General features: G+C 50.8%; 3 protein-coding genes across 4 annotated transcripts in view; 2 read left to right on the plus strand and 1 right to left on the minus strand.

Annotated features, from left to right (window-relative positions):
• Positions 1-243, plus strand: part of COL6A1 (collagen type VI alpha 1 chain) — a 19,979-nt gene extending 19,736 nt beyond the window's left edge. Inside the window, exon 34 of the mRNA XM_082763375.1 lies at positions 1-243. This exon is cut by the window's left edge and continues 1,821 nt beyond it. The gene's annotated coding sequence lies outside the window, so the exon portion shown is untranslated.
• Positions 244-21,626: 21,383 nt separating this feature from the next.
• On the plus strand, positions 21,627-50,090 carry COL6A2 (collagen type VI alpha 2 chain). Of its 2 annotated transcripts, none has more exons than XM_082763426.1 (28): positions 21,627-21,819; positions 26,398-26,520; positions 27,428-28,026; positions 28,608-28,628; positions 29,275-29,340; positions 29,887-29,940; positions 30,051-30,095; positions 30,580-30,606; positions 31,151-31,177; positions 31,276-31,320; positions 32,324-32,377; positions 32,741-32,803; positions 32,990-33,052; positions 33,345-33,434; positions 34,239-34,301; positions 34,718-34,780; positions 35,040-35,102; positions 35,497-35,559; positions 35,995-36,045; positions 36,502-36,537; positions 36,893-36,955; positions 37,270-37,332; positions 37,597-37,632; positions 37,899-37,944; positions 38,302-38,454; positions 38,718-39,170; positions 39,448-39,486; positions 48,514-50,090. In XM_082763426.1, exons 2-28 carry the CDS (start codon positions 26,427-26,429, stop codon positions 49,119-49,121), a joined length of 3,048 nt encoding a protein of 1,015 aa, XP_082619552.1. In that variant the 5' UTR covers positions 21,627-21,819; positions 26,398-26,426; the 3' UTR covers positions 49,122-50,090. The 2 variants fall into 2 exon arrangements, with proteins under 2 accessions (XP_082619552.1, XP_082619553.1); XM_082763427.1 differs by lacking the exon at positions 48,514-50,090 and adding an exon at positions 42,985-46,032.
• Positions 50,091-50,688: 598 nt separating this feature from the next.
• On the minus strand, positions 50,689-60,505 carry FTCD (formimidoyltransferase cyclodeaminase). Its single transcript, XM_082763476.1, has 17 exons — positions 60,331-60,505; positions 59,526-59,709; positions 59,065-59,193; positions 58,817-58,905; positions 58,473-58,652; positions 58,261-58,398; positions 57,806-57,937; positions 57,058-57,119; positions 56,490-56,619; positions 56,177-56,338; positions 55,910-55,953; positions 55,639-55,777; positions 55,100-55,195; positions 53,862-54,882; positions 53,471-53,506; positions 52,849-53,228; positions 50,689-51,578 (listed from the first exon to the last, which is right to left on the minus strand). Exons 1-14 carry the CDS (start codon positions 60,382-60,384, stop codon positions 54,796-54,798), a joined length of 1,626 nt encoding a protein of 541 aa, XP_082619602.1. The 5' UTR covers positions 60,385-60,505; the 3' UTR covers positions 50,689-51,578; positions 52,849-53,228; positions 53,471-53,506; positions 53,862-54,795.
• Between the last annotated feature and the right edge of the window lie 8,945 nt (positions 60,506-69,450).

Raw genomic sequence — 69,450 nt, forward strand, 5'->3', positions numbered from 1 at the left:
CCACGACCGCACTGAAGATGTGGTTTGGCTGGGTGAGATTTTTGTTCAGTGCTTCTGTTGGTGCTCTTGCTACAAATTCATGCGCTTCTGAGAAAGCAACAGTGATTGCCAGGTACTGACATCCCAAACTCTTTATTTTGTATCCGGAAATCCATTGTACAAGTTACCTTTATTTTATGCCTGTGTTTTACTAAAATTGTCCACTTCAGAAATTTGTCAAATAAATTGTTTTCCATAGCCTTGTTGGAAGCTTGTCTGTCTTGAATTTCAGAAGCTCTTGAATGGTTTTAAAGCCACTCAGTGAAATAGGGGCTGCTGCGATCTGGGAGGACTTCAGCAGAATTTCTCATATGAAGTTATACAGGACAAAAGAGAAAAGATGTATTGCTTTTACTTCACAAATCTGGGTATTATTGAATGCTATGGATTTGGGAGGTCCTGTCGATTATTTTAATCTATGACTTAATACATTTGAAAATGGCATAGAAAAGTACTGAGCTCTGAAAAGAAGGGAAGTGCTAATTTTTTTTTTCTGGTTGCAATGCGTTCTGTGATATCTCACAGCCTGTTCCTAAACTGCACAGTTTGGTACCATTTTCCAGCAGACCATTCCTCACTGGTGCAGAGATGGAGGCCATCAGGTGAAGAAGTAATCCGTGTTTGCTTTCTCCTTATGTTTGGGGTCTATCCTTAGTGCCTCATTTTCCAGGCAGGTGGGGACTCTGCTCAATAGACACGGCTTGTGGTGAAGGTATTGAACATCTCATCCAGCTTTACCAGGCTTGGTGCTCCCTAGACATTTGTTTTACAGCCAAAAACAGGTGCATTTTAGAGCTGTCTTGGGGAGAGCTGCATGTCCTGGGGGCTCATTGCAATTCTTTTTGCATGCACCCAAAGCCACTTGCTCCCCAGTCACTGGGCTACATTCCCATCGTGTTTCTGCAGCAGAGAGGCGCTGCCTTGCTCCCTCCCTCGTCTCACTTTCTCCTCTCACCCATGCCCTCTTTTGGCCAAGCACCTCAGCTGGCAGCACTGGGCACACCTTGGTTGCAGCTGGAAACTCTGAGGAGCACCTCTGGGGAGGCTCCAAGCATGGTTGCACTTTGCGTGGTGCCCTCTCTCTGGAGGCATTTGTATCAGATGTCCTGCTGTCCCTCCCCTGGATGTTAGGAAAAAAGCCTTCATGTCTGCACTAATAAAGGCTGCTATTGTAGCAGAAGCATTCCTTGAGGCCTGCTGCCATCCTCTGTGTGATTCACTGGCGAAGGAGGGGAGCAGGGTACAGAGACTGCATCACCTACCCACCCATGCCTGTGGAGCTTGCTGGGGGGTGGTCAGAGCCAGCACCAGTGACAGCAAGGAGCAGAGCTGGGGGCTGGGAAAGGCCTGAACCCCCCCTCAGGCTCCCTCCCTGCACTAATAGGAACCACACGCTCAGCTGCAGCCACAGGAGCAGGTGGTGGGGAAGGGGACGAGGCTGCCCCTCATCCTGAGGGATGCTCAGCCTCTCTCCAGGGACTCAGAGAGGCTTTGTGCCACCCTGTCCCCCAGGCTACACGAAATGGAGGAATGTAAGAGACACCTAGGAAAAGCTGGGGAAAACTCGCTCTTCTCTTGGGCTGGTTGCAGCACGTTGTCTCTGCTTTAAGCTGAAAAAATAAAGGGTGTCAGGAGGGATTTTTCCTGCTCCCGTGAGCTTCTTTCCACCCTTAACCATGCCCTTGCTTCTTCACTTTTATGAAACGTGGAAGAACATCCCAAACCAGCAAACACTTTTGGTTTCCAAGTCTCAGTTTTGAAGTGTTTGTCAGTTTTCCCATGAGAAAAACTGAGCATTTCCTTTAAGCTGCCATTTTCCCAGAAAAAGCTCCATTTTAAACAGGGCCTGCCGGGAAGCTGGCTTCCCCAGAAAACAGGGACCAGCAAGGATTTTCCAGCAGCACCCAATGTGTGGCATTTACAGCCGTTGCCTTCTCTCTCCCCACACTTGTGTGCTGTCCAGGCAGGATCGCAGGAGCCCTTGTCAAGTGTTTGAGCCAGAGTTGGCCCCTGTATGCTGGGCCCATTTTGTCTTCCATTTCTGGTTATATTTACTCCCATTCTTTCATTCTCATTTTTTATGCTTCCATTACAGGGAAGGCCAAAAATGCCTCTGCCTGCAGGCCTGCTTTGTTAAACTTCAGATGTTCTCCAGATGTTCAGCAAGGGGGTTTATGTAACAACAACAGAATTTGGGCCATATTTGTGTTTTCCTCTGACTAAACACTCCTCATTTGAGGCAATGCTGATTCACAGCCCTTTGTGGGAAGGTGATGGCTTGAGGAGGAGGGCATCTCCGAGGCTGCTGTATCAGTCTGATGGGACTCCTGAAACACATACCCTAAAAAATACACATGAAAAAGTCCCAGCAGCACAGCAGGCTGGGACAGCACAGGGCTGCAATCCTAAAGGACAAAGCAGAAAATTGAAGGGGGGGAGATTGCAAACAGGCCTTGAGGCTTGCGCAGTCAGCTGCAGAAGAGTTTTATCACTCCTGAGAACAGTCCTTGCAAAAGATTCCTCTTCTCTGTGGGCTTCTCTGCTCCTTCCTTGCTGCTGGTGGTTTGAGACCACTTCACAAGTGCGTCAGGGCAACTCTTCCCCCAGCCTGCAGCCCTGTAGCTCAGCCAAATTGCTGTTAATGATGCTGGTGCAAGACCTCAAGCTGTATGACAATAAATAACTGCTCTAGGATGATTTTGAACTGCGTATTCAAAATTATTTAATAGCTATTTCAGTGCCTACAATTAATCTAGGGAGCAGAGGACCATTGTCTAGCCTCTAGCAAAATAACTGAATGTTCAAATGCCTCTTGCTTATCCTGTGTTTCGGGACTTGTTTTAACTATATTATTCTCAAATGTGTTTTAGTTTGAGTTTTGTTTTGTGTTTGTCCAATTGCATGGCCCTCCACCATGTAAGCTTGTAGGCAAAGAGCAGAGGAAAGGCTGGAACCCATTAAGAAATACAGGATTGACACACAAAAGAGATTCTGAGTGGACTCAAGACCACGGAGGAAGACGTGCCCCAGCACATGGTATCATCACCATCCTTCTCCAGGTAAAGGACTCGAGAAGCTGATGGCCTCCCCTAGCAATGCACGGGATGCAGGAACATCACGTGGCGTGGCTCTGGGAGACTTGCCCATTGCAGCTTCAGCTACTGCTAATTCCCATTGAGAATTAAGTCATTTGGATTATAAGGATCTGTAACTGGATTAAATTAGATGCTTGTAGTGTTCTGGTTAGGCTGAGAAGATGTTAGTTAGGTAAACAATGAATCTTGGGTTGGCTCTTCACAGTGTCTTCCTTGCTTGCCTGTAGCCAAGCTCACAGGCAAGAAGCAAGCAATAAGCATGCTCTGCCAGGGTCTTTCTCCTCAAATTACGTCCTCACTGTTTGTCAGGAGATCAGGCTGGCTGTACAGTGTATGCTTTCCCTGCTTTTTTTGCAGAAATAATATGTCGCATCAGCCTAATACCTGCATCACCCACAGCAAGCTGGAGAAGAGCTCTTAGGACTCATGGCAATGAAAGGCTCTGGAAGGCATACGGCAGGAGGGAAGCCACAGCCAGCTGGCCCAGCAGTTGCCTCTCTGCCTCTCCAAGAAGCAAAGAGAGGACTCCAGAGGACTGTAGATATACCTCTGAAATGAGTAATTTTTGCTGTTTAATTAATTAATTAATTAATTTTTTTCTGTCTTCCTGCTTCATTTAGTTTCTCACACTTGTGGATCTTTGGGGGTGAGGAAAATCAGTTCACAAACAGAAGCTTGGCAAAAGGAGCTATTAAAACAGCTCATTCTGCAGAAGCTAGAGCTGCTGTTAGCAAACTTCTCATTCTGCTTAGTAATTGCATGCCGCTTGGTATGCAAGTGCTCATTTTCAGCTACCTGCTAACCCTGCCATAAGGCAAACCCACTCAAAGTGCTCCACTCTGCTGAGAGGTGCTGTGGACCCCGGGCGTTGCAGGCACACGGGAGCAGCTGAGAGAAGTCCTGGAGACCTGAGGGCCTTAAAACCTCCCGTGAAGCATGGTGAGACAGCCACACAGCCTTTCCAGCAGGGAACAAAATGCTCGGCACCACTTATCCCATGACACATGGCTGCGGCCACTCCATTAGCCTGTCTCAGCAAAGCATCAGTCCCCATCCCACCCATTGCTGCAGGCACCCGCAGGAAACACTGCTTGTCTTTGTCGTTCATCCCACTGGAAATGCTGGTGTTTAACATGCAAGCTGCTGAACCAAGCACAAAACACAGCTGGGGAATCTCTTCTTGATAGTAATATATTAAAAGGGAAAAAGAATGATAAAACAGAAGCTGGAGGCAATGCAGACACATCCTACCCCTGCTATGCTTCTGGAGAGATTTCTGATTCCTTTCTGGCCAAGGACAATTTTTGGTTATAGTACTTTTTTTTTCTGGGAAAAAAAAAAAAAAAAAAAAAAAAAAAAAAAAAAAAAAAGGAGATTAATTATTTATTGAAATAAGATGAGTTAGTGTTTCGGGTAACAAAAAAAAAAAAAAAAAAAAAAAAAAAAAGGAGATTAATTATTTCTTGAAATAAGATGTTTTGTGTTACAGTCCTTCTTTGCCTGTAACACAGGCACAGACTGTGCTGCCCTCTGACTGTGTCCTGGAGCCAAGAAATCTGCTTTGGACACTCCTTTGGATTAGTGTCAAAATGGCAACGAAGCTGAGCCTCTGTTTGCTACAGCAGAAATGGTGCCTGGCTGCTGTACTGTTTTACAGCTCCTCTGCCCTCATGGAGCACAACTTCTTGGTCACCTCTGTGCACCCCACTGATCTCTTTTCCGGATATCCTGAAAATCACGACACCTGTAAGCTTGCTAATTTCTCCATCTCTCTGAAACATGACATGAGGCTGTCTCCTTATGTCAGACACCAGCCGCAGAGATTCCTTCCTGCTCAGCCAAGTTGCACAGCGTGTTTTCTGTCTGTCTTGCTGCTGGGATGCTGCACAGTGACAGTCAGGTTGGTGAGGTGATGCCAAGAAGAGCTGAAGGAGAAAAAAAAATCAGAATTTCCAACCCACGGGAAATTCCAATGTGTTGATGAGTATTTTTCGTCTTGGGCTGGCACAAAGAGTCAAAGTCCTAACCTGGTCCTGTACAACAAAATGGTCAAAAAAAAAAAAAAAAAAAAAAAAAAAAAAAGGTACAAAGATACTGATGCATTTTACCTCAAATCCTTCCATTATTAGGAGGCACCTCCTGGCAGGTGTTTTCACATCCCCCAACAACAGACCTGCCAAGAGTTTGAACAACACAAATGTTAGCTCCTGTGAGAAGAGGTGGGACTGGCTGCGATGACTGTTTGAATGGAGTATTTGGAACAAGCAGAAAATGAAAGTCCTTCAGCTCTCCAGACACATCAGGGATACACAATACCTCCCGGCAATTGCAAGAAACCAGAGTAAGTTTTCCATCGGGAAAATAAATAAATAAATAAATAACACCTTGGGAAGCCATGTTCCTGACACCATCATCTGAATTGGCTTCATAAAGCACACATTTTAGCAGTCCTCGTATAGCCATGAGCTTAAGACCTTGTTTCTTTATTCTGTTTTTCAGAGTCTGCAAGCCAAATAGCAGCTAGTGCCTCACCAAATTTAGATTTCTTTAGTCACAGAAGCACCTAGAAATAAACCATGAAGAGATTTCAAGAGGTCGTTTAGCCCATTTTCTCACTTAAAGGTATGGTTTGCCACACAGACCACATATTTGTTCCCCTGTCAGGTTCAGCAAACACGTCCTAATGTCCAACCTAAATATCTCTTGTCTAATTTTGAGACCTCTACCCAAAAAGATGAGTCCATGGTTGTCTGTCAGTCGGTTCCCCCATGTCCCTGGCTGCCTCCATGGTCTTGCAGGGACAGGACAAAGCTTTTCCAAGCCCCTGTGTAATGACTTAATAACCAAAACTCGGCTTCTGGCAAGGAAAAGTGAGATCCTCGAGACTGTTTTGCACGGTTGTCCTAGAGACTGGAAAGGCATTAAGGCACAAGCTGTCTGTATACAGGCAGCTTTGAAGCAATTAACTGGCCCAAGCAAGCTGTGGAAGGCAACCTCTGTTTTACATGTGGATCAATAGGCTATGCTCAGTTAGCCATCTTCAATAGCTCGCTATTCACAGCCAGCAACAAGTCATTTTCTAAGCTGAAGGTTGAAATCCGAGCTGGCATCCCAGAAAATACATGCCTAATACTGCTTGCAGTCGCAGAGGCAAGGCCAGGAGGTGCTTGACAAGAGCAAATAAATTGCATCCTTCCACAGAAAGGAGCTGAAGAGAGCTGGAGCTGCCAGACCACGCAGCTGCATGCACAGGAATGCACCCGCAGACATGCACGGCAAGGCGCAGCTGTGAAGTGAAATACAGCGAGCAGGGAGCCCCAAAGCAGGCACACACCTGGGACAGGCAAAGCCCCCGTCCTGCCCAAGCTCCCTCCCTGGGAGAGCCTGTCCTTTCTCTGAGTGATCTCAGCACCTTCCCTGCTGCCCTGCTTTTTGGAAACAAGCTTTTCCTGTGGCAGGGCAGGGGGATTGACTCCTCCTGGTGCCTCAAACCCCAGGCACTGCTGTAAACCACGAAGGGCTTTCTGCAACAGCACAAATGCATCTCTTGCAGTCAGACTCAGATCATTTTTCATGGCATAGGACAAAGCAAACAGTGCAGGAGTAAGTGTGCCAGGTTAGCACCTAGAACCCAGCTCCTCACTGCTCCATAAGCCTGGAGAAAAGGCATCTCTGTCAGGTCCTGGCTGGGGTTTCTCTCCTGGCTCTGTTCTAGGCAGCAGTTCAGACCTTCATACTCATGGATATTAGCTCAAAGTGCTTGTCAATAGCTCCTGAAATCCCCACAAATCCCTCTCTTACCCTAAAGAATCCAGGCCCTAAGCAGCCTCAAAGCATTTGCTGCTTCGAGTCACATGTATTTCTGCATAAATGGGAAATTAAGCCCAGAGTGCTCCTGAGGATTCTGGGTTTCTGATAGTACCTCTGGCAATAAAGTTATCCCTGCATAGAATATTATGTCTTGCCTAATGTGAGAACGAAACACAGCTACATATGGTGTTTTCCACGGGACCTGAAGTACATGAGATTTTTCAAAGGCAGCTTGTAAAAACAGCGTGTTGCTTTTCTGATTTTCTAGGGCAAGCCAGTCCTGGATAAAGATCAGGCCGTCAGCTTTTCTGGCTGGCGTGGAAGCGCCGGGCACGCACGTAGCCGCGGGCGGCTGGACGCCTCCCATCTGGATCCCCGCAGCTCCTTTGAAAAGTGTGTCAAAAGGGGTCGGGGCGGGGGGGGAACACGAGCATGTGGCGGGTTGCTGAGCCGAAACCCGCTGTAGCAGCGTGCTGAGCCAGCCCAGCACTGCCCCTGAGTCCTGCTGGATGTGTCATTCATGGTGCACAGCTGGCAAAGCCCCCATGGGCTTGACCGAACACTTTGTACCCAACGCATAGCACATGTCCAAGGCCCCTTTTCCTTCCCCCTGCCCTGTTAATGCAGCGTTGAATGTTACTTCCCGTAATGAAGCAGCCAGCTCCTCCCTCGAGCCACTCAGCTGAGATTTAACACCAGGATGATTTGTGGAGGAAATTGGTGTTGGTTTTACTGGCTGTGGCAGCAAGGAGGGAGACGACCGTGTGGGGCAAGGTGGGAGCAGGCTAAGCTGGTGTAATTTCCCTGTGCAACGCCCGTGGGTCTCACAGGCCCCTTCCTGCAGCTCCTCGCAGTGCAGGAGGAGAGCTGCACGCAGCGATAGCAATACTGCTCTGAGGCCAAGTGTGCTCTGAGCTTGTGAGAGCTGTGCAACCTGGCCTAGAGTCTCTGAGTCTCCCAGGGGTTTCCAGTTTCAGTTGGTGTCTCACGATTCTGCCCACGCTGTCCCTTTCCTGTGCAAGCTGTCAGTTTGTCCAGCTCATCTGCAAGCAGGCAGGCCCTGGGAATGCGGTGCTGTCCAACCCAAATGGAGCCGCTCCTTTTGCATAATCTCAAGGGATTTGGGATTTCCTGCGCTTTCGGGTTCCCTGGGGCCCAAAACATTATGTATGTAGGGACTGGGAAGCCCCTCATACAAATGGCAAGACATAGACAAAAAGAGCACTGTGATGGTAAGCGCTGCACAAGCAAGCAGTGAGTCAGTTATGGCATTGCCACATCTCTGGAGCTGTGTCACCCAGCAGACGCCGTCTGGCTGGCAAACAGGGACCACTCAAGCACTGAAGGCAAGAAGTGTGCTGGCTAGGCAGCCTTTCTGTACCCTCTTTAGTGTAGGGAGGGGAATTCACACGAGGAGACAATGTGCCATGAGAAACTATAATACAGAAGGGCCTGGCCTGCACAGTAAGGACAGAAATGACCGTGTCAGGATCCTCAGAATTATTGGGGTGCTTGTTGCCCAGGAGGTGTTGCACAATTCAAACTCTTCTGTTTTGAAATCAGAGCAGTTTCTGGTTGTCTTGTGCCTGGTCTCCAGGTAATGCCGGAAGATAACAAAAACCAACTTAGTAAATAAACGTGTTTGTATAATATTTGTTGACTGTGATGTCTGATGACTTTATTAGGTAAAGAAAAGAAAGATAAACACTTTATAGGAGCTATCGTGCTGGTGAGGAATTGCAAAACACAGACATTACGAGTTTGCCCAAGACCATGACTTAAGGCTGTAGGAGAATTAGGAACTGAATGCCTCCCCCTGTTTTCCCTGGGGAAAACAGCCTGGATGCATGGGGGACACAAGCCAAAGGCAGTGATGTGTCATGAAGCCAAGCTTCTGTTCAGACACACTTCTGGCTTAATGTTGTCTGTTCTTCCTTCATTGTGCAGGAGCAAAGGAGAACTCTGCTGGGTCACCTATACTAGCTGAATGCTGTGCATCACTGCCAGGATAGGTGCCTTTGTCTATAAGTCATTTGGAGATTATTTATTTCCTATAGCTTGAGCTATCTTTGTTGAAGTCTCCATCTAATCTAATCAGTCTGGATCTTTCCATAAAAGGGACAATAAGCATGTCTGGAGTAAAATCAACTGGAGCCCTGTCAGACATGCCAGAAGGTGACAAACTGGCCCATACAAGCCCCATTTCACTGCACTGGCTACGAAGGACATCGTGGTACCTGTTTCAGAAGTGCATGGATACTTGTGATCGTAAGAGCAGACGCTACCATTCAGCCCTGGTAAACTGTTATCATATATTTCTGTGAGCTCAGATAGCTCAATCAAGCCTACATTGATCAATTTTTTACACTCAATTGATTTTGAGAGCCCGATTTGAAGCACATGTTCACTGTGCAGTTGTGAAGTTGGAACTGAAGTGCTCACAGCTGAAGTTGACCCACAAACACAGTTTTTTATTGCTCTTTAACTAGTGATTGCTTGTTATCCACAGGAAAGGACATATGTGTCGCATTAGTAAAAATAGATGTATTACTTTGGACATCTTTTCCAGAAAATTTGCACTGGAAGAGTCAAAAAAGCCTTTATTGTGGTAAAATATTTGAAATGTAAGTCCTATATGTAAAAAATTGTTTCAGTGAATAAAGGCCTGATAGTTTTCACTGCTGTGTTAGAAGAAATTTAGTAAGCAAGTGATTTTAGTACAGTATTGCAAGGAACTCTTTGCCGAATTAAAAAATAATTTTCTTATCTGAATATTTTTGTTAATTTTCTTTCCAAACCTGAATGGTCTCTGCCAGAGCTATGCCTATCACCATGCTTTGTCTGGGGGTGGAGAGAGGAGCAGGGGCGAGCTGCGTGTTTTTTGTCTGTGTGAAAGAGCAGCAGCTTACAGAAAGTCCAGTATCTTGCACTGATTTTGCTGCTTAGTCATACTGCAGTAAGTAACTTGGCAGCTGATCTTACCCCGTTCCTCGCAAATGTTTCCATTTAAGGCAGGGGATTTTTATTTCCCTTTGCCTCCAGTCTCCACACAAATGGAAAGCCTCCAAAGAGGGAGGCCATAGATTTACATTAGAAGAAACCAGATCTGTGTGCTCATAGTGCATGTTTCAAGCATCTCTTTATGGGAGCGCACCCCCCAGGAGGCCCAAGGGACTGATTAGGAATCATTTTGGCCAGAAGTGGGTGCTGTGCCCACCTGGTGACAGGAGCACGGATGTCATTGCTGTTATCAATATTTTCCCTGCCTGGGGCTCCGAGATGCTGTGAAGGAGAAAGCCGCAGCCGTTTGCCCTGCTGGTCCCCGCTGGCCACCAGGAGCAGCTGGGTGCTGTGCCCAGCCCTGCAGGCAGAGCTGGTGACCTCCGAGGCTGAGCACACCAGCAGCCGAGAGGGGAACGGGAGGAAAGCCTACGTGCTCCCTGCTGGCCCCTGGGAAGAGAGGCTGTGGTTGCTCATGTAGCAGTGGGCTGAGAACAACTGAGCAAAATAATATCTATCTTTTCCTAACCCGTAGCACTGGGTTGGAAAAATCACTGATCTTTCGCTTAAGCGAGACTTCAGCTAGGCACTGAAATCCCCGTGCTTTTTGCTCCCACTCCATGGACTTTTGTGGAAATGAAGTAAGTGAAACCTGGGCTGAGATGCCATACATAGCTTGTTGAAGGGTGGGACTCCCTTCCCAGCCCTGGCAAGGTAGAAAGGGTGCAGAGACTGCAGCACTAGACTGGCAGCTCCCACTCTTCAGCAGGTTATGGATAACCTCTCCATGTCTGAAATGTTTCCTTTCAAATGTTTGGCTCAGTTCTAGGTATTCTGTAGAAATATGTGATTTCTGGAGAAATCTTTTGAATACAGAACATTGATTTTTCCAGCCAAAGAGCCTAATCTTTGCCAGAGCCAATTCCTCTACAATCAAAGCATTCAGCTCCTCTGTCCAGAAGAGCCCTGGTTGTGATTAGAGCCACTGTGGGAAGAACAAATGTGTTATTACTGCCCGGATCTGTTGATGAACTCCTGTCTATAGCTCTTGGCTTTCAGGCCTGTGTTATGATAACGCTTGAAGAGAAGATGGGAGCCATTTAAAATCATCATGCTGTAATGTAGCATCCTTCACCCCAAGTCTTGGGAGGCAGAGACAGTGTGCATTATTCCTTTCTCAGGAGCTTGAGTGAAGGAAAAGAAAAGAGGAATGCCTACAGCTGCTGACCCAAGGAGATGCTCCAACAGCAGCACTGAAACACCAGAGCTGGAACCATGCAGCAGGGTCCTGGGGCCCGCAATGTCCTGTGCAGGGGAGAAAAGCTTGGGGAGGGACCAGCGGAGGGATATGTGGAGCAGCGCGCTGACACTGCTGCTCCAGCTACTGGGGTGTCTCCCCACGGAGGGACAACACGATGAGCGTGCTGTGGGTGTACGTTCAGATGGCTGTCATGTTCTGGGATGCTGTTCTGCACAGGCAAGGGATGGAGGTTATTACACCATAAGCTCTCTATCCTGCTCCGGGGGGACGAGGGATGGAAATTGCCATGTGTCTGTGTTCAGACTTGTAGCCCTCTTAGTTCCAGTGTTTTCTAGGGTGAAGGCTGTTGTTTTACAGAGCGTGTGCACATGTTGTTATCCTGTCTGGCCAAACTGTCTGGAAGGAAGCATAGAGCATAGCAGGTATAAGTTAAAGCTGTGATGATGTTGGAGGAGTTTATAGTGACTCTATGGTCAAATGACGGCTCTGAAATATGTGTTCCCATGGAACGTGGGCTTCAGGCTGTGTGAAAGCAGCTGCTGGCTCTGGAAACAAGTTCTCCCCGAGAGCAAGACTCTTAATTTGGGGTGACACTACTGCAGCAGGGGCCAGTGCTGCGCACTGACCTCAGCAGCTCGGACATAGCAAACCCAAGCTCTAACCATGACTGGCATTTTTGGTTCGGTTCCTCTCTGGTGTGCTCCACAACCTCTGTTGCTCATCCCTGCTCTCACTGCCGGTGGGCAAGGAGTGCACAGGGGTTCCTGCGGTGGCTGCAGCACCTACACCAAGGCTGCAGAGCAGCAAACACAGACCTGGTGCTGCTCATATCTCTTATCAAGGGTTTCAACAGCAAAACCCCAGACCAGAGGTGAGCTTGATATTTGCTCGCAGAGATGAAACATGGCAGAGGCTTTGTAAAAAAAAAAACTGCTCCCTGCTGTCTCCTGCTATCAGATGCAGGCAAGCCCCAGTCCTCCCCCCGAGGAGACTTCTGCTCACTGCCGGCCAAAGCAGCGGTCTCTTGATGGGATCCATGTGTTGCTGATGAGAGGTCTGGAGAACTTAATCACCCCTGGTCTGGGGTTTTCTGTAAAGCATTCCCACAGCCTTCAATTATCTGGATTCTCCAGAAGAAACGTGGGAGGCTGATTTCCCCACAGGGTTTCCAGTGACTTCCACAAATCCTTCCTTCCCCATTTCCCTTTTCTAGACCCTTTCATCCTTCTCATTGTGCTTGTCCTTTTGCCTCTATGCGTGTGGACTATGCTATATCTTGATCACAGAAGTGCATTTTAGTTTTATGTATCCTACAGAAAGGACATTGAATCTGCCCTCATGAGGTGGGGAAGAGTGCAAGTATGAGCAGGCTGCTTTGATGGATGTTCGTGTTTGCCTGACCTAACACACTGTTTAACTGCTAAACCTTTAAACTTGTCCTGAATGCAGACTGTTGAGCCTGACACGATCACTGCCGCGTTTTTAGGATAGGCACAACCTATTTACGTTGTGACTTCCTTAGGCCTTGGACCAGGGCTGGAGAAATGGCACGTTTTTAATGCAGTTACACTAGTTGTGCTGCTGCACACCGAGGCACTCAGGGAGGTAAGGCCAACCATTTCAGGACCCTGAGCTGTATGTCAAAGAAAGTGAGTGAGTGCATGCCTGCACTTTCACCTCTCCAGTGTTAATTTTGTTTATCACACACTAGAGCTGGAAAATCTCAAGCCTGTTTGGGCTGGAGATGTTCCACTGGCAGTCTTAAGGAGAAGTAGTTTAAACACAAGGTGCTACTTATCACTAGCAGGTGATCAAAATTACTTCGTTTGATGTTGCAAGTTGGGTTCAAATTAATGCTCAAATGAAGGACGTGGGCATTCAGTTAAACAGGTAACAGGATATGTCAAATCCCCAGAGAAAAATCTTTTAATTTTCTTGTGACCCTGATCTCTTGGGCTGGTTTGAGGTATTGTCAAAAAAGAATCAAGGGAATAGTGGCAATACTGCCGTCCTTCTGTACCTCTCTATTGCTGACTTGCTCTGCGGGGTATTTGCTTATTTTGTCTCAGTAACACATTAATAATGCGACCCATTAGGTTTGCTTTGCAGGAGGACCTTGGAACCAGGTCACAGAAGAGTTTTTTATTTTATTTTTATTTTTATTTTTTTAACACTGACGTATCTAATGGTATTATATTTTTTGTGTGCATAAATCTTCTGTTTGAATTTTTACGACACTTGGTGGAAATGTCATTTCCTTGTCAGTCATAGCAGGTTCACTGATGATAGACTTTTATTGCAGTGTTGTCTTTGGCTGAGAGGAATCTTCATTATACAGCTATACATTTCTTGATCATCAGACTATAGCTACAAATGAGACGAGGTCCTCTGATGTTTTACGCTAGAGCAAAAATTGGAGTATTGTAAGGGAAGAGGAGGTGTTACATGTTGTGCCAAGAGCACACGCACCCTGCTCTGCTGTACGTGACCTGAAGAGCTGGGCTGGGAAGTTGGGAGCTCTGGAGGGTTCCCTGGAATCACATCAAATACGTGGAAAGCAGCAGCGTTGAACAGTGGAAAAGCTTCACAGCTGAGGAACAGTTCGTTCCCTGTGCTCCAGCTGGAGGCACATCTCCTGACATACCCTCTCAAGAAGACACAAATTAGCTGCAAATTGTCTTTATTAGTAGTTTTTCCTGTGGCAAATTTGGCCTTGCATTCAGGTCATGAATGAGGTCTTGATGGAAACCCTTGCTCCAGGACTTCACTCATCTTCCAGAGGGTTTGGGTGGCAATGTTGTCAGTAAGTAGCTAGAAATAGTTGTCACCACTGCAGAAACACCAGGGAGATTAATGTTCAGTCTTACTTGTTGTTGTAGTTCACCTGTGCAGTGTCTTCTGTCCCTCTAGTGACATAGCTACAGTGGGTTATCTCAGAGCTTGTTGTCAGGCTTAGGCAAGACAACAGATCCATGGATTTCTGTTTCACTCCCTGTTTTCTGTTTTAAAGTGTCAGTTTCTGTCAATGCAAGAGAAACAGCAATAGCAGTCCTCAAAAGGAGACATGCAAACCTTCACACCTGCTTTACCTGCTAGAGAAGAAAAGTGCCCCTCATTGGCTACACTTCTTGCTTCCATTGTGACAGCAGTAGTGAATCCCAGTGAAAGTCAGGGTTTTTTTTTCTGTTTTTTTTTTTTGTTTGTTTGTTTGTTTTCTGTGAATTTTAAGAGAATACAATACAAAGTATAAAAAGGAGGAATACAGTAAATTCTATGACTCTGTGACTCCAAATTCATTTAGTTTCAGTCAGTACATCTGTCTCCAGCTGGGATCCATCAGCTAATGTGTGCATTAATCAGCTCCTCTTCTCAACCCTTGTTGGCCTCCTTTCTACCTGCATCCAAAAGCTCCTGTGTTTTTGGAAGGAGGGGGATTATATTTTCCTTTAACCTCTTTCAGATAAAAATTAGAAGCTTAATGTATAGGTGGGGAGAGAATCAAGGGAAGGGTTTTCAGAGGTTTTGTGCTCCTGGGAGGCAAGGCTCTCTTGGGAGGAGCTGACAAACCTTACCTTCTGCCTTCAGTACTGAGCTGGGCTCAGCCTGACATCTGTGCTAGGGCACTGTGTGCTGAAGCATCCCAAACAAGGGCAGCCACGCTCAGTTCTCTGGGAGGTTGTTAGGATTCGAGTTTCCCAAGAAGCCAAACATAATACCTTCTTTTGGTAAGTGTCTTTAATTACAAGTTGCATCCTTGAAGTCCAAATTTTCTCTTAGGAAGACTCAGAGTTTCCTAAAGCCAGTAAAAAAAAAAAAAAAAAAAAAAAAAAAAAAAAAAAAGTCCCCTTTGTGGCTTCAAGGATTTTTGCATATTTCCTTTCTAATTCCTTTTTACTGGTCTCCTTGAAATGGGAATTACACATAATCTGTCCCAAGGATTCATCTGTATAGAAGTGTTGATACTGGAAGCATTCACTGAAGACCCGAGGGCAGCAGAACAGTGTGGTTACAGAGAAACAAAGCTGGGATTAAAGACAAGATTAGCATTTCAAATAAATCAGCTCAATTGTTGAGCCCTAATGTGTCCTTGCCAGGCCACCAGACTCCTGAGGGAAGTCACTCCAACCAGGGCCAGCCTACTCCCAGCCCTGTTGTACCCCCACATTAAGGGGAAAGCCTTTTTATTTTATTATTTTTTCCTATCTGAACCCTTTCAGCCCCCTCTTTTCCCAGGCAAAGGCACTAATTAATTCCTTTCCTTTCTATTTATACCTATTACTCACTGCAGAACAGTGTCCTCCAGTAGATTTATGGTTCAATATAATGAGTATGTCTTGAGGGAATATTATTCATACAGTTAGCTGAAATCTAACAGAGAAAGTCTATATTTTATTTGTAACCTTAGCCAGAGTAGTCATTTCATAGGGAGGCAGTACCTCCAGGCTCCAGCAGTGAAAAAAGCAAATGTTTAGATAGAAGTTCATCGGCAGAAAAAGGAAACTGAAATCTCTTTCTTGTACATGGAGCTAAGGACCTTGGGTGCGGCGGGATGTGACTAAGTTCAAAAATGTACATTTTTTGAACCATCACTGGTAAGAGACTGTGGAGGGGAGTGAGGTTTCCTCTATAAACTATGTGGCTTTTTTTCTCCTAATTTCATGGAAACACCACTGTAAATTTTTCCTTCTTGTTTCTCTGGTGACAAGAAAATAAAACAAATGCAGCTGGGTCATTTTGCTCTTGCTGTATTTCATCATGAAGACCCAAAAATGTGCATTTTTAACTCTTTCGCTACCGTGGGCTATGCAACTAAAGCTCATCTGAAAGCCACGTAAAGATAGTTAAGGATTACCCAGTGTGTACTGCAGGTCACAGTGGCATTAGTTGCTCTCAGGGTCCTGCCTCACCAGGAAGCTGGAATGCAATTGCCTCACTGTGCAGAGGCTCTTCCCACTGATTTGGCAAGCCTTGGGACTCAAAGGTCTTGCCTGGCTTAATGGAAAAATGCTCTGCAAGAGATGTCAAAAAGCACGGGTTGTGAAAGTGGTAAAAGGGAAAATGTTCTGGGAGAAAGGGCTTCAGTCTTGCTCTCTGCCCACACACCCCTTGGACGGCTGGACTCACCTATGCGTGTTGCTGCTGTGCAGCATCTCTGGGAGAGCTGCGTCCACCTGCACTTAAGCTGGTACTGAAATGGCTGAGCTCAACGCCACACAACAGAGAGGAAGGCTGAATGGGAATATTTCTGTAGTCCCTAGGTGCCTTTGCACAGGGGTATTCCCAAACTGCCTGCCTTTTCCATCTATTGCACAGTTGCAAGGAGAGACAGGTTTTCAGAAATACGAAGTCGGAAGCTCTGTCTAATGGCTGGAGTCTGTGTGAAGACTGCCCTGCTTGTGAAAGTGGAGGTGTCATCCTAGGTGGTACTTGCCTGTGTCTGTGACCTATCGCTGCAAACCTGCCTGGCTGTTCAGTGGAGACAGACGTGACTATTAGCGACATTGGTGTTAGGGGGTTGATGTTAGGGATTAGGGTTGGTGTTAGAGTTGTTAGGAGACAGAAGTGGTGAGCCATTAGGACACTGTAGAAAGGGTGACTGTAGAAAATGTGCCTGATGTCTGACTCTGAAGGTGAAGTAGTAACAAGTTTACAAGTATGGTCTCCATTTCAAAATGGTCAAGAATTCAAAGGAAATGTGCAGCAAGTATAACTTGCCATAGGAGTTCTGGAGAAGCGCTGCAGTTTATTTGAGACAGACTTCTTAACCTGATCACAGGAAATGAGATCTTGAGCAGCGAGGAAATAAAACTTGGAGCAAGGGTCTCTGCACAAGTGAAGCATAAACAAGCACTTCAGGAAGTTGATTAACCGTGGTCTGGAAACCAACGCTGCCTGAGCACAGCTAGACACGAGGCCTGCAGTCCTGCTGGCAGTCCGCGTCAATGTTACCCTGATACAGGAGATGGCAACAAAAACTGGAACACATCAGTGCCCTGCTGGTGGCTTTAAGGGTGTCTCCTGTAAGGTCCTCTGGAACTTGTGCAGTATAGGACCAGAGGAGGAACCAACACCTCCCATTCTGGCTGCTCCTTTTTGCACTGCCTTGTCCAAACAATGCAGAGTCTCTGGGATATCATCCTATGGGGATCTTGAGCTCTAATGGAAAAATACATGGTCATAGACCTGGGTCTGCACCTGGCAAGGCTTCAGTAATGCTGTAGGTTGGGAAATCCTCAAAGCTGTTTAAAACAAGTTCCTGGAAACTCCAAACAGTACTTCTTTATGTGCTAGTAAACAAAAAATTATGGGCACACAAATGCTGTGTATAAAAACTGGGTGTTAAGTAAATAAGAATTGCAATAGCATAGGGGACTTAAAAGATAACACCAGAATATTAAAATAGGAAAAAGTATGCAAAGCCTCAGATTGCACTTTTATGTTCATGATGACTTTCTAAACATCCTGGAGCAGTTGGTTTAATGGCTTAAATCCCAGGAAATGCTGATAGAACACAGAGTCAAATTAACGTTTGCTTTTCCTTTGAAAAGATTGTCCTTTATGTCTCATTTTACTGCAATTCAAGACCAGCAAGAAGAGTGGGGGCTGTTGCTCAGGTTTGTACCCTTTTTACAGATGCATGAGTGTGTTAGGTCATTGCTGACTGGGCCATGAAGCAGGCACAGCAGTGTCTGTAAATGCACGGGTGATGTTGTCAAAGGTGTCTGCTGCAGAAGAAGAGGATGAAGCTTTCCTTAGGAACCCGGAGGAATCCTTACAGACACAGGCCCAGGTACTCAAGACTGAATTTAACCACCTCATTATCTGCTGGGAGGGCAACGTGGCTGGGCATAACTCTTACAAGAGGTTTCTTCAATTGTTCAAAGGCAATTTGGGGTTGGAGGTTGTCAATGAACTGACTAGGGGAGATGCTCTTTTGGACCTGCTACTTGAACACACGTAAGAACTGGATGAGGATGTGAAGGCTGAAGGCAGCCTTGTCTGCAGGGTCTACAAGACTGTAGAACTTAAGATCGTGAGGGAAGAGAGCAAGGTAAACATCAGAATTACAACCCCAAGCCTCAGAAGAGCAAGGTTTTACCTGTTTGGGCTAGGCATACAAACACATTACCTGTACATGTACAAATTGATTTACGAAACAAGAATTTTCAGAGAATGGAAGCTATAAAAGGGTGTAAATTCCACTGTCTGGTTTCTAGTCAATGAAAATGCTGAGATTATCAACAGCATAATTAAAAATATTTGAAAACCAGTGTTCATTTTTTCACTAAGAACTTAAAAAATCTTGGACTCATCTTTGGTCTTCTTAACATATTTAGAAAACAAGACTCTTGGAGACCAATATATAACCTCAGAAACACATGAAGGGTAGATGGAGTTGCAGACAGTCAGGGCACAAAGGAACTACAGTAGTTATTTTTCCAGAGAGCCACACCAGTCACATGAATTTGTTTCAGATTTATGTGGTTTAAAACCAAAAGTCTGCATTTTACTGGGGGCTACAACTCAGATGTAAAAAAAAAAAAAAAAAAAATAGCAGCTATGCAGTTTAGAAAATAACAACTATACACATGTATCACATTTAAGCCTACAAGTGTGGGAGTGTGGCCATGGGGGTCGACAAGTCCCGTGGTTGGTGATACAAGGGGATGTAAATGAAAAAATAGCCATCTGTGTCTGACTGACTCCTTTGCTTCAAACTCTATGCAGTCACAGAGGAGAGCAGAAAATCGATCAGTTTTTTTCTTCTCTTTCTGGTCTTCATCTTCTCACATTTCCTGTCCCTCCATTTTAAATATGTTTGAATACTAAATGTCTGTTCAATATGCAGCATTCGCTGTGAGCAATAATAATAGTATCTATGTCAGATATATAGGGGACGAGCAACTAATCCACATCAATGCACATTCTGTGCAAAAAAAATATATATATATTTATATATAAATATACATATGTGTATATATATATGTTTCCATGAGATTTGCAATTCCACTGTAAAGAGAAAAAATAAATAAATAAATACTGAGACGCTATCTTGGATTAGGAACAGAAGCCACAGAAAAGTTAGAGATAGTGGATGAGGTTCTCCTGAGTGAAGGGGAGTGATTCTTCACCTGGACAGACCTCCATACAGAAGCAAGCACTATGTACAAAAAAGGATCACTGAGCATAGAAAAAAAAGTCTTTGCCCTTCTTTATTTTCCTTTCAAAAAAAGGAAGATTAAAGAAAAACAATGTTGATATTGTCTCAAAAAGTTAATGCTCCGTGTTCTTTTTCATCTAGTGCTTCCTACATTCTAATGACAATCAGAAGAACAAAAACTCAATGACAGAGAACTAGCTTGGGCATTTAATTCAGCTAGTTGTAAAAGAAGATTATAAAAAGCCCAACAAACACAGGAAAAAAAAAAAAAAAAAAAAGGAAAAAAAAAAAAAGAAAAAAGTGTTCCATTTTGAGGTTACTTTTTCTGAGTTTCTGTGTAAACAAGACATACTAAACCTTCATTGTTCTTGTATGTTAGAACACCATATCTTAATACATGTACTGACCAGATATGGCCAGCCATGCCATAGGTGTGAAGATAATATTCCTTAAAAAAAAATCAAAATGGATACCTAGGTAGGTGAGAAAGACACAAATTAGCCTTTTAGTTGAAAAGTATGTGATATGAGGTGGTTTTGTAAGATATACAAGAATACTCATGGGAACAAGGTAGTATATCATGTCAAGCTGCAGAAAAAGGTTTTGGCTTGACATTAAAAAGTTCATGAAGTGTACAAAGGAAGTCAACAACCAATAGGTCCTTTGGTCAAGGAACTACACACAAAAGTCAATGTCCACAAGTCAGTGAGGAAGAAGAGGGAGGTACAGAGGTCTGTGCCTGTGCCTGCCTCCTTTTTACATTTTTGGCATTCTTGCTGAAGAAAGAGCTTCTGCAGGGACAGATACACCTAGAAATAGACATATTTCTAGGATTTGAAGGATTAACTCTAAGTCTTAGGATTATTTCATGGATAAGAAGCAACATTGATTTGTACTTGCAGACACAACAGAGCTTGGACACAGCAGCAAAATGAGGAAAAGAAATGGCATGATACACAATGTGCACTGGATTACTGCAAGGTGAATGCGTTGCTTGGACACCTCCTGTGCTATTCAGTTAACCACTGTTAACAGCAGCTGGAACCCTGCTCTTCACTAAAGATGCTCAAAGGGGAAATTGGCCCTCCAATCTGGAGCTGCAGCAGGCTTCCTGGAATGGGATGGCCCATGAAATCCTTCTTTGGTGTTCCAAGGAATCTGTAAGAAATGTCTTTTTTTTCTCAGGTAAGCTTATTCTTCAGTGTCCCTTTGTTCCAGAATGATTCCAGAATGAATCCAATGATTGTGTCAAGGTGCTTTGAGACAAACAGGGAAAGTGGCATGCACAATTCTCACTTATGGCTGTGGTTCCTATAGGCATTGCTTGAGTCTTCCTGATGAAGATGCTGACACAGAAGATACTCCAGAAATGTACCTTTTTAAGCACAAGCAGCTACACAGAATCAGGTTTATTATTTTCAATTGACTGTTCAGATATTTTTCACAAACACAATCGAGTTTCCTGAGCAACTTGTTCCTGTGGATGAGGACTAGTGGGTTAGCAGCTTACTCTGAGAAGATCTCCTGAGACAAGTCTTTCCCTTCTGTCACTACATGGGAGTAGAGGTAAATGAGAGTTAGCTTTGGTTTCCCCATTGTGGGTTCACGTTGCTCAAAGTTTGAAGACAGAAAGTCATGGTTCAGAGGATAATGGCCACGTTCCTTGAAGTCCTTACTGTTCTCCCTGTTTTCGTTGGATATTTCCCCCATCTTTCATTTAGTAGAGCTAAAAAATTACTCGTGAAATTAAAAAAAAAAAAAAAAAAAAAAAAAAAAAGAATGAATAGAAAGAAGCAATACGCAGACATGGAGACTTGGATGTCTCTAAGTAAGTCTTGGCTATTTGCGAAGGGTAAGATGCAAGTTACTCTTTTTTGAAATGTTCTTGACTTATTTGTTCCACTCAGGACACGTTACTAGGATGGGAAGAGGAGGAGGAAGGGGAAAAAAAGAGGAACACTATTTGATGGTATAAGTATGTGGGGCAGCAATGCCAGCCATGAAAAGGGGACTCTCATCATGGAAAAATGAGACTCTTCCAGCTTGTTTTAAAAAATTCCTTCAGCTCCAAACACAAGCGGCCTCACCCCACCCCAGCAGCAGATTGGTGGAGGAGACTGTCCTGGGGTGTTGGTAGACCCACAGTGACTCTCCGTGGATATCTCCAGCTACTGCAAACGAGGGGCTGCCTGACACGGTTTAGAAGGCGGGGGAATATAGAGGGTAGTTTCCTGCCTGAGAGGGAATAGAGGAACTCGGCTGGAGGAGGCTCAGCTGCTCCCAGCTGCTCCTCTCTGCTCCCCTCACCATACACACCCCGGGCACCCAAAACCAGGGAGCAACCCCTCCCCTCCAGGGATGCAGAAGCCTTCTTGATACAAGCAGTTCCGCGGAGTCTTTTTGCTGACACTTCTGAGGCTTTTTGGAGAAATTTTGATGAACCCGTTTTCCAGGTAGGCAGGATTTTCCTCTCCTTTTATAGCGTTTGCATGGCTACTGACGGTTTTCCAGCTGCAAACCGGAGCTTCTGAAATCCAAGCCCATGCCCTTCTGGGTTCCACTGCAATTGCTGCTGCCCAGGGACTCTCCAACAAGCTACTAATTTTTCAGACACATTGTGTTTAGATAGTACCTGCTGTAAAACAATACTTATTTCCATGTGGCTTTCAACTTTTGGATATCTCGGGCACTTTTCCAATTCAGGAGTTTATTCAAGGTACAGGTCTTGTGAGCCACAGACTCTCAGCAGCCAGGGCCAGAGGTCTAGAAAATCGCTCTATGGGGACCTGTAGAACTGATTATTTTCCCTGGGACAATTTAGTTGAAATCATCAACTACAGCTGAGTGAAGTGACTGCAGTGGTAGCGGCTTGGTATTTTTCTGCAGCTGTGAAGCAGAGCAACTGATCTGCGATACGACTCCTCCTTGATTTTTGGATATTCGGCGATAAAGATACAGATTCCAGATTAGACTAGCCTGTGATCTGTGTCCCCCGGTTATGGTGGTTTTCATCAGCACAGGCTCCTCTCTGTTCCGAAGGAGAACGTTAGTTACTCCCAAGCTAGTTGGAGCATGCATGTGTTGTGCTTGCTTCGTTGGTCTGCTACCTAAGGGGATGTTGGTGGTTGTTGGGGTCTGTACAAGGACTGTAAATTGAGCTGTGTGCTCAGTTCTGGTTGCAAGAGCTGGAGCTCCAGCATTTCAGTCGTGGCTGCGGGTGCGGCTGCAATCACCAAGACGGTCCTGCAGAGGAGCCTGCTCTTACACCCGGGTGGAGACTGGCTCCTCCCAGCCTTCCTATGGTGCTGGCCTCCTGTCTGTGTGCTTTCTCCTGTATATGTCCCACTGTAATTGCAGTAGGAGAGCTGTAAAAGAGCTTAGACTACCTGCAGCTGTGGGGAAAGCTTCCAAATTGATGGCAGAGGAGACCCTAAAACTGTGGGACTCATTTGAGTGGACACTGTGACAAATGCGTTTATTCCAAATGAGACACATTTCTTTTGGTTTTATTTTACTTAGCGAACATCCGAGAGGAGCAAAATGCTGCCTGCACATTGCATGTATGGATAACACCACGGGCACTGCCCACTGATCATGGTCGTGAAAGAAACTGGGACTGAAGCAGAAGTTCAGTTTCAACCTAAATTCTGCATATGACATAATTAATACAATTCTTCCTTCCTTGAGAGAAAAACACTTTGTGTGTCCATAAACCAGCTCATTGCGGACAGACAGAGTTAGCTTAGAGTAGAGCAACAAAATTCATGTAAATATGGGGAAAATTTGCTCGGCTATAATAGGAGTTGTGGTTTTGAAGGAGAAATACACCATGCACCAAGAGGAACTTCAAAAATTTTAATGTGTAGAAGACAGGCCATGGATCTGCCAGACACATGAGATGGCCTTTATAGAGCATTAATATCTGATCAGTCTGATAATCTGCTGTGGGCATGCAACTAAGTGAAAAGTAATTTGCACACTCAAAAGTCATTGCAAGTCATTTGTTTGCCATAATGCTGCATTTGATTCAGTTACTCAGGGTCAGAAGAGGAACCCACGAGTAGAGGACTCAGGACCTCATGCGAGACCACAATTCTTGCAGGGCTTTATCTAAATAACTCCATATATTTTTGCAATGATCTTGGTAACAGCCACGTCTCCTGGAGCGTGAATGTGGGAGCAGCAAAGGCCTTGTTTGTTTCTGCTGAGCACCAGAGGTAACAGGTAGGAGCACAGCCCCTAATGCAGGGAGGATGGTGCAGCACAGCCTAATGCCCTCAAAATCTGCTCAGATGACCCCAAACCATTGCTTAAGATTCCCCGTGTTTTTCTTTCTCCTGGGGAAAGTGATGCATCACTTAACAATACAAATACTGTCAGAAGAAGATTTCAAGAGAAATCCTTGTAAGGACGTGCTCCTACAATGTCGTGGTCCTACTCTGGCAGAGAGAGAAAGGAAGTCAAGGAGGAAGAGCATGGCCAGAACCAAGTATTCAGGCATAAGGAGCTCCCAATTTGCATGATCTTTTTTTTTTTTTTTCAATGTTCAAAATTTTTCTTCAACGTCCAGAAAATGTGAAATCTGAGATTCCCGTCCAAGCATTTCACAACAGGAGGTGGGGCTTTGAGGAAAATGTCAAATATTACAGGATTTGCAGCAGAACCACCCTCATAGCACGCAGGACAGAATAAGAAGCATTCCCTACCCCAGTTCTAGAGACCCTTCAGATGGGGAGAGAGGCTGTAGCAGCCTTGCCCACATGCTCCCAGTCACTGGGATCACTGGGTGGGGAAGGATGGAGCATGCTGCAGCCCCTGTCCCCTGCTCACACACAGCAGCTGGCACTGCTGAGCTGTGCCTGGCCCTCATGTGGGCAAGGCAAGAAGGAGAGCCACAGGGGTAGCTGGAGGCACTGGAATGTTGGGCAGGGCAGCACATGCTGTGGGTGAAGGGCTGTGGTCCCTAAGAAGGAGCCTGCACGCGATGGAGCAGAATAAAGGAGACTGTGTGCTACAGGATGACAAAGGAGTGAAGTGTGCCTGGTGCTTTGAGCTACAGTTTTTCTGCCTCACATCTCTGTGTAGAGGCAAAGGCTACAGTGCTTCATGGATGCAGTCCAAAGTCCCAAGGGCTGTGGGCACAGGCAGGCCCGTGCCAGAGCTAGGCCTGGTTGTCCATGCAATTTAGCTGCACCCTCCAGCTACGTGGTCCTGCCTGCAGAGCAGCTCTTCTGCACGGAGCCTTTCTCACCCACGCACACATGGCAGGAGGAAGGGAGGTGGTTAAACCCAGGGTGCTGTGATCCGTGAGTCAGACACTTGGCCAAAGCCTCCAGTACTCCCAGCCTCTCCAAAAGCTGTCGTCTCCAGCTTCCTGAGCAGTCACTGAAGACTGGCTCTAAAATGGTGCTGTCTGAAGCCATATCATGTCTTCCAAGGGATCAGGACCTCCTGAAGCTCTGCTTTGTGGGGAATGAACAGGATGCAGAAGGCCTGTAGTAAACTTAGAGAGAGAAAGCTTGATCTTATTAAAATACCCCCTTAGCATTAAAGTATTTTATCGTTACAATACCTATTCTGTTCCATGCAGCACAATGAAAACCAAGCTACGCTGACCTAAATGTGGACTTTATGAGGCCACAGCTGGGTCTCTTTGGAAACAGCTTTGTAACCTCTCTTGAGGGAAAGGAGAAGGACACATGGCCAAAATTATTGACAGAGACATTTAGGTGCTAAGCTGGAGGCACATGAGAGGTCCCTTACCATCAGAGGGTTTTTCTTATCTATGTCTGTGAAGCACCTCAAGTTGGTACTCCTTGAAGCTATAAGGTACTCCTTATATCTGTGCTTCTTGTCCCCTCTCCAGGAGCTCTCCAAAGAGCATGGAAGTGTCTTCTTCCCCAGTCTAAAATCCAGCCTCAGCAATGGCTCTTGCAGGCTTGTTAGCATAAGCCTTAGCACGAGCCTTAGCAAGGAGGAAGGCTGTCTGTATTGTAAGGATACTGGTGGCACTGATAGTAACTAGTCTTTCCAGTATAAACAAGATTGCGGAATCATATGATTCTGTAAACTAGGATGGAGTGTGTCCAACCAGAGAATAACTGCTGACTAGCCACATGGAGAGAGCTAAGGAACTGCCAAGGATGCTGAGCTAACTGTAGTCATCAGGTAATGCTGTTTTCCCTGCAACTAAGTCAGCAGCAAAGCAAAAAAAAACAGAAAAGTAGGTGTCTGGTCTGTGTACTGTGAAGCTGACATGCTAATCAGTACAATTGTCCTCTAGACATAAAGCTGAGCATTGACTGTTCCACCATGTTCCTTACTGTCGATTACTGTCACTTGTATTTTCTCTGTGAATGTCATTTCAAACCCGTGGGTCCTCTGAACACCTATATACATTCCCAAGAACTTTTCAGACTAGATCTCCAACTTTGCTGCTGCTTAGGTTATTGTAACCCTACAAAAAACATATTCCCATGTGCAGTTGGACTTCAGAGGCCCAGCAATGTGTTGAATGCTGAAGCTGTGTTTTCCTTCTAATGCTTCTTTATTCACTCCTTTGTCCATGGGTTCAAAGAGAGGGATTTTGTACCCTTTTGGTATACTCAGGCATCACCACACTCACATGACAAGTTGGAAATGGAAAGGACCTGCTGCGTGCCTTCACTTGTGGTCTGGCTGAATAGATGAAGAAAGTGTGGATGGTTACACCCACAGGGTGACAGGATAGGAACTATGAAATCAGAAGATCCCAACACAGTCAGCAGTTCCACCACCTGATCTTTTCCCTTAGACAGAGAAGGCCAAGCATTTCTAAATCATTTGCACTGTTTGCACCAGCAAATATTTGAATTGCTTAGCTTTCAAGTCCGTATAAATATCTATAGTAACGGGCCCAGTGATGCATTACGGTGATGGAGAGGTCATATTTTTCACACAGAGTTAACAGTAAGCATTGTCTGGCTTTATGTCTTTCTGTCAGAGCTAGGAGTTGGTGTATTGTCTTTAACATGTAACTTGTTTTCCTGCAGGCATCTAAACGCCCAGAGGAACTGCTGAGATGTTCCGACAAGCGTTTTTTTCCACTCTTCTTTGTTTGGCTCTAGTTTCTCTCCATGCTCAGTTGGAAGAGGAGCCTGTTGCCTCCTGTACAGGTATTAACTGAATAATTTGGGTGTCCATCTCCTTTGTAGGCAGCAATCTTAAAGCAACAGCCATGCTCAGCTGTAGAGCCTTCTCACAAGGAACTTACAATGGCACATTATACTTCTCCTGCCCCTTTTGCACACCTGGGCAGCACCCTGGAACAGTCATCTGTCTTTCTGTAGGGAACCCTGTCCTGCACTGAAACTCCCATTTCTTATCTTGAGTGCAGTGCAGAAGTAGAAGAGCTGAGCTCTGCCAGTGGTGGCTGCTCCCAGCCAATGCAGTGCTAAATACCGATGAGTCTTCAGAACTCAGATACATCTCTAATGTCAGAAAACAGCCCATTTTGAATTTTGCAATTTCAGCACTTCCTAGCTGCAATGTGGAAGAGATGATTTAGGCATCCAGACAGACATTTACAAAAAAAAAAAAAAATGTTTTCAAGGTTGATTCAGTAAGGAGCAGATCTGAAGTCCTTGACATTGGAGTCTTCTGACCTGAACACAGATACTGGTAGCGGTAGATGGGGCTTGTGCTTTTTCCCGTATCTCACTTATATATCTCACTATAATCCTTTTGAAAATGTTTTTAAACCAGAGAGAGCAACAGCAACTTAGTGGGCAGGGCATTCATCTATTGTCCAGGAGAGCAAAAGTCATGTCCCTGCTCTTCTTAGTTCAAACCTGGCATTTAGTCCTCAGCATCCTCATTTCCTCCAGTCTAGTTAGAAATAACTCCTGATTAGAGTTGCAGCACCGTTGGAGGAAGCTGAACCTCATGCCCTGTGCTGATGTTTGCTCTCTTCACAACTCTATCTGCTCTAATCTCCTCGGTCCAGCTTTCCGGGGAATAATGAAGGGGGTTCCGCATTGCATAAACTGCTGTGACAAATTCTGAAAAATTGTCTCCATGCAGAAAAGACGGACTGCCCCATCAGTGTGTACTTCATCATTGACACCTCAGAGAGTATTGCTCTGCAGACTGTGCCAATCCAGAGCCTTGTGGAACAAATAAAGCAGTTCATCCCTCAGTTCATTGAAAAACTGGAGAATGAGGTCTACCAGAACCAAGTCTCCATCACTTGGATGTTTGGAGGACTTCATTACTCAGATGTGGTGGAAATTTACAGCCCTTTAACAAGAAGCAAAGACACATACCTCACCAAGCTGGCTGCTATTCAGTACCTTGGCCGGGGCACCTTCACAGACTGTGCTATCTCCAACATGACACAGCAGTTCCAGACCCAGACGGCCCGTGATGTGAAGTTTGCGGTGGTCATCACTGATGGCCACGTCACTGGCAGTCCCTGTGGGGGGATGAAGATGCAAGCTGAGAGGGCGCGTGACATGGGGATCAAGCTCTTCGTCGTGGCCCCCAGTGAGGATGTCTATGAGCATGGACTTCGGGAGATTGCCAGCCCACCGCATGACCTGTACCGCAGCAACTACAGCATCACACAGAAGAACGCCCTGACCATCGACGAGAACACTATTGAGAGGATAATCAAAGCGATGGTGAGGGACACTGACCTGTGCTGCCCCAAGAGCAGAATGTAATGGGGGATCCACCAGAGAGGGGTGACGAGTGGAGGTGTCGCTGGGGTGGGTCACCTCATGGTGAGGCTCTAGAGAGCTCCCCTACCTGGGAAAATCATTTTGCTCATCTTCCTTTTTTTATGTCCTTTCAACACGAAGGGGTCATGTATGTTTGAGCATGTATGTTTTCTCTGGCTAGATGCCTATCCAGGGCCCCTTGTTTTGTGTCTCTGCTCCCCTAGGCAGGATCCATCCAAGCCCTGGCTGCTGCTCAAGCCAGACCCATGCCCCACCTGGGGGCACATGGAGGAAGAGGCAGCACTGGGATTTGTGAGGCTCCCTGTGCCTCCTGCCCACTGCTGGAATGGTCCCTGGGGCCCCATTTGTGAGGCTCTATCAATGGGGGACTCTGCCTAGGCTATGTTTAAAGCTATAGGACTGTAATCACCTCCTTTCCCCTACCATCAACCATCACATGCATTGCCAAGAGTTTGATGCAGTTGTTCTCTCAGAGCTGACTGCCTTAACTGATTCTGTTTATCCTGTTTTCTCCTTTGCAGAAACATGAAGCCTATGCCGAGGTGAGTGAGCAGCATCTGCATTCCATTTCATAGTTTTAGTTGCCTTGCTTGCTAATGAAGACCAGCTTGTACCCCGAAGGAGCGGGCCTGATTTTGCATTGAGCTGCATGGAGCGGGGCTCTGCCCACTTGGGGACCGGTGTGGAGCGTGGGGACCCATCCCTTTACCCAGTAGTTGAAATGGCATGCTGAACTGTTCACCTTCTGCCTTCCCCTCACCTGTGATTTCCCTCATGGCAATGACTACAAGTCTATTGAAGAGACTCATTTCATTATGTTGTACTTGAAGGCATGTTTTATAGGTGTTCTGCAAGCTAGAGTTCCTGCCCAGCCATGTGGACAGGAGAGGAGTGTGCAGAGTGGTGCTCCTAAGAGCAAGCCCACAACCCCATGGCTGACACTTAGCAAGTCCTGTTCTTTGAGCTTGGACCCAGAGCCAAAGCCGTAATGAATGTGCTTGTGGCAACTTCTAACACATGGGCAGAATTTTTCAACGTGCTTTTTGCTGCCTCAGCTCTGACCCAGCTGGAGCCCGTGGTAGCTTTTACTGCTGCAGTCAGGGGGAGAGGCGTGGAGAGTGCATGCTCTGGGTGGCTGAGAACGTGCAACAGAAGGCTACACTTTGTGTTTAATTTGGTGTATTTCAGTGCTACAAGATGAGCTGCCTGGAGATCACAGGTCCTCCTGGTCCCAAGGGATTCCGAGGGCAGAAGGTAGGTTACTCTAACCCGTTAGAAGAATAATACCAGTGACCATTGCAGACACTGCAGAGCCCTTTAGATCTCACCTCAAGTGGGCACAGACAGGTCTCAGGCCTCAGATAGAGCTCCCACATAGGAAATAGTTGCCCAGCATCTGACTTGACCCTGGGAGACTGCAGGGCCGCGCTGAAAGGAGCATGCAGCCAGCACCAGGGTCTCCTCATGTCCATGCCAGGGCCAAGGGACCAATGCGTGCAAAGAGACATCCGAGCATCAGCCCTCAGGCAAGGACCTTCAGCACCTGAGAAGCTGTGCAGAGACAAGAAGAGCAAGGCAGAAATTGTTTCCAATTCTCCCACTGCCCACAGCAGAGCCCTCTTGTATGCAGGGTCTCACTCTACCCACACCCCAACAGAGCTCCAAGCTCTGTGGAGCCAGGCTGTGTTTTCCCACCCCCATGCAGCTGCCCCAAGGTCTGTAGGAACCTGATGCTACCAGAAGTTGACTTTTTTCCCCAGTCATCACCAAGTCCTGACCTGTGGTTTGTTTTTCCCTTAGGGTGCAAAGGGAAGCATGGGTGAACCAGGCTCCCCTGGTATGAAGGGACAGCAGGTGAGTTGTAAAACTACCCCTCCATCGCAGTAAGGAGCGCAGTCCTGGTGCCCGCTGGGGTTGCATCTGTGCCTTGCTTGAGGTAACACTTGGTGTCTTCTTTCCTTAAGGGTGACCCAGGTATTGAAGGTCCAATCGGATACCCTGGTCCCAAGGTAAGAATCATATAGCCAGAAGCTGAGCGGTTTGCATTCATTGTATTCTTGGTAAAGCAGGGGGTGACTCAGGCTAATTTCCCACTGCTCGGCATTGCTTCCCTTTATGTCACTCCCTGACATCCCTTCTCCTGGGGAAAGCAGAAAACACCCACCAGCCAGCCCGAGCTGTGCACTTGAATGCCGCTGTGGCCTCCTTTAAGGGGCTTTAAATCTGGCTGCTTTACTTCTGGCATTTGGTGTGACTCCAGGAATTATTGCTAGACTTTCCCCCTGGAGAGTATCAACAGCACTGGGATCCTTCTGCTGCCTGTCGGTAGGCACATGTCAGTCTGGGCTGGTGCAGAGAGCTCTGTTCCTCTCCTCCACCTGCTCGTTCCCACCCGAGATGCCCTGCGTGCCTACCGGCCCTGCTGCCTTTGCTTCAGCTCGTCGCAGGCACTAAACAAAGCATCTTCCCTCTTCCCTTTTTATCTTCCTCCAGGGTGTTCCAGGGCTGAAAGGAGAAAAGGTGAGAAAGAAGAGCCTGCATGGTATGTCTGGGCACTGGGGGGCACCTTTTTCTGCAAAGAGAGAGAGTTTAGCTGTGATGGGGGGAACAACAACCTCCGTTGTATGTAGCTGAAGAAATGGGGAGGGATTTCAGGCACTGCTCAGAGTCCTGTGACATGCTGATGCGAAATTGTCTTCTTGGGAAGTGGGGTAGCCTGCTTCCAGTGTGGAAGGAGCAACTGCACCCAGTGATTCCTCGCTCGGGCACAGGTTGATCCTGAGCTGGTGCAGACCTCTCTTCTCCCTGAGAGGCCAGGGGAATACAGCACTTGGCACAAGAAGAGGGTCTGGAGACTGAGGGGAGCAGCTCCCTGGAGAAAGGGGTCCTGGCTTCCACTTGTGGGAGGCCAGGGAGAGACGAGGAGGTTTCAGAGTCATTTGCAGAAAATGCTGCCTGAGAATCCACAGTCCTTGTGCACCTGAAGGAGGGAAGGAAGGCTTGTGGGAGCACAGGCTGGTGTGGTGAGCGAGCGTGGCTGACTCCTGTCCTCTTCTGTCCCTAGGGTGAGATTGGATCCGATGGACGGAGGGTAAGGGAGCACCTTTTCTAACTTGCACGTTGTTCCATCTACAAACCCTTGAGTGTGTCAACACATCCCTGATCCCTCTTTTCTCCCCCTGATCCTAGGGAGCAGCTGGCTTGGCAGGCAGGAACGGCACCGATGGACAGAAGGTAAGAGCATGGAGTGCACCCGGTAACACCACTGCTGTTTTATTTGTTTACGTCCCTTTGTCCCCACAGGTTGTTCCTTTCCTCTCACCCCCCACACTTGGTTTTTGGCTCCTTCCATACCAGTCTGACTGAGGTTTCTAAAAACTGATTTGCACGTTATTCTGCATGTCCTGTAGAAATATTTGAGCTAGCTGAAGATGCATTCATTCAGGTCACAGGAGTACTATCCCTTAGTCAGAAAGCTGTCTGCAGGAACTCGATATACATGTACATGTATAACACGGTGCCCTCCAGCTGCAGGATGATCTGGGTGTGGATAGCTCATCTTGAGTGTTAGTGACCCCTACAGGACATTTGCACAGAAATGTTTGCAGAAATTTGGTTTCTAAGGCAGTTCCTCAAAGAATATGAAATTTTCTCTCTGAGCTAATGTTTGTTCTTAATGTTAAAGCCCTAAAGCTGCATTCAAGTACCTCATAACAAAATCCCTGAAATCCTCTGTCCCTTCTCAGGTGAGTGCAGAGGGATATGACCTACCCCATATTTACATGCTATGCAAATGTACCAGAACAGGCTAGCCTAAATTTATACAGTTTCAGCTGGCTTTGCTCACAGGCCAGCACATTGGTCTTTCTCTGTACATTATCTTACATCCTCAACAAGTACATCTGTGAGATCATATCAGGTCTCCCCACTTCTAACACGCCTGCTGAAGCTGTAAAACAGAAGCTTAACACGTCTGCAGGAGGAGCCCAGGACAACACTCAAGACTTTCTAAAGCCCCCACACTTTTCTCCTTCTCCACTTATTTCTGCACACCACAGACAGCAACACTCCTACTTAAGGAATTAAGGAATACTCTTACTATTTATTCTGTAACTGATCTCAGGTATGGCCAGCTAGTGATGTTAAAAATTACTAACTGTTAACAGGAAAAAGCTGTGTTTTCCCTGCAGACACTTACAGCTTTTCTGTCTTTTTCTTTTGAATGCTATTTCTCCAGGGCAAGCTGGGTCGAATTGGACCACCAGGCTGCAAGGGAGACCGTGGTGACAAGGTAGGGATGCTTTGTTCTTTTGTTCAGCACATCAAGCGTGCAGCCCTAGCTCTAGCTGCACAGGCAGGAAGATATGACTAACAAGAGGTTACTGCCCCATTTTCCTACCTATTGCATGATGTGATCCCAGGTCTGGGATCCCCAGGCCTGCCTTTTTTGTGCCTCCTTTCCATGGGCAGGAAAGCTGGAATCTTTCCTCTCCATATACAGAGGAGCAGCTGCTCCCCTCATCAGCGCTAGCAGCAAGCAAAAACTGAGTTTCAGTCTCTAGAGAATGACTTTACCAGTGAGTTGGTTTGTTCTGCAGAGAAAATGCACATTGTTGCCACTGTATGTATGGTTCTTTGTCCCTTTTCTCCCTAGGGCCCTGATGGCTACCCAGGAGATGCAGGAGACCAAGGTGAAAGAGGAGATGAAGGCATAAAGGTACAAGTACTCTGAATGGCCAGCAGAGAGTATGGACAAAGACCACCAGTGGCAACAGCTACACACCACTGCCTGTATTTACTCTTAAATCCTTCAATACTCATGGAGTAGATGGGTTCTGACTGCCTGGCTTTTGGATCCCATCACTGGATGCAGGAGCCAATGACCATTGCTCTCTTGTTTCAGGGAGATCCTGGTCGGCCTGGCCGCAGTGGACCCCCAGGACCTCCAGGAGAAAAAGGGAGCCCGGTAGGTTCACACAGCACTCGTGTGTCTCCTGTGTCCTCCTAGGGACTGCTCCATGTGGCATGGAGCAAGAGAAGCAGCAGCTGCTGGTCATGGGACATCTGTGGCCCGAATACAAGTGCACCCGGATGATTCTGGAAACTAGCCACCAGCACTGGGAAAGCACAAGGAGTTAAAAGGATTTACCTTTCTAGCTGTGCATCTGTGCTCCTCTTCCCATCTTCCCAGGTAGAAAGGCTATAGTGTGCACCTTGACCGCTCTTCTGACAAATCCTATTTCTTTTTCTTCTTCCAGGGAATTCCAGGCAACCCTGGAGCTCAAGGACCTGCTGGAATCAAAGGAGGAAGAGGTGAACCAGGACCCCTAGGACCCAAAGGAGAGCCTGTAAGTGCCTGAATAGCTCCCTGGAAAGTGGGCATGCTGTGAAACCTGACCCAGGTTCATGAATGATTGCTGGACAAGTCATCCTCCTCAAAGAGGAACGGGAGTGAGAGAGTCATTGTGGTGGAGCTCAGCTGCCCACTCGAGCGGAACCACCACAGGAAAGGAAACAGAAACCTATTTCTATGATGTCTGAGCCATGAGGTTGAAAAACTACCTCATTTAGCCTGCCTGCCCTGCTTTCTGCATCCCAAAAGTCATGCAGATGCTGATGGCCTTGTCTGCCACTCCTGATAAACCCCAGTGTGAGGAGCTCATCCCAGTCTGCACATGGGGAAATAACCTCTGAGTTTGTCCTGGCAGTTGGCACCATGTGGTCTCTATCTGGCAAGGAGCTTAAACAGCATAACAGCACGGCTCCACCAGCACCACATGGCAGAGCCCAGAGGGTGTAGATCAGCTTGAGTCCTTGTGCAACATCCAGAGGGGGAAGCACAGCCAGATGAGCTGGAAGTAAAGCAGAGCATTTAATCTTGAGGGAATGAACCATGAGTGTTTGTGGTCACTGTGGTGACCACCCTTCTGGAAGAATAGTCTGTATGTGGCTTCCTAAAATCCAAAGGCAAGACTCCCCCAAGCAGTGCCATCATGGGCATCCCTGCTGCCCTGCTGCCAGGTACAGGCTGTTTAAGGGGGCAGGGAGATGTCTCTTGGGTCAGGAGGGAGAAGGCAGGGCAGCCAAGTGTCACTTCAGCTGGAGTCCATGTTGACATCCTGTTTATGTGACCTCTTTCTGTGTTTTCCAAGGGTCGACGTGGAGATCCAGGGACGAAGGGCAGCAAAGGCAGTCCAGGGACCAAGGGAGAAAGAGTGAGTAAAGCAACTGCCTAGACCATTGCAAATGAGCCCAATATGCACAGGACTGACACACATGATGGTCTACTGCCCAGACATGAATGCCCAAAGCTGGAGCTGGGAACTGAAGATGCCAGTGGGCTCTGCTCCTGCTGTGCCTGATGCCTGATCTCCCTTTAACGAGTTGTGACAATGACCCCCAAAAACAGCATATATGGCCTCCACTTCCAGGACTTGATCCAGAGATGAGTGGGGATGAAGGGCAGTAAAGCTGCCTAAGAGTCGTGTTTAGAGAGCACACTGCCCTGACACTGCTTCTTGAGCCAAGATCTGAGAACATTGTTATGCCTCCTCACTCCAGAGAGGACTGCCACACACATAGACAGAGCTGGAGACATGCCTGACAAGGAATATCTTTATCTTCCTCACAGGGAGATCCTGGTCTAGAGGGTCCTCGTGGCCTGCCCGGTGAGGTTGGAAGCAAAGGAGCAAGGGTAAGCACAGAGCAAGGGTTCACGATAGCCAGGAGGGAGGGAGAGTGCTGCTGCCAGCCAAGGCAGCTCGCCAGGCTTTGCTCCTCACACACATCCCTGGCAAAAGGAGCAAGATGGGCTGTGTGCAGTGAGAGCTGCAGATAGGAGGCCAGGACACTGCTGCCTCCAGAGGTGCCAAAGCCTGGTGCACCACTCAGAGGGGTCTGCTTGTACCTGCTCCTATGTATTCTCACCCCTTGCTTCTTGCTTTGCTTTGTAGGGAGACCAAGGACTGGCAGGACCTCGAGGCCCTTCAGGTGTTGTGGGAGAGCCAGGCAAGACGGTAAGTCATTCCAGGGCATCCGTGTGACCATGCCCTCCCTCTGCAGTGACAGCTGGCCCTGCCAACATAAGCTGGCTGCATTATCCCCTCTGAGGGATGCCTGCATGACCTGTCCTCGGGGAGGCTCTAAAACTGGCCCAGGGGCTCCCAGCTAGTCCTTAGTGGGGGCAAGGAGAAATTGCAGGACCCAGGAGCCCCTGCTTTCGGAGCTGAGCTGAGAAACACTTCAGGATCTTCCCATAACAACTGCACCGGAGAGGATCATACAGCTGGGGAAGATGGGGGGAGGTCACCTCACATCGCCTTAGCAGCCCATTTCCCCAGCGTGGTCCCTGGTGCAGGCAGGGAGCTGCAGGAAATGTCCTCACCCACTCTCCCCAACTCTGCCCTGCAGGGATCACGTGGGGACCCTGGAGACTTGGGTCCAAGAGGAGACGCTGGACCACCAGGACCAAAGGTAAAGTCCCTGAATGCAACTTGAGTATTTGAAGGAGAGTATCTTTGTGTGGTCTTCTTTTTTTTTTTTTTTTTTTTTTTTAAGACGGTTTCTGCTGCAGAAATTTGCTGACCTACATATGTGTCTCAGAAACAGGAAGGCTTGATCCTGAGCCTCCCTGTGGACAGTGACTTAGGTCTTGCTCCAACCAAAGCAGCTCTGATTGCATCCCTCACCCTCCACAGATTCAGGGTTGCTCCAGGGCATGTCATGGCCCCAGGACCCCATGCCCTCTGGACAGCCATTCCCATTGTTTCAGGAGCAAGAACAGAAGTGATGGCTCCTGGGGGTGTTTCTCCCCAGGGAGGGGATGAAAATGGCTCTGGTCTCACCAGCATTGCTAGGGTTTGTAACTCAAGTTTGAATTCTGACAGATCTTTCTCTATTTAACCAAAGGGTGACAGAGGCAGGCCTGGCTTTAGCTACCCTGGACCCAGAGGACCACAGGTATGTATGCTTTGTCCAGTGAAGACAGGCACACTGCAGCAGCATTGGAGGAAGCCTTTTTCAGTGGAGGATAACATCAGAATTGAGCAGCCTGGGCGAAGGGGGAAGGAGGAAGAAAACTGAGGGCCACAAGAAAGTGAAGTGAAGGGGGGTGAGGAAGCGGCATTTCAGTGCCAGTTCCAGCATCCCATCCTTGTCCCCAGTCCTGACCCCCGTGTTAGGGAGATCCTTCCTTTGCTCCACAGGGGTTGAACCTGGCCACAGATCCCTCAGCCTCTCATTGGGGGCACTGGGGACCCCAAGGTGACCACAGTGACATGGAGGTGGCTGTGCCCACCACCCCAACAACCACTCCTATGTTATGCCTACTGTTTAGCTTTGTGCCCCTCATCACAGACTTCAGGTGTAAATGTGAAGCCCATTCTTTCTGACCCATCCATTCCTCTTCCCTCACAGGGTGACAAGGGTGAGAAGGGTCAGCCAGGGCCCAAGGTGAGTGCGTTTGATTTCTTTTGTCCTGACCCAAATGCTGAGTAGTTGCCTCCCAGCCTGTGGGGTGAGTGGCTGAGGAGATGGTCTTCCTGCAGAACCTGCAGCTGCAGAGCCTGGGTGTATCGTCCAAGCTTGTCTCCTGTGGAAACAATGTGAAATATGTTTTGCAAAACTTCCTTATTCTTCAGTTAATGCCTGTATAAACATCATTTATTTGCTCTGTACAGAGCTGCTGGTTCAAAGGGTGCTCCTCTGGGCCAGGCAGGCCTGTGTTTATGATGGGTTCGCAGCAGTTGTGCTGCCTGAGTGCATCCATATGTGCTCTGATGCATCTGTTTTTCCCTTCTCCAAACAGGGAGGAAGGGGTGAGCTTGGACCAAAAGGAGCTCAAGGGACAAAAGGAGAGAAGGGGGAACCGGTAAGCAGACCTCTGTGTCACCAGTGCACACCTGCTTGTGCATGCCCTGGGTGTGTGAGATTAATGGATGCTTGAGACACGTGGCAAGGAGCCACGTCCTGTGTCAGTGCTGCATGCTGCCAGCATGCACGCTTTGCTCTCTCCTACATGACCAACGTAGCCACATGCTGGAGATATTCCCCTGGCTCCAAGCTCAGCAGTGGCAGGCTGGTGACCATAGCTAGCAGGGCTGTGCCCTGACGAGTGGCTCGGGAGGAGCCCCTATCACCAGCCTTGCCAAGAAAACACTCAACCCTTCTCCGTTTCTCTCCCAGGGTGATCCTGGCCCAGCAGGTGAACCTGGATCTCGAGGCCCAACTGGTGAAGCAGGCCCAGAGGTAAAGTACAGTGCCGTCATGCCTGAGCATCTGCTCCGGCACCCTTCTCCCTTCCCCTCTCCTCTCGCTCCCATGCAGCTCTAAAGCCCAGGGGGCCCCAGCAGCTCTCCCCCCAGTAGGACTTGCTGGAGGGGGTGTCTTCTGGCTCCAAGAGAGGCTTTCCTACCCTTCCTATGGCTGACCTCTGCACAAAGCCAAGTTTTTGATGGTGCTGATGTCTAGTTCCCAAAAACTGTGCCTGAAATCCTTGTGCTCTTCCTACAGGGGACCCCTGGCCCACCAGGAGATCCTGGCCTGACTGTAAGTAGGAAATCTCTGCACCCCCGGGTGCTCTTCCACGCTTAGCAGCCTCGGTTTTGCCACGTGCAGGCTGAGAACGAAGCAGGGCACCAAGTCCTGCTGCTGCTTGGTGTGGGAGCCACCTTGCAACGAGCAGAGACAGGGTTGACTGTGGCTTCCCACGGGGACAAGGAGAGAGGGGAGAGGGTGGCCAGGTGGGAAGGGAATGGGGAACCTTTCCCTTTGGGAGGGAGGGAGGCACTCACCCTGCACCCCTTTGCTGGCAGGATTGCGACGTGATGACCTATGTGCGAGAGACATGCGGGTGCTGTGGTGAGTGGACTGTTCCCTTTCTTCAGAGCTGAGAGCCGTTGTTGGGCAGGGGGACAACAATTCGATAGATGGTGAAAGGGGCTGGCTAGAAACACTGCCTTTTTGCCCTCAGAGGCATGCAGGGGAAGCTGGACTTATGTCCCAAAATAGGTTAAAAAGGTTTCTTTTGCTATGTCTTGACAGAAAGATGCATGTAAAATCCCTATGCTGTCAGCTGCAGGCAGCACCATAGATCCTGTGGATGGCTGGTTTGATATTAAATGTCTCCATCTTCTCACAGATGGTCTCTTCTGCCATAGCGGCTCATTTGCACCATTCCTGACCTTTGTGATTTCCTCCTTCTGTCCCTCTCCCCAGACTGTGAGAAGCGCTGTGGTGCCCTGGATATCATGTTCGTCATAGACAGCTCAGAGAGTATTGGTTACACCAACTTCACCCTGGAGAAAAATTTTGTTGTCAACGTGGTCAGTCGGCTGGGCTCTCTTGCCAAGGATCCTAAGTCGGAGACAGGTCTGGAGTGCATGTGTGTGTGGTGGGGAGTGGCAGAAGGGGGCCCCGGGATCAGGGTCTTGGATCACTCCAGCTTCCGTATTTACATATTTATCTGTAGCTGCCCTAGTCTGCATCTATATGCTCAGCATTTTCACAACAGCTTCTGCGCTTCTCTTTCCAGCTTTGTAGGCCAATTGAGCAGTTATTTGCTAATATGAAAGTTTGCTGACTTTCTCCACTCTTCATTTCAAAGCCAAGCAATGTTGACGCTTCATTGGCAGGTGCCCGTGTTGGAGTGGTGCAGTACAGTCATGAGGGGACTTTTGAAGCCATCAAGCTTGATGATGAGCGCATCAATTCACTGTCAAGCTTCAAGGAAGCAGTGAAGCGTCTGGAGTGGATTGCTGGAGGCACCTGGACACCTTCTGCCCTGCAGTTTGCCTACAACAAGCTCATCAAAGAAAGCCGTCGAGAGAAAGCCCAAGTGTTTGCTGTGGTGATCACAGATGGGCGCTATGACCCTCGTGATGATGACAAGAACCTAGGAGCTCTTTGTGGCAGGGACGTGCTCGTCAATACCATTGGCATTGGAGACATATTTGATCAGCCGGAACAGAGCGAGACCCTGGTCTCCATTGCCTGCAATGAACCCCAGCGAGTCCAGAAGATGAGGCTCTTCTCAGACCTGGTGGCAGAGGAATTCATTGACAAGATGGAGGACATGCTTTGCCCAGGTCAGTACCTGTCCTAGCACTTATGGGAACTGGAGTTTTCTAGCAATGGGATTTGCAGCCACTGTTTCCCAGCAGGTCCCAACTCACAAGTTGGGTCATTCATGGTGGGTGGACTGACCTTTATGCAGCCCTGAATAAACAGTCCTTCCTCAGATAAGAGTTGGCCTTTTGGGCCGTTGTCCTTTCCTCTTATGAGAAACCTACCACTCTGATTATGCAAGCAGTGAAGGGGGATGGTTGCACATCATTCAGTTTTCCTTGTTTCTTTTCCTTCCAGATCCCCAGATCGTCTGCCCTGAGCTGCCCTGTCAGACAGGTAAACATTACAAATAGCTTTGTGCCATCTGCACATAGTTGTAGGTCCAGGGGAGAGTGAACAAGGCTCAAGAGTGGGAGGGAATGTGGAAGGCTGTTCATTACCTTTGCACAGCAGGGAGTTTGGGAAATAGCATTATTTCACATCAGGAGAGGCTCTGGGTTTTCATCCCCTGGTCTTCCCTGTCCCTCTGAGTTCTCTTCACAGGTAGGTACTAGTGTATTGTGTTAGTATGTGAGCATTGCTCAGCTCTGATATTTCTCCGTGTCCAAATTCGTGGGAGCCACCAGGTTTTGACCTCCAAGCTCACCAATGAATTTCTCACTTGCTCCGTGTCTCTGTTACATACTACCCCTTTCTAAACTCTGCCATCCATGCAACCTTTGAAATCCAGAGTACAACTTGCAGCACAACTTGTGAATGATGAGGGCAGAACAGAGGGTAGGGAGAGTTTGGAAAACAACGCTATAGTGGACTGAAAGCTTTGGCTTCTCTAACACTGGCTGTATTTTAATTAACAATTAACTCAGGGTGTTGGATCAAAGGAAAAAGGCTGTAAGGATTGATCCTCTGGTATAAGAGATGGCTGCTGCTTGCTGCAGGTGGTTTTACTTGATCACATTTTGCTTATTAAAGGGCAGATCTGCAACTCCTAGAGATACTGTCTGAGTCTCCACACCTGTTTAAATACAGATGCACTCTTTGCAGATATACACAAAGCTTATAGGGGACAAAGTTTTGCCAGTTCTTGCAATTTTTTAAACTCTACTCTTGCCGTGAGCATGTTTTTCTGAAAGCCCACACTTCAACTCAGTATTACACAGAATTTCAACTTTAATTTTCGAAGAAGTCCCTCCATTACCATACAAAGCAAAGGGAAAAAGGATCGTCCCAGAACAATCAGAAGTCTGAAGACAGAAAAGCTGTGTTATTCCTCTCTAAAATCTCTGACTGCTATTCTCAATATTTGCACCTGGCCATGCAGAGAAAGCAGTGCTAAACCATGGTGCTGAGCCGTCCACACACACTCCTCTACAGTGTCTTCTGAGGAGCTTTGTCCTGTGGATCTGTGCAATGCAGGTGACTTCTCCATGCCACACTGGTGATTGCTCAGGTATCTTTGAAGGTTTTAGTCTTTGTAGCCTGCCTATTTGAGGAAAACTGTAGGAGAGACTGACCTGAGCAGCTGAGTTCATGTTCTCCTAGGCTTTGGCCATCAAAACCTTCCAACGCAAAGCAAATTTGGCTGTCCTTTCTTTGTAGCGCACTTGTGTGTCTCTGTTTCTGATGCAAAGTGAGAACACTACGCTGTACCTGCTGCCACTGAGGACCAGAACAGAAATGGTAGCTGGGGCTCAAGGAGGCATCTGAACATGTCCCCTCTTGGGGTAATGCTTCAAACCATGCCACAGGCAGGCCAGGACAAGCGCAGGCACTACAACTGGACCCTAGAGGACATGGGAGGTGGAATGATATGCCTGGGTAGGTGTGGACCTCTGAAAGTGCCACCACACCCTTATCTGGAAGGCAGAAGTTACTCTGATGTGCAAGGATCTGTGCTAGGCATGGTAGGCCAAGTTTTAAGTGATACACAGAGATTCAAGGGCCTTTGGGCAAAGCACCATCCGGCTGCTGCACTGGATGGTGCATAATGTGTTGTTGTCATGAACCCTTCTAGATGAAGGGTTTGCAATGATCTCATTTGCATAGTGGTAAGGAAAGGTGTTGGATGAATTATGGCATAAGGAGTGCAACAGAGCCTGGGGGTTCTCTGCCTCAGTGTTCAGCTTCCTCTTGTTTCCTGAGAACATTTTCAACAGTTGGTGCCAACTTAAATGCAAACCTTTGGAATGGAGATGCTGCCTTTTGCAGGACACGTGTGTGAGCTTCATGCATATCTGTTGGATGTGTCCAGCTGCACATGCATGAGACAGGTTCAGGTTGCAGGGGGCTGGGGAGCCATGCTCTACCCTGGTCTTGGGCTTTAGGCCTTAGGTTGTCAGAATTGCAGTCCTGGCACTTCAAAGAGCAAATCAATTGCTTCTGCCATGTACCCTAGCTCCAGCCTGTGTTTTGTCAGCAGGATATGGCAAGGATGAGCTATTACATGCACCCAGCTTCCTCTCCGCTGCCTTGCAGAGCTGGGCATGTCATCACTCTGAGTTCTCATCTGCAGGTGAAGGCATGCTGCCTCTCAGTGCTTTGACTAAGGAAATCCAGGTTTTCCTGTTTTCAAGGCAGACCCTTGTCTTCTTTTAACCTTCCATCAACTACTTTGGTGCTTACTAGATGCTGGAGTGTTTCTTGATCTGGGCTCGGTTAGGGTTAAATGCTGAGCAAATATGAACTGACCACTTGCTTTGATGGAAACCGCATGATGCTCTGTGAGGCTCTTTCTAACCCATGCAAAAGGGCTTTGAGCTTTGGGATTTTATTCAAATTTAAGTTGAGCACAGCCAAGTGGAGACTGAGGTTCTCGGGGTCCTGAAGAGTTTGGAAACCACACAGGAGCACTGTACACCGCAGGACAGTAACTCCAGCCAAAGCGTGGTGGGCTGAGTGCCAGGCAAGTTCACATAATGCTCTCTCTTGGAAGTCTTTCTGGCTCCCTGGCATGCATACAATTTGCATGTGACAGAGTTCAAAGCCACATGGTGGCTGGTATCAATGAGTCACACGTGCAGAAAGAAGTTGGACTTTGTGGCCTTCTTTGTAATTACTGTTTTGTCCATTGTGAATATGCTGGACTAGTAGGTAGGAATTGGGTGGTTAAATTTCCATGTCATTTTCTGAGGCCTCTTCATTGATGTGCACTTAAAGTCAGTGTGAATCCCGTGGTTCCTCCATCATAAACATGGCAGAAAGTTAGTTGCCTTGCCACCAAATTGTGAAATGCTGTTCCTTCTATCACACCTGTAAGATACAATCATTTGGTCATAAGCATAGTGAGTTCACTTCTCAGAAATAGGCAACTGATTAACTTGTCTTACTTATTCCGTGCTTCTCGGGCTCTTCAGGATTTAGTAATTCCTTGTTCCCCAAGTCAGATGCCTCAGGCAGAGTCTGTACAAATATCTGGTTTGTCCCCAGCCTGTGGAAACACAGATGCATTAGGGTCTGTACTCCCCTTGTCTGGCCTCTCTGGGGTAGATCCTTTCCTATCGATGCTCTATCCCAGGTCCCTGTAAGGGCTGTTTTGCAGTGCACTGAGAGCCTTCCCTTCTTCACCAGTGATCTTTGGCTCCAGCCCTTCCTGTGAGAGCTGCAGGAAGGGTTCGGTTTCAGTGAGGGAGCCATGTCCCACTCTGCGACCTATATTCCAGCACCACTGTTGACACTTAGATCTTGAGATTTAAAATCTGGCTCTGATTTTTACTTCTCTGTCCCTCATAAGCTCTGTTCTCCTGTGGTGCAGTGTGCGTAGGAAGCCAGGTAGCATTCAGAGACACGGCCATTACTAGAAAGCCCTGAAAATATTCTTTTGACGCTCACTTGCAGATGACAGGAACCCTGGGAACGTAAACCCACTTATTTTCCGCCCCATGGAAGAGGGAGTCAACATAAATATCCCCAGCACCATACATTCGATCGCCCAGTTCCTAAACTCCACGCGGGAAACCCAGGACCCCAGAATGTACACCCAGCTGGTGGCCACTTTGGCCTTTACCGCCGAAAAAGCCAAGTTTGCCACTGGAAATGAGCGGCAAGAGTGGATGGACCTGTTCATTGACACCTTCAAAATGGTGCACAGCGAGATTGTGGGGGACCCAGAAACCGTGCTAGGGCTTTGCTGACATCTCTGTTCTAGATCATGCAAAGTGGGTGGAAGCAGAGAGTGAGCAGGGATGGAGAATTGTTTGGAGCTGCAATCATCTTTCCTTGAGTGCCTGTTTGGCAGAGGGGGCAGGTACATTGGCAGAAGCTTTTAGTTTAGGAGAAACGCAGGCAGTGAAAGAGCTTGGCTGGGCTCAGCCAGGGATATGACAAAAGTGGCAGACCTCTCCGGCTTGGCTGGGTGGCGAGCATGGCAGCTTTCTCCAGAGATGCTCTTGCTTTGCCTGCTGCTTTTCTGCAGGGGAGCTGCCAGGCCCTGGCAGGATGGCAGCACTGCCTTGGTCTCTGAGCCAGCCATGCCGCTGCTCTTTATTTTCCTGCTCCTGCCATGCTCTGGCAGCCTGGTGCATCCCAGTCCTCAGCTGCAGGTGAGTGGGAGGCCCCACTGCAGAGACTGGGGCACACGTGGCTGTGGGCCAGAGCCAGCCTCTTGGTGGCAGTGAGCCCAGTGATGCACTTTTCCTGCTCTTTCCTACGTTTGTCTTTGCTGACTGCTTCTGAAGCATCTTCTGTGTCCTCTTGCTGGCTTACTGTGAGGGCTCTCTTCAGGTCCTGCTAGCCAGTCATGTGGCAAGACTGGCAACGTCTCTTCTCTCTGCAGTCAGAGTTCCTGTACAGGCACTCAGTAAGCAGTTAGGGTTAGCGAAGGGGAAGAGCAAGGAGTACAAGAGGGGAGCATCCCTGGCTTTGCATCAAGAGCAGCAAAACCTGAGGAGTGCTTCTGTCAGAAGCTGTATAAGCTGTGTGCACCTTTTACTCTGCTTGTACACTCGTGTTTCCTTTGTCTTAATTAGCTATGTGTACTATTCATATCCAGGAGACAGAGGTTATATAGGACCAAGAAGTCCTAAGCAAAAATCCACGACTGCACAAACCTCTGTGATACATTACATAAGCTATTTAAAAGCAAGTATTTAAACTTGATGTAGTATAGTCCGTGAAATCCATACCCAGTGCTAGTTCGGTTCAGAGAGAGTACAGACCCACCACTAGTGCTGTGGATAGATTCACTTAGATGAGGAGTGGTATTTCCATGAGCTCAGCTACCACTGGTTTTCACAAAAAGTCAGGTAGATGACTGCCATTTGTGCCTCCAGAATATTTACTGACCTCTAAACCTGTAAGAAGAAAACAGAGCATTTTGCATGCCCATGCAAGTGTTTACTGCCAGCAAGTGGATCTTGCAGTCTCTCTAACTGACATGGTATTATTGCAATAAAGTATACTGAGCAAATGTCATATTTAATGGGCAGAATGGAGATGTACAGTCTTCAAAAATGTGGCTGGGCTATAATGCACTCCGTTGCAAGGTGTGTGAAGGGGAGCCAGTTGCCATACTGTAGCCAAGTTCAGAAACAAGCACTGGAACAAGGAACTTGCCCACTTTGAACATTTTACAGTGTTTTATTTCAGCTCCATTTCAACATCTGGGGCTTGCCAATGCAGGTTAGAAGTTTTCCAGTGACAAACACACAAGAGAGATGATTGTGTTGTTCAGCACATGAACAAGCCTGGCACGCAGCACCAAAAAGGAAAAAAAAGCTTCCAGCATTTCAGCACTTTTTGCTCCCAGTCTGTGCAATGCCAGGGAGTTTTCCGCTTCTGGGATATAATAGAGGGAAAAGGATTCAGAGAGCTTTAAATGGTGTGCTAGGAGTTTTAGGTGAAAGTCTAGCAAAAGTTTGAGGACCCGCCTGTGCTTGAGTCCATATGCTAATTTGTGGTCGTAATCCATGTATTCCAGATAGTCTGTGCAAAGCCACACTCCCTGTTTTGATTTTTACATGTACCCTAAAATTAGGATGTGACAGCCTACTGAGTCTGAATGACTGAATTCAGGGTAGTTAATTAAACTGCTCCAGCCATGATGCTAGAGGGAAAACCCCAAGGAAACACTGATTTGAAAAAAACTTCTCAAGGCTGGGACATCTTGCTGAGCAAGACTGGGATTGAACAAGATTTCAGAAAAGCAGATTTAGACCTCACCACTGTGGTTATTTCATTTCCTAGGACAGTATTAGAAACAAACTTTTTTACCTCTCAGAAACCTACAGCGAGCTTCAAAAAAAAAAACAAAAAAAAAAACAACTGAGAGAATGTCTTTGCCTAAGCAGTGTTTTGAGACAAAGGCATGTGGGTGCAGTGGTGGTTTGCTAACATAATCCTGGCTAATCCTCTGACAAAACCGGTTAGTTGTCATCGCACCTGCAGTTCCTTCAGTGATGGGGCAAAGCTGTTGTGCAGAGGGGACAGGTGAGAGAAATTTCTGCAGTTCTCTTTTTGTGCCACTCCTGTTAGGCAGCCTCAGCTGTTTCCTTGCACCTGGTATGCAGTGCAGTGAGCTGCAGGCATCCGTGCCGTGCTGTGAGACGCATTACAAGGACCAGTGCTCCAATTAAAAGCACAATGCGAAGATTTTAATTGGGCTAATCTGCGGTGGTGCTCCCAAGAGCTTATCTCACAGGACCACATACAGTTAAGGACAAGAATCTTGTTCCTTGCTGCAGGAAAGGGAACTCAGCTCCATGCTGCCCAGACATGGGAACCGACACGTGGTACTGAACAGGACAAACCCAAGGTTTTGCTGTCACTGTACTGCCCTGCTCATCTATGTTATATCCTCCTGGGATCACACAGTCAGCAGGCAGCCCTTTCCAGTTGTGAGGAGCATTGGGGAGTTTTTCTGGGGAACACGCCTGCAGTAGACGCTGGTAGAGAGCTGCCTGGAGAGCCAGCCACGTGTTAGGGAGCTGTGGGCAGCCTGATCTAGTGGGAGGTGTCCCTGCCCACGGCAGGGGGCTGGAACCAGGTGGTGCTGTGATTCTGTGATTCTGTTGGCCTCACCAAAGCTCCACAGAGGGACTCTTACATCTGCTTAACTAGGAGCTACTAATGATTGCTTTAGGTCATTTTGGAGTGTGAGGGGGCAGTTTGTGCTTGTAATCACAACATGGCTATGTGTAGGCAAACACTAGGGGAGACAGACTGGTAGCACTTCTCTGAGTCAATATGCAGCCCTTTCTTCCACCTGCTCACTTCCACCAGCTTTTCAGACCCCTACCCAGATTTCAGACTGTGGTTGAAGGGGGCATGCCTTTCCACCTTTCCCTTTTGTGACTGCACAGAGCAGGGGAGCACCTGGAGTTCACTGGTGCAGGTGCTGCCAAGGCAAAATTTCCTTGTGGCAGCAGCACCTGCATGCTGGGAACTGCAGCATCTATGTACCTATAGACAACATTTCTCAAAGAAGGTTGGCCAGAGGTGAGTACATAACTTTATTGCTTTAAAGGAATGAAGTACTGCAGTTGAATTTGGAAATGTTAAATATTAAAATTGCTCATGGGGAAAAACAGAATCACTAAGAGGTTGCTTTCTCCTTCAGTCAGAATTGACATTGCAGAAGCCTGTCATTTGCAGTAAGTCAGTGTACAGCAAGCACCATTCAAGACACACCATTATTATAGGTATATTTTACAGTGTGGGCTAAGAAATACAAGTCTGCAAGGTCAGGGAAAATGAAACAAAAGCAACCATGGGATTTAGCAATGTCCAGAGAGTTTGATTAAACTACAAGTACCTGTATCAGGTGTTTTATTATGTTTTATTATGGAAAGCAGTGGTATCAGATAGTCTTCGAGTTCAACAATATGCACACTCAGAGTGTCTACTACGCTGGGAGTAGAGTCCTCTGTTGCTGAATTCATTGCACACTGTCTAGTCTCAAGAGCACATGTATCCATTTTGCTTCAAGTACAGTTTTGCTGTTTGCCAAGTGTTGACTACACATGTATATATATACACACATCGTACTTTCATACTGAACAGTGATTTGTTTGTTGTTCACCTCATACAAGGAGTTACAAAACGCTTTGGTTCAGCATTCCACCATGCTGAATGCAGCCCCAGGTATAACGGCACTCAGCACGGAGGAAGCGCTTTGTCAAGTTGGATTTGTTCACTGTACAGAAATTCAACCTAATGTGATGTTCCTATCGTGAAAGTTGCCCCTCGATACCCAAAATGGATATTCAGGCTGGAGTTGCTCCAGAATCACCCTGTCCTTGCCAGTCATGCAACACAAGATGAGATCTGCTCCAGTGCCTTTTTGAGAGTCAGTCTCAGTCTGCGCCGCAGAATTGCTCTACAGTGCAATATGGTTTTTGGCCTGCTGCCACCATGCAGGAATACCTCAGGAGGTGGACAGCTACAGCACGTACATCACAAACCAGTACTGATGTTACAATTGTATTCCTGACTAGGGTTTTCAGTAGCGAAGGAACTCAGAAGAATTATTACACCAGAATGGAAGAAAATCCACCAAAGCAAAAGTGGAGGTCTTTCTTGAAGAAGCAGTGCATGCACATGAATGTCAAATGCATTACACACAACCACGGCAAAGTGACGAAAGAATGGTTCATAACTAGCACCTGGCTCCAAATATTGTAGTTTTATACCACTTTTTTTTTTTTTTCTGAGTTCACTCACTGCATATATTCATATGCCTACATGCCTTGCTTTATGGACAGGTGCTGTTCTGAGTGGCTGAAGGACAATGTCCCACTGTGTTTCATTTAAATGTTGGTCTTTGTTATTTATTACAAAAGCTGCTTTACAATGTGCAGGTGCACCAGCAGGGATAGAGCCCTGTTTTCCAACCATATGACCCGACCTTTATATAAACTCTTCAGGAATCGGTAATTACAGATTAAACTAATTTGGGTGAAAGGTATGAAATCAGCTTTATCCCTACAAATCTTTGTGTGAAAACTAACTCTGAAAGTAAGCCGCTCTCTAGAAATTACCGAGATGTAAGACAAGCACTGTGTGCTGTTGATCTTCGTATAGACCCCTTATATATAAAAGCTGGGCACTGCTCTAAGAAGGTGGCTGTAATTCTAGAGCTGAAATGCACAAAATGCTCAGACCTGTCTAATGCTTGGATGCTTCTGAAGGTCTATCCTAGGTCCTGGAATTAACATTCATTCCTCATGCTCAGGAACTGAGGGAATTGGAAGCAAAAGCCCAACATTACCAGCCACAAAGATGGGCTTTGGCATCATTGTGAGGCTTGTCCTTCTTTGGAAAAGTGTGCGCAGAGGCGACTGGAGCCCAAGCTGCATGAGGCAAGCCCCAACCTTATTCTGTAGGCTTTCTCATGCTCCCAACTTTCTTTTTTTTTTCTTTCTCCTGCAGAGCTTGCAGTGGCCCAGTGTACACAGCGCCCCGTTGACATTGTCTTCTTGCTTGATGGCTCTGAAAGAATCGGGGAGCAGAATTTCCACAGGGCCCACAACTTTGTGGAGGAGGTTGCCCGACAGCTCACACTGGCCAGGAGCAACAACGACAACATGAATGCCCGGATCGCACTGCTGCAGTACGGCAGTGAGAGAGAGCAGGACGTGGTCTTCCCACTGACCTACAACCTGACGGAAATCTCCAATGCGCTGGCACAGATCAAGTATCTGGACTCATCCTCCAACATTGGGTCAGCCATCATACACGCCATCAACAACATCGTGCTCAGCCCAGGAAACGGGCAGCGAGTTGCCCGGCGCAACGCTGAGCTCTCCTTTGTCTTCATCACCGATGGCATCACAGGAAGCAAGAACCTGGAGGAGGCCATCAACTCCATGAAGAAGCAAGACGTCATGCCCACAGTAGTGGCTCTGGGGAGTGATGTAGACATGGATGTCCTGCTGAAGCTTGGCCTTGGGGACCGGGCAGCCATCTTCCGGGAGAAGGACTATGACAGCCTCTCCCAACCCAGCTTCTTTGACAGGTTCATTAGGTGGATATGTTAATTGAATAGAGTGCACATGTCCTCCTCTCACCAGTATACACACCCCAGATATTACCTGTTCTATTTTCTTCTCTCTGTATTGTTGCTAGCAACTCTGAGCTGGCCTAGAACAGTGTGTATGCAGCTGCCCTCTGGGTCCTCCTTTCTGGCCAAAATTCAGACCTCTCTTTTGATTTTCATGATGAAAAGTCACATATCTTACATTTATGGTGCTAATTAAAACCAAGATCTAAGCAGGATACAGAGCCATATGAAGTATGTCTGTAAAGCTTTACACACACCAAGCCATGCCTTGTGTATGAACTGTTACCCTTGGAGGGCTTCTCAGAGAAGCGAGAAACGTTTCCAGTTTAGTAGGACAAATGATCATCTCTAGTGTACAAAAACTCCCCATCTCCTTGAGCATCCTTTGAGGAGATTTATAATTGTGCCATCACCCATTTTTTTAGCAAGCCCTTTTCCCAATTATATCATCCTTTTTGTCCTCTTGGGATTTCTGCCCCTGAGAGGACTGAGCAAGTTTCTGACACATCCTGTGCTGCTTGAAGCGCTCAGTGACTTGCTTTTCTTTTGCATGGCCCTTGGTTGTTTGCTCCTTTTTCCCTGGGAGCAATGGGATGTTTAGAAGTTTTGCTGCCTTCAACAGCTGTCTGCAGGTGCTCCTTTTGGTGCTCTATCAATCCTAAATTTCACAGGTCAGCTTAAAGACCTTCATTCTCCTTCACTTCTTTCAGCCATTCCAACTTTCACCAGAACCTGTTCATTTATTATAGCACCCAAAATACTGGCTGAGAGGGGCAGCATGCCTCCCAGCAACTCACAGAATACTGTGCAGCACGTGGAGCTGCCTTCGTGTCATCCCAGAGTGCTCAAAGTAGCTATGGTGCCTTCTTCCCACCAGTATCTCCTGAACAATACCCAGATTTGAACTTGAATTTTGCTGCCTGCAAAAATAAACAAATAAACTCTTCTCACCCTATTTTGAAAAAGCCTCTTTATCCTGTAGTTTATCTCGTCTCTCTTTTTTTTTGTTGTTTGTTTCTAATGAGCAGCTGATGCTCCCCTCGGTGTTAAGCTGGTAAGTCAGGATAAGTTTGTCTTCTTCATTTCCTTGAAAATGCTGGAGCACAAGGCCAGGGGTCCATGCAGCACAGGGCACTGCTGAAGTCCTGAAGGACCACAGGAGGCTAATGGGTCCCCTCCAGTTCTCCTCACTACCCAGCACCTCCAGTTCCCTCGCAGATCTGTTCCTCTGCCCCAACCCCACACATCCACAGTGCCCATTGAGACCCTCATCTCCCAGCAATGCCTTCACCCCTCCCCAGTTCACGTTCCCTTGGCGCAGGGCTGCTGGTCAGGCACGTTAAGGGAGGTGAAGAGCAACAAGAGCTCAGCCACCTCCTCCAGCTGCTCTGGCCCAGGGATGGCACCACACAAGGTGCCCTTTCCCAGCCTGGCTCTGGGAGCTGGCACAGAGGTTCACTCATCAGACACAGGTTTCACCCCCAGTAGGCATTTAATCATCACAGCTCACATAAACCACAGTACAGAGAGTGCAAACACACGGGCAGAGTTAGAAAAATGATTTAATGAGCAAAAGATGTAAAAAGAAAGGACAAACTGTGGTGATCAGGCAAAGGGCTTAGCCAGACAAGCATGCTGACCGGCCGCATTTTACATAAAACCAACCCTTTTTTACCCTTTTCTACCTGTCCCTCCTCTTTGGTACTCCTGTTCCCCAGGCCCCCTGCACACCTCCATGGGCTTGCAGAGCTCTCCGTTTTCTGCACCCTCCCAGTCTGGGGCCACTTGGTTCACAATCTTATCAGCTGCAAGGCTCAGCCTTCCTGCAAATGGCCCCTGTAGTTCATTAGCTCACCAATTAGTGGGAGGTTTGCTTATTGTGATTTCTTCCCACCTGAGCAGTCCTCCCTCAGATTATTCTGCTGGAATAAATGTTCCTATATTTTCATATGTTCTCATAGGTTAGTGTAACTGACCAGAGCTGGTTCCTATCACTTCCTCTCTTTCTTATTACCCCGTGTTGCCTTGGAATGGGGCCCTTGACCACTATGCAGCTGGCATCATGCCAGAGGGACAAACAACCACCGACTGCTGACCAGCACGTGAAATTTTGTGTGCTGTTACCCACAGTCTTGGGGATGGCCCTCAGTGTGGGATGAGAGCCCCTTCGCACTAAAGACAGGCCAGAGCTGCTGCTTGTCCTCTTACGGTGATTCCAGGTCAAACAATTTACAAACTAAAAGCAAGAAAATCACTCAACAGGCAAAATGCAGACCACAGAGACAGCAGACAGGGGCAGAAGAGCAAGCAGGTAGTTCCTGTGGGATATTTGTCTTCATATGCTGTCTCCTCCGGGGCTTCACCACCGTGCGGGTGGAACGTGTCCTCTTCAGTCGGAATCGGAACTGCTCGAGCTGCTCGAGCTGCTTGAGTGCTGGAGAAGGAACAGATGAAACCGGTTCAGGATAGCACAGAAACAACCCTCTTCCACACCACTTCTGGCAGGTGCTAACGGCTGCAGGCGTGAGACCTGGGGACTTGTCCAGGGACATTTTGGCTCCATGAATTCCCCCCAGTGCAGGGTGCCCACTGCCTACAGCTGCTGCGGGAAGAAGGGTGCCTGTTCGTAGAGCCCAGCTGGGTCGAGGTTGAGCTGGAAGCAGCCACAACGCACGCCCACAGTTTAATCACCACCAAAAGGTGTGCCCTCAGGTGTGTACACAGGCTGAGCTGCAAGCTGGTAATTACCAGCAGCAATGCCAGGGGCTGTGGCCATGCAGAGGGTCATGATTTGCAGCATCACGGCCTCAGACAGTAAACCTCTGCCAAGCTACCTTGGCATTGAGATGAAATGGCTACTAATAAAATGATGCCGGTGTTTATTGCAGTGCTGTCACATGACATATTTTTGAGCTAGGCACTGTTGTATTTCTGCCACGGTGCTTGGCAGATATGATTATGAGCACATTGTGGGAGGGCTGTTTTTTTATTGTTATCTCTCAAGGCTGTTCAGGACAATTAAACAAACCCCAGAAGGGTTGTGGTCTCTGCCAGCAAAAGCAAATGTCCAGGCAAATCACCTTACAAGCAATCAAATACCAAAAGGAGCTGAGGGTTTGCATTGTGTGGGAATTGCATCTAGGTTGGATGGTGGAACTGGGGTTTTGTTCTGCAGCCCTTCACTCAGGCCTGTCTGGATAGCACCCATCCCTAGGAGATCATTTGCTGCAGTATCTCCACCCAGCAGAGACACAGAGCTACTGACTACCCTAAGATTTTTTTTTTCTATCCTTTTTTTTTTTTTTTCTCCTCTTCTGGATGGGAAGGATATTTGAAAGGGAGCTGCACTGGTCCTCTGATGTGGGACACTGAGCAGACATGGTTCACAAGGTCTGGGTAAGCAGAAGGAAGATGTGGGACTTAACACACTGCATGGTGCACCCTGAGCTGTGGCATTCCACTGCTCTGAGTGGCTTCAAGGAACTTCACAGATAAGGTATCTAAAGACTCATTTGAAATGACTCATGCTTGCCTATTTATAAAACAAAAGGGAGTCTCCAATTAAAAACAAAACCAAAACAAAACAAGAAGCCCTTGGCAGCCCATGAGCTCATTCCAGCTGTAGCAAGGCAAAGGGGAACATGCAGGGGGTGCAGGGGACCATGACAGAGAGCTTGGGGCAGCTGCGGCCACCACACTCTTACCTTGCCACTGTGGTGCTTGTGGGACTTGGAGTGCTTCTTCTTGTGCTTCTTATGGTGCTTCTTGTGGCAGCCAGGGTGGGCTGGTGGGCACCCCGGTACCCCTGGTGGGGGATGCTCATGGTGGTGGTGTCCCGGTGAGTGGTGGCCTGGTGGGTGGTGGCCCGGTGGGTGATGTCCCGGCGGGTGGTGGCCCGGCGGGTGGTGGCCAGGTGGTGGGGGGACACAGGGGAAGGCAGCTGGGTGTCCTGGCTGACAAGCCCCAGGGACGCTGGGGGGCACTGCCGGGTAGCCAGGATAGGGCCCAGATGAGTTGCAGGACCCTGGGTATGGGTATGTCGGAGGGGCAGACGGGCAGATCTGCACCTGCGGAGGTGGCGCTCCTAGGAGGAAGAGGGGGACTGTAAGTGAGCAGAGCCTGGAGAGGCAATGTAGGGAGCTGGGGTACCTGTGCACCCTAGGGACCCCACCTGGTCTACCCCCTCTTCTCAAACGATGCCCCACACCCCTTTGATGCACAGGCAGTCCTTTGGGGTGCCTGTGGTGGCTGCACTGAGCTCCTCCCCAAGCCCCAGTGACTGTACAGTACCCAGGGGCAGCCGGCCCCAGCCCCACGGACACTCACCTTGGTTGGGGTTCCACATCCTTCACTGGCTCCGAGCTGCAAAGGAAAGGACAGGCACAGTCAGCACTCCCCAGCAGTACATGGCCACGGTGTGGGGCTTCCCCTGGGGGCACCCTGGAGGGGACAGGGGGCATCCTGTCCTCCCCAGGGATCCTGAGAGTGGCTGCCACCACTGCCACCACCACCACTCCCAGCATACGATTTCCATCACGAATAGAAAAAAATGCACCAACTCCAGCCCAACACAAGTCTCCCATGTGTCCCGGAGCAAGCCAAACCCATGCACCCAGCAGGAGCATAAGGGGTTGGGGACACCGTGTCCTGGCCCTGCACCAGCTCTGGTGCCCCCCAGTGCATCCCAGCCCCACCAGTGGGGACCGCCTCTGCTCACCCGCCGTGCAGAACAGAGCCCTCTGTAAGCACCACAGCCCCGACTGCTCTCCTCAGCGTGGCTCTCCTGAGGCAGTGAAGCCAGCCCGTGGGCACCCCTTAAATACAAAATACAGGGCCCTGCCCAGCCGGGGTGACACCGGAGAGCAGCGAAACCTGCAGTCACCATGGGCACGGGGAGACGTCAGCGCGCCGCTCCCACCCAGCACAAAGGTCCTGCAGGGCTGGAGAAAACACGGGAGGGAGGGTGCTGGCGTCAGGTGATGGGTGAGTCAGGCGTCCCTGCCTTGAACCCTGGCGCAGTGCCCCCGGCATGGGTAAAGTGCCCGGGGGACAGTGTGGGGATCACGTCCCCACTGGGGCTGCTGTAGGGCTGGGGGGCTCGGGGCCCTGCCGATGACCGCTGGGAAAAGGGGGCTGGGGGTGAACAGGTTGAGCTCAGGGTGCTGCGACAGCCTGACATCTGCCACCAGACCCAGCCCTTCCTCTCCGGGGAGCTGTGCAGAGGGGGTAGAGCTCCCCCAGTGCCACCCAGTGCCATCCCCGCCACCTCCCAGTGCTGCCCCGTGCTTGGCAGTGCTCCCTCCCTGCCATGCACCAGGCTCATCATGCGCCGCCGGGATGCTGTACCGCTAGGGACATGGCCCTGGTGCCTGGCCCTGCCCCAGCCCCGCGTCAGGAGGGTGTCTCAGGGTGATTCTGGGCACAGAGACATGCAGGCAGGTGAGGGCCCACACCTGCAGCACCACAGGGTCCCCGCTTTGGTCAAAGAAGGTCCAGCGCAGGCAGGGGACATAACACTGGGACTGGTCTGAGCGGAGCAGCTCCCCTGGGGTGGGTGCCGAAGGAGCCCAGGCAGCAATGAGTGTGTTTCCCAGCTGTATTTGTGTATCCCCCCCACCCCGTGCATCTCCCGGCCCAGCCCTCAGCGCCTCTCAGGCCACCCGCTTCTCCAGCAGCGCCAGCACGAGTGCCAAGCCTTGCTTCGCCTCCTCCAGCAGCCCGGAGACCTTCTGCGACATCTGCAGGGGAAGAAGACGGATCATTTCCAGACAGAAGGACTGACAAGGCCCCCACTGCCCACCCTCCAAGCTCTGCCACGTCTCAGTGCCCATCCTGGCACTGAGGTGTCCTTGTGCCCACAGCCCCTCCACACGGGGTCCCAGGGGCCACATCTCCCGCTCTGTCCAGCCTCATCCCCACCTCCAGGGCAGGCGCACACTTCCAGCCCCTGCTTACCGCAAGCTTGAACTTCTCATCCGTTATGTCTTTGAGGTTGATCATGACATTGAAATAGGCTCCAAACACAGCAGCTTCCAACATTTTGGCTCCCACCTATGAAAAGAGGCTTCTGGAAAGCTCTCCTCCTGGACCAGCTGCACTTCATGGTCTGGCAGCAGGGCAGACCCTCGCGTTACAGTTTGGATCTCTGCTGCCATGACAGCTGCCCTGGCCTGCCATGGGAAGCAGCACCTTCCCACCACGTTCAGGACATGGCTTTGCTGTGGGAAACATTTCACGACCTTGCCACGGATGTGAAAACTCAGGCAAGGGCTGGTGGAGATCAGCTTTCCATCCTGAAAGGCTCACAGTGTGCCAGAAAGTGAATAGGTAAAAAGCAGTGGCCAGTTTGGGAAGCGATGCTGGCTAGATGTGTCCCCTGCACAGGTCAAACTGTGGTGGAAAATCTGGTGTGGACAGGCAGTGAGCTCTGAAGCCCCAGCCAGGACAGTGTGTGAACCCTGCGGCCACAGAAGGTCCTAAGCATGGGGCTGTACCTGGATGTCGGATTTGCAGGCCAGGTTGCAATGCTGTGCCAGCTCCTTCAGTGGGGGCCAGAGCCTGTTCACCTTCTCTGCCAGGGTGAAGGGCACTTTCACAGCTGTCTTCAGCCCCTGCTGCATGGCAGCGCCACGCCTGGGATAGAGGATAGCCCTAGGTGAGCACTGGGACGAGCCCAGGCTAGGCGTGCTTGTGCAAAAGCTGGGGTGCAAGCTTGTGTGCAAGCTCCCACCACCACCACAAGCCCTCACCAGTCTGAGGGCTCACCTTTCCCTCTCTTCAGGGGTGTTTTTTGGCAGCTTCATAGCTTCCTGCAGGCAAGGAAAAGGAAGTTTAGTGGACTGGGGTGCTCTGAGATCCCATGTGTCTTCCACCAGGGGCCACAGCGGAACCAGTAGGTCCCTCACTTGTGCTCAGGCTCCCTCCCCAGCTGATGCCCCTTCCCCCAGTCCTGCTCCAAAGAGCACCGGGGTGTGGTGCTGCTGGCAAGCCCCCCCGTTGCCCACGGCAGGGCTGCTCTTGGTGAGACCTCACCATGTAGCTGCTGAAGGCCTGGGAGTCAGCATCCACCATCGCCACCAGCTCGTCCATGGCCTGGTGGAAGGGAGGGATCAGCTTCCTCATGATGGGATCCAGCTCCTCGAACTGCCGCTTGCCGTAGCTCATCAGCCCCACCATGCAGCCCAGGGCTGCTCCCTGTGAGGGCACAGTGCTGAGTTCTCCAGCAGGGCACAGCCACTGCACCAGCTCTCCTCACCGAAGAGCCCCCCGGGTGCCTGGAGAAGTACCCAGGAGGGCAGGGAAGGACCCCCTTGGGGAGAAACCCCCCTGTGGGCAGGCCACGTACCAGAGCGGCCGCAGCTGCAGCCACCGAGCCTCCTCCTGGTGCTGCTGTCCTCCCGCCGACTGCTCGCACAAAGGCTCCCAGCGGCTTTGCCACCAGCCCCTTGTCCTCCTCTCCTGCCTGCACCAGGTACCTGTGGCACACCGTGGGTCAGACCACCCCTGTGCTGGCAGCCACCACCACCCAACCTCTCCTCATCCCTCTCTGCTGGGTTTTCATCTACCCCTTGGCCCACGGGTGATTGGAAAAGGGGGGACAGCGCTCTGCTGGGAGTCCCAGAAAATCAGCAGGAGAAGGAGCCAGGTAGCCTCCTGGTGATGGCAGGGGTTGCTCTGCATGAGAGGAGCATCTCACTGCAAGCAGCATTTGATGGGATAGAAATGCACCCAGATGCTGGCTTGGGCTCTGAAGCCATATCCCAGGGCAAGGGGACAAGGACTTATAAGCGCACGCCCTGACTTCCAAGTGGGTTTCACTTTCCCAAATCAATCTCAGCGCAAGAGGCTTGCAGCAGGATCCCCCGGCCTGGGCAGAGATGGGGACAGTGAGGAGCAGCAGGAAGGGCCCCTACTCGATGATGCGCTCCCGGGGGTTGAACGGAGACAGGGAGTCCAGGCCCAGCCGGCTGACCACCTGCAAGGAGCAGCACCACCGTGTCAGCCCCAGCCGGCTCCGTGCGCCCCGCCAGCACCTCCCGCTGCATCCTCTTGCATCCTCACGCCCTGATTTTAATTAATGTTGGGTGGTTTGGCCCTGGGAAAGGGCTGCAGGAGTGACCACCCGAGGCGAGGAAAGCTGGTGCCACACGTAGCTCCCACCCCCAAGGTAGGGGTGGTGTGCGGCCGCCCACGAGTGCCTGAAACTGCACCGATAAATGTTTAGCTCACTCTTATCTAGCACATTCCTGATAGGGTGGTAAAGTCCCTCCCCACTCCCTTCCCTGCTGGAGCTGAAAAGCAGAACCTGCCTCCTTGTTTCCAGCTTATACCGGAGCTGGGACAGTGCCCTTGAGCTGTGGGGAGGTGTCCTTTCCCTCACAGCCTCTGTGCAGGCAGGCTGGGCAGCTGCTGCCTGTAATTTGTCCTCCTCAGATGGGGTCTCTGTTCCCCTGAGCATCCTCAGGACTGTAAGCCAGTTTGTCCCAGTCACTATCCCCTCACAGATTTCTAGGCACCATCCCTCAAGCCAGGTGTTACAGGTCACCCAACATGCCTGTGGCTTGTCCTGGTCCCAAGTCCCTGCTCAGCGGCATTTTTGGAATCTGGGGGGTCTTACTTGTACTCCCGCCCTTGTCTCAGTGTTGGGAAGACCCACTTTACCAGCTTGATCTTGTGTTCCTCCTCCAGGATGAAGAGTTTTTCCTTCTTGATGTAAAACTCTGCTGCGTCGAGCATGGCCTTCTTTGGGACAAGCCCTACCAGCTGGGACCCCACCACAGGGAGATTCAACGCCTGCAAAGGACATCAGAAACAGGAGAAAAAGGACATCAGATCCAGGAGAAAAAGGCCCCAGAGCTGCCTTTTCTGCCTCCGCTGCCACCCCAGCCTGGTGGCTCCTATCCCTTCCCAGGACCTGGGGGGCTCATGGAGAGCCTCCAATGTGGCTCCTGCCATGTGGAGATAAGCCAGAAGCTGAGGTTAGCAACAAGTTGCTGAGCTTTTGGAGTTTACATGGGGGTCAGGTCTCTGCCCAGCTTGGATGAGCTGAGTATAAGAGAAAGCAGAGCCCAGCTGTGGGCTGAGCACTTGGAGGGAGAGCACCGTGCACTACCCACCTCTGCGTCACGGCAGACCTCCTCATAGACGGCGTGGAGTGGCGTAGCCTCAAAGTCCAGCAGGTTGGTGGAAACCTGGGCTATGTTCTCCTCCTCCAAATACCAGCCGATGCCCTGCACCTTCTTCAAGCGTCCAGGCTGCGGAGAACCCCTGTGGTCAAGGTGGCAGCCCAGCCCAGGAGAAGCGGGGTCAGCGGGCAGCACGGGGGTACCTGGCTGGAGCCGCGGCCCTGCTCGCGGATGTTGAGGGCGATGCGGTGCGCCAGCTCCTTGGTGCACAGCAGGTTGATGTTGTACGCGATGAGGAAGGTCCGGGCCCCTGTCACTGTGGCCCCCCACCGGGGGACAAAGGTTGGGGGCCCGAAATCGGGAGCCCACTCAGGTTTCTTGAGCTGGGGAGGGAGGAGAGCACGTGGGTGCTGGTGAGCAGCATGAGCTGCCCTCCTGGAGGTGGCTCCTCCCAAGCAATCACCCAGGAAAGGAGGCTCACTCCCCCTGGCACCAAGGTTTGGCTGGAGCAAGGCTCACATCTCCCGTCCCACAAAGCCAGGCTCACCTTCTCGGGGAGTGCCTCGTACTCCCCGGCACGGATGGCAGGTAGGGTTCTCCTGCTCTCCTCTCGGGCCGCCTCTCCGTACAGGTACACTGCAAGGCAGGGCGGTGGTGAACAAGTTGTCTACCAGGGTCTGCCTTTGCCTACTGGGGGGAGTGCCCCCTTCTGCCCTTGGTGAAGCTTGTGTAAAAGAAGCGCTGGGGGTATGCAGGGGGACAGGGGCCCAGCTGGGCGGCCCAGCTCTCACTCACCAGGCACCCCCAGCTCTTCCGACAAGCGCTGCCCGAAGACGTGAGCACAAGCAACGCACTCCTCCATGCTGACGTTCATCACTGGCACAAAGGGGCAGACGTCCAGGGCCCCCATGCGAGGATGTTCACCTAGGGCCGGGGCAGAAATCAGGATGGGAGCCCAGAAGGGCAAGCAGACAAGGAGGGATGAGGGCCCTTTCCCTGCTGCTTTTGCAGTCTGAGCACTGTCACGGCAAGGAAAGTGCAGTTTGCAGCAGCAATGCCTGCTCCAGCCTAGGGACAGGACAGATGCAGCCCCTCTGGATTGGGAGGATGAGCAAGAGCTCGGTGTGGTCTCACCAGCATCCCTCCTACAGTGCTGGAAACACTCTGTGCTTGCCCTCTGGCAGCACTTTGGTGCCTGCTCTTCCTTCCAGCTGAGGCAGGGGCTCTGCCCAGGCTGGGTGCAGAGGGTTGCTCACCCGTGTGCTGGCTCATGTCGATGAGCTGCCCGGCCACGCGGGCTGCGCTCAGCGCCCCTTCGACGACAGCTTCAGGGGTCCCCACGAAGGTGTAGACGGTACGGTTGGTGGAGGCACCAGCGTCCACATCCAGCAGCACGCAGCCAGGTGTCCGGGAGATGGCCTGCCCCAGTGCCTCGATCACCTGCCAATGGGGGCAAGCTGGCTGGGCTGGCGAGGCTCCCACTGAAGCCCCGGCAGCTGTGCAAGGTGAGGATGCCTTTTCTCAGGTGTCTCCACCCTGCTCCCACCGGTGCAGGGGATGCACCTATCATCAGGCTCATCAGGAAGGAGGTGAGGATGCAGGACCTAGGGGCATGAGCATCCAGATCCCAGCCAGGGGATCTGGGACTCTGTGACAGCCCCCAGGTAGCCCCAAGCCCTGGGAGAGCTGCTGTGTGACAGAGAGCTCCATCACAAGTTGCTGTCCCTGAGGACACTGTCCCCTGCAAGCTTCAAAACAGATTTGGCTCCACAAAGCCCATTCCCCAGGGGAAGCAGCAGTTTTTCAGCAATTTTAGGTCTGCTGACCTGCACCACTGTCAGGGGCAAAGTGCAGCCTGAAGCGGGTGCCCAGCACAGGCAACATTGACCTGGCTGGCGTGTTTGATTTCATTTGGCCCAGAAATAATGGAAAAGTACCAGAGAAGTACAGGAGTACTGGAAAACTATAAGCCAGGCTGCAAATCACGGGGCAAAACCCATTGCAGGACATATGGGAGCCCAGCTGCCCACCACCCACCACTGCCCACCCCTCGACCCTCACCTCCTTATTGCACCCCTCCGAGAAGTTGGGGACACACTCCACCATCTTGGCCATGGTCCTCGGCTCTGCCCGAACCCCGTGGCCCCAGGCTCGGCTCCTCAAGCTGCGTGGGTTTTTCTGGCTGTTCCAGTCCTGCTGGGAAGCAGCAGCGTTCCCAGCACCCAGCCGGTTGCCTCTTGCCCAGCACCAGGGTTTCTCATTAACTGCATTGATCTGCAGCCAGCAGACAGAAAGGGTATTGGATCAGCAGCACGGGGGGGCTAGGACTGAAATGCCCTTGTGGGGCTTGAGCAGCACGTCCTCAGCAAGCTCCAACAGAAATGACCCGTCAGTGCCCACTAATGACTAGGACAAGGTGGCACAATGTGAAGAAAAGCAAAAGTTCCCCGCTCCACCCATCCCCAGGGGCTGCCCCACAGGACTGCCCCTGGTACAGGCAGATCAGCAGCAGGCCAGTGGCGCCTGCAGGGCTGAGACCACAAGGGATGGGGACACGGAGGACAGGAGCACAAAGGCACAAACGGGACGAACAGTACCCAGCACTGGTGGGGGGCTGCTGCTCCCATGGTGAAACCAGTGTGAACCCCCACCCACAAGCTGATGGTAGTATCAGTCACTGTGAGCAGGATTCACACCTGCACACCCTATAGGATTTCGAGCCCACTCCTTCACCCCTCAACCCTCATCTGTGCCACAGGCACCTTCAGCCCACGGCGTATTAGAAAGAACACCTTTGCTGTGAGGGTGATGGAGCACTGGGACAGATGCCTCCAAGGGTGGTGGAATTTCCCTCTTTAGAAATCCTCAAAAGGTGCTGGGACGTGGTACTGGGCAACCTAATGTGGGTGTCCCTGCTGGGATCTCCCGGCAGTGCTGAGGAGGTGTCCGTCAGCGAGAGTGGGGGTGCAAAGGGGTGCTGCACCCCGGCTCGTTGGTCTAGGGGTATGATTCTCGCTTTGGGTGCGAGAGGTCCCGGGTTCAACTCCCGGACGAGCCCCATCTTTTCTGGCTCCATGTCCCAGAGAGCATGGGGGGACAACCTTGGATTGCACTGGGGAGCAGGGCCAGGGCAGTGTCCGCTGTGAGGGGAGAGCGTTTGGTTTTGGGGTGTGGGTGTGTGTCCAGGGGGAGGAGGGCTGTTGAGAGCATGTTGAGTAGTCAGGGGTGAGTGTGTGGTGCTGCAGGTGTGCTTTGTGAGGCAGGTGTGTTGTGGAAGAGCAGGGGAGGTGTGCTGATGTGTTGGTGAGTGGTGTGGTCTGAGGAGGCAGGAGGAAGGCTTTGTTAAAAGCAGAGCCCCCCAGGAAGGCCCCCATGAGTGTGGGGATGTAGCTCAGCGGTAGAGCGCTTGCTTTGCATGCAAGAGGCCCTGGGTTCAAGCCCCAGCATCTCCATGCTTTTCCTCCCCACGCAGGACAGGGCAGGGCAGGGCAGCCCTTGGGGGCTGCAGGGCCTGGGGCTGTCACAGGGCAACAAGCACGTGGGGCAAATGCTGGAGCTGGAGCTGCCCCAGCAGGCGTGAGAGCTGTGGGGCACGAGGGCAGAGGGTGCAGAGGGCCCCATCAGCGTGGCTCGTTGGTCTAGGGGTATGATTCTCGCTTCGGGTGTGAGAGGTCCCGGGTTCAACTCCCGGACGAGCCCCCCTTTTGAGATGAGCACAGCTGCTGCGGGCAGGGGGCAGACGCAGGGGGGCTGGCTCTGGGCCCTTGTCCCCCCAGGCGGTGCTGCAGGAGCAGGGGGGCATTCCCCTGGCATCCCCCAGCAGCCTGCAAGCGGCACCCCATGCTGGGGCCGGAGGCTGTGTGGGGCAGCACAGCCGCCTTTGGCCAGGCTCAGCCATTGCCAGTGCAGCAGGTAGCGCCCAGCTGCTGCTGCCAGGGCCTGGTCCCCCTGGTGGGCACTGGGCAGGGGATGTAGCTCAGTGGGAGAGCGCTTGCTTCGCATGTAAGAGGCCCTGGGTTCAAGCCCCAGCATCTCCAGCCTTTTCCTGCCTCACAGCCCGTGCCTGGGGAAATGCCTGGGCAGTGGATGATGCCCACCAGGAGCTCCTCTTCCTTCTGCCCTCTGCAGGCATCCCCAGAGCCCCTCTCCCCCTGCTCCTGGCTCCCCGATGGCTGCGGCACTCGCCTTGCCCAGCTCCTGGCTCTGCCCTGTGGGTCCCCGCTCTGCTGCCCCTGTCCCAGTGCAGCCCTGGCTGTGCCCTGTCCCTTTTGTCCCTGTGGCACAGGGCAGCACAGGTCTGTGGTGCAGGGTGGGGAGGGAGGCAGCAGGGGGCTATGCCCGATGTGTCAGGGCTGTGGGGCAGCAGGGCTTTTCTGTGTCTCTCCAGGATGTGTCTGCAGGCCAGCGGTGCCCAAAAGAGGGGCTCGTCCGGGAGTTGAACCCGGGACCTCTCGCACCCTAAGCGAGAATCATACCCCTAGACCAACGAGCCGCGCTGTGCAGCTGCCTGTGCACCCTCCCTGGGCCACCCTGGCAGTGCTGGGGCAGTGCCGCCACTGGCCCCTGCTGGCCTCAGGCCCTGCCACCAGCACCCAGGTGCAGAGCGGGCCCAGGGCTGGCGCTGCAGCTGTCCCTGCCTCTCCAGCAGGAATGGGGGCTGGGGGGGCACCAGGGGCTGCCCGGGGATGCCCCTCACAGACCACGGGGCACAGGCAGCCCCAGCCGGGGGCTGTGATGGCCGAGGGGTGAAGGCGTTGGACTCGAAATCCAATAGGGTTTCCCTGCGCAGGTTCGAATCCTGCTCACAGCGACAGCTTTTAGCCCTGCTCTGGGGCTGCAGGGGGCACGCTGAGCCCACACAGGGCTCTTGGCTGCCCAGGGCAGCCCCTTCCCTGTGCGCTGTATGAGGCCAAGGCAGGCCAGGGGTTTTGCTGGGGGCCAGCTGCACACCCAAGCTCGTTGGTCTAGGGGTATGGTTCTTGCTTAGGATGTAGCAGAACCGGAATTCAGCTCTGGACCAGCCCCTCTTTTGGGCATCGTTGGTCTGCAAACAGCCCTTGTTCGTAGCATGGAAGAGGGCCCTGATGTCCCACAGCTGCCTGCCACACCTCGCTGCCTCCTGCCAGCACCCACCTTCCCCCTTCAGCGATGTATCTGGGCTGTGGCTTGGCCACAAAAAAAGCATGGAGATGCTGGGGGTTGAACCCAGGGCCTCCTGCATGCAAAGCAGGCGCTCTCCCGCTGAGCTACATCCCCTGCACAGGGGACTCTGCCTGGGGGGTCTCTGCTGGTACCCACAGACCAGCTGCCCCCATGGATGCTGCACAGGGGGCACTTGGCGGCTGTGCCCACTTCCCTGCATTGGCCGCACAGCCCAGGCACGCCAAAAAGGACCCCCGTATGCTAGGCTCTGATAGGGACAAAAGACAACACCATACAGGAGGATGGTCCTTCGATAGGGTGCGAGAAGTCCTGGGTGCAACGGCTCCTGGATGAAGCTCCCCTTTTGGGCAGTGCTGGCCTGCAAACAGATCCTGGTGGGACACGGCACAGACGGAGCCCTGCTGCCCCACAGCCCCAAAACCTCAGGCACAGCCCCCTGCTGCCTCCCTCCCCACCCCCCACCACAGACCCATGCTGCCCTGTGCCACGGGGACAAAAGGGACAGGGCACAGCCAGAGCTACACTGGGACAGGGACAGCAGGCTGCGGGCTGTGAGGCAGGAAAAGGCTGGAGATGCTGGGGCTTGAACCCAGGGCCTCTTACATGCGAAGCAAGCGCTCTCCCACTGAGCTACATCCCCTGCCCAGTGCCCACCAGGGGGACCAGGCCCTGGCAGCAGCAGCTGGGCGCTACCTGCTGCACTGGCAATGGCTGAGCCTGGCCAAAGGCGGCTGTGCTGCCCCACACAGCCTCCGGCCCCAGCATGGGGTGCCGCTTGCAGGCTGCTGGGGGATGCCAGGGGAATGCCCCCCTGCTCCTGCAGCACCGCCTGGGGGGACAAGGGCCCAGAGCCAGCCCCCCTGCGTCTGCCACCTGCCCACAGCAGCTGGGCTCGTCCCAAAAGTGGGGCTCGTCCGGGAGTTGAACCCGGGACCTCTCGCACCCGAAGCGAGAATCATACCCCTAGACCAACGAGCCACGCTGATGGGGCCCTCTGCACCCTCTGCCCTCGTGCCCCACAGCTCTCACGCCTGCTGGGGCAGCTCCAGCTCCAGTGTTTGCCCCGCTGCTGCTGCTACGCATGGGGCCAGGCCAGGAGCTTCGTTCTTGAGGGGACCTCCTGTGCCAGCCATGTAGCCCCCAAGGGCTGCCCTGCCCTGTCCTGCGTGGGGAGGAAAAGCATGGAGATGCTGGGGCTTGAACCCAGGGCCTCTTGCATGCAAAGCAAGCGCTCTACCGCTGAGCTACATCCCCACACTCATGGGGGCCTTCCTGGGGGGCTCTGCTTTTAACAAAGCCTTCCTCCTGCCTCCTCAGACCACACCACTTACCAACACATCAACACACCTCCCCTGCTCTTCCACAACACACCTGCCTCACAAAGCACACCTGCAGCACCACACACTCACCCCTGACTACTCAACATGCTCTCAACAGCCCTCCTCCCCCTGGACACACACCCACACCCCAAAACCAAACGCTCTCCCCTCACAGCAGACACTGCCCTGGCCCTGCTCCCCAGTGCAATCCAAGGTTGTCCCCCCATGCTCTCTGGGACATGGAGCCAGAAAAGATGGGGCTCGTCCGGGAGTTGAACCCGGGACCTCTCGCACCCAAAGCGAGAATCATACCCCTAGACCAACGAGCCGGGGTGCAGCACCCCTTTGCTTCCCCACTCTTGCTGCCCCACACCTGTAGGCAACCTTTTCCAGAGCTCTGAAATGAAGAATCTACCCCAACAGTGAAGGATTACCTCCTAATATCTAGTTTAAATCTATCCTCTTTTAGTTTTAGACCATAACCCCTTGTCGTATCATTGTCTACCCGAGTAAAGAGCCCTTCTCCATTCTTTTTATAAGACCCCTTTAAGTACTGAAAGGCTGCAATGAAGTCTCTGTGGAGCCTTCTCTTCTCCAGGCTGAGCATCCCCAGCTCTCTCAGCCTTTCTTCATAGGAGAGGTGCTCCAGCCTCATCTTTGTATCCCTCCATTGCATTTGCTCTAACAGGTCCACGTCTTTCTTGTGCTGTTAGCCTTGTTGGCAGCAAAGAACACAATGCTGACTTATGTTCACTTTGGTGTCCCCCAGGCCTCCAGGTCCATTTCTGCAAGGCTGCCTTTCAGCTGTGCGGCCACCAGCAAATCCTGGTGCCTGGGGTTGTTCTTCCTCAGGTACAAGACTCTGCACTTCTCCGTGTTGAGCTTTATGAGGTTCCTGTCAGCCCAGTTCTCCAGCCAGGGAATGCTGGAGGTGGAACCCGGGGCCTCACGCATGCACAGCAAGTGCTCTGCCCATGGGCTGCAAGCCCTTCATGCTGGTAGTGATGGGGCACCTGTGGTTTGGGAAAGTCTCCTAGCCCACTTCTTTCTCCCCCTGCTGGCTCCTGCCAAAGCTCCCTCTGCCCTACCCAAGGGCTCTTCTTTCCCCAGCAAAGTTCCAGGGGGTTGGGGCTCACACACAACTGGGTCACTCCCATCTGCAGGCCTGTTGGTGCCCCCAGCAGCTCTTTCACCCAGACGTGGCCACCTCCAGCCCTGGTGCACAGCCCCAGGCCCCACAGCGGGCAGCACCGGGGTGCTCTCAGGGACACCCTAGCTGTGGGGTAGAGCCCAGGGAGGCTGCAGCCCCTAGCACACAGTGCCCAGCACCATGACCCTCTCGTTGCATGGCTGTGCCCCCAACACAGACAGAGTCTGGGGGTGGGTGTGTGTGCCAAATGTGGCTATTTGTTGGGTAGGGGAAGCGGGAGATGCTGCATGTGGAGGCAGACTCCTGCCCCTACACAAATGAGGCGGGTTGTTGCCTGCCTTGCATTGCCAGGATGTGCTGCAGACATAGTGGGGTGTGTGGGGGTGCCATTTGTCCCCATCAGAGCCTAGCACACGGGGGTCCTTTGATGTGTCTGGGCTGTGCGGCCAATGCAGGGAAGTGGGCACAGCTGCCAAGTGCCCCCTGTGCAGCATCCATGGGGGCAGCTGGTCTGTGGGTACCAGCAGAGACCCCCCAGGCAGAGTCCCCTGTGCAGGGGATGTAGCTCAGCGGGAGAGCGCCTGCTTTGCATGCAGGAGGCCCTGGGTTCAACCCCCAGCATCTCCATGCTTTTTTTGTGGCCAAGCCACAGCCCAGATACATCGCTGAAGGGGGAAGGTGGGTGCTGGCAGGAGGCAGCGAGGTGTGGCAGGCAGCTGTGGGACATCAGGGCCCTCTTCCATGCCACGAACAAGGGCATTTTGCAGGCCAACGATGCCCAAAAGAATGAACCTGGTTCTGCTACATCCTAAGCAAGAACCATACCCCTAGACCAACGAGCTTGGGTGTGCAGCTGGCCCCCAGCAAAACCCCTGGCTCCCCTCAGCCCCATACACCACACAGGCCCAGCACAGGGAGGGGGCTGCCCTGGGCAGCCAAGAGCCCTGTGTGGGCTCAGCGTGCCCCCTGCAGCCCCAGAGCAGGGCTAAAAGCTGTCGCTGTGAGCAGGATTCGAACCTGCGCAGGGAAACCCTATTGGATTTCGAGTCCAACGCCTTCACCCCTCGGCCATCACAGCCCCCGGCTGGGGCTGCCTGTGCCCCGTGGTCTGTGAGGGGCATCCCCGGGCAGCCCCTGCTGCCCCCCCAGCCCCCATTCCTGCTGGAGAGGCAGGGACAGCTGCAGCGCCAGCCCTGGGCCCGCTCTGCACCTGGGTGCTGGTGGCAGGGCCTGAGGCCAGCAGGGGCCAGTGGCGGCACTGCCCCAGCACTGCCAGGGTGGCCCAGGGAGGGTGCACAGGCAGCTGCACAGCGCGGCTCGTTGGTCTAGGGGTATGATTCTCGCTTAGGGTGCGAGAGGTCCCGGGTTCAACTCCCGGACGAGCCCCTCTTTTGGGCACCGCTGGCCTGCAGACACATCCTGGAGAGACACAGAAAAGCCCTGCTGCCCCACAGCCCTGACACATCGGGCATAGCCCCCTGCTGCCTCCCTCCCCACCCTGCACCACAGACCTGTGCTGCCCTGTGCCACAGGGACAAAAGGGACAGGGCACAGCCAGGGCTGCACTGGGACAGGGGCAGCAGAGCGGGGACCCACAGGGCAGAGCCAGGAGCTGGGCAAGGCGAGTGCCGCAGCCATCGGGGAGCCAGGAGCAGGGGGAGAGGGGCTCTGGGGATGCCTGCAGAGGGCAGAAGGAAGAGGAGCTCCTGGTGGGCATCATCCACTGCCCAGGCATTTCCCCAGGCACGGGCTGTGAGGCAGGAAAAGGCTGGAGATGCTGGGGCTTGAACCCAGGGCCTCTTACATGCGAAGCAAGCGCTCTCCCACTGAGCTACATCCCCTGCCCAGTGCCCACCAGGGGGACCAGGCCCTGGCAGCAGCAGCTGGGCGCTACCTGCTGCACTGGCAATGGCTGAGCCTGGCCAAAGGCGGCTGTGCTGCCCCACACAGCCTCCGGCCCCAGCATGGGGTGCCGCTTGCAGGCTGCTGGGGGATGCCAGGGGAATGCCCCCCTGCTCCTGCAGCACCGCCTGGGGGGACAAGGGCCCAGAGCCAGCCCCCCTGCGTCTGCCCCCTGCCCGCAGCAGCTGTGCTCATCTCAAAAGGGGGGCTCGTCCGGGAGTTGAACCCGGGACCTCTCGCACCCGAAGCGAGAATCATACCCCTAGACCAACGAGCCACGCTGATGGGGCCCTCTGCACCCTCTGCCCTCGTGCCCCACAGCTCTCACGCCTGCTGGGGCAGCTCCAGCTCCAGCATTTGCCCCACGTGCTTGTTGCCCTGTGACAGCCCCAGGCCCTGCAGCCCCCAAGGGCTGCCCTGCCCTGCCCTGTCCTGCGTGGGGAGGAAAAGCATGGAGATGCTGGGGCTTGAACCCAGGGCCTCTTGCATGCAAAGCAAGCGCTCTACCGCTGAGCTACATCCCCACACTCATGGGGGCCTTCCTGGGGGGCTCTGCTTTTAACAAAGCCTTCCTCCTGCCTCCTCCTCCTCAGACCACACCACTCACCAACACATCAGCACACCTCCCCTGCTCTTCCACAACACACCTGCCTCACAAAGCACACCTGCAGCACCACACACTCACCCCTGACTACTCAACATGCCCTCAACAGCCCTCCTCCCCCTGGACACACACACACACCCCAAAACCAAACGCTCTCCCCTCACAGCGGACACTGCCCTGGCCCTGCTCCCCAGTGCAATCCAAGGTTGTCCCCCCATGCTCTCTGGGCCAGGGAGCCAGAAAAGATGGGGCTCGTCCGGGAGTTGAACCCGGGACCTCTCGCACCCAAAGCGAGAATCATACCCCTAGACCAACGAGCCGGGGTGCAGCACCCCTTTGCACCCCCACTCTCGCTGACCCACACCTCCTTGGCACTGCTGGTGGTGCCCCGCACCACATTTTGCCCCTGCAGAAGCACCAAGTTCTCTATAGTGCAAGGGACCTCTGCACATCACCTGGACAAAGCCTCCTGCTCAGGCAGGGACACCCACATGAGGTTGCCCAGGACCATGTCCGTTGCCCACTGCCCAGTTCGGCAGTGCCTCTGGGGCAAAATAACGATATGGCACTGTAGGCTGTGCTGGCGTGATAGTCCACTCCTGGGGCTCATTTTAACCCCTGGGAGCTGAAGTTAGGTCAAGAGGAAGGAACAGCCCCAGCTGTCCTGTAGATTATAGGGCCGTGGGCAGGTGCAGGCAGGGTGTGCTTCTCACCCATGATTACCACGCTGCAAAACATCCCCACGGCAGCCTGGCTCCATCAACACCACAGAAGGAGTGCAAGCAAGAGCAACCTTACCCTCAATAAGCAGATCAATGTCCTCTTCTCTGGGAACTGCACAGACACCTGATTCTCAGTAAACATGAATCAACAGTCTTGGAATATTTGACTTAATAATTAGTGAGCTTGAAACTGTCATCCCAGGCTATTTCACTCCAGGATGCTCTAAACACTTTGGAGCTGGGCTGTGCTTCCACTGCACAGCACATTGTATCCCGGTTTCCCCACTCCTGGGGGGATAAACTCAGAGGAGGGTCTGTGGG

This window comes from Aythya marila (assembly GCF_965140915.1).
Source record: "Aythya marila genome assembly, chromosome: 6".
NCBI lineage: Eukaryota > Metazoa > Chordata > Aves > Anseriformes > Anatidae > Aythya > Aythya marila.

Excerpts from the sequence above, each read along its gene's own strand:
- COL6A2 (XM_082763426.1), top strand. The coding sequence starts at position 26,427 with ATGTTCCGACAAGCGTTTTTTTCCACTCTTCTTTGTTTGGCTCTAGTT. Across the intron at positions 30,096-30,579 it reads TCGGATACCCTGGTCCCAAG|GGTGTTCCAGGGCTGAAAGG; the intron begins GTAAGAATCATA and ends ATCTTCCTCCAG. Across the intron at positions 36,956-37,269 it reads AAGGAGAGAAGGGGGAACCG|GGTGATCCTGGCCCAGCAGG; the intron begins GTAAGCAGACCT and ends TTTCTCTCCCAG.
- FTCD (XM_082763476.1), bottom strand. The coding sequence starts at position 60,384 with ATGGCCAAGATGGTGGAGTGTGTCCCCAACTTCTCGGAGGGGTGCAAT. Across the intron at positions 57,120-57,805 it reads AGGAACACAAGATCAAGCTG|GTGGTCAGCCGGCTGGGCCT; the intron begins GTAAAGTGGGTC and ends TGCTCCTTGCAG. Across the intron at positions 54,883-55,099 it reads ATGAGAAGTTCAAGCTTGCG|ATGTCGCAGAAGGTCTCCGG; the intron begins GTAAGCAGGGGC and ends CTTCCCCTGCAG.